Raw genomic sequence first — 72089 nt, forward strand, 5'->3', positions numbered from 1 at the left:
GTGCTAGGAGTTTTACATAATTCCACTTTAATTATCACAACAACCCTGTAAGGTACATTAATTTCCCATTTTTAAAGCCAAAGAAAATAAGGTAAAATATTAAGCCAGTATTCAAATCCAGGTCAGTTTGAATCTCATCCCTCTCCCTGCACTGCCTCTGAGTCTGCCTCCCGATGAGCCAAGGGCACGGGAGGAGTGATGATGCAGGATCCCAGCCGAATGGAGGGTTCTACTCCTAATGCAGAGCACCACTTCCTGCAGGACGGTGGACACTGCAGGAGAACACGGGAAGCAGCACGTTCTTCTGGGTTCTTCTTTGTTTCTTGGCCCATAAAGAACACGAGTCATCCAAAATGCCTTCTTTCACTTTCAGAGAGCCAAAAGCTATCTCGAAGACCAAAATGTGAAGCCTACATATGCCACAGCTACATCCTGTGTGGTTCCTGGGTGCACAGCACCAGCCCCTCGTCCCAGATGGGCTCTGAGACGCCAGCAGTGTCTGCTGTCACTGGGTCACATCCTCTGCTCTCCTGCGCCTCACTTCTCATTTACGCCTTTCCTTTAGATCTTAGAATTTAATTGGAAAATCTAAATGCTATTTTTTTCTCACTTTTCCCTGCAATATTTCCCTGAGTTCTATGAATTCTGAGCCTCACTACCCAGTGCCCCGTAACAGACACCAGGTATGTTCACTTAAATCAAGAGTTCTACTTTGACCCACCGTGAGCAGAAAAGAATATTTCCCTTGGATCCTGGCCCTTGACACAACCAAGTCATGTTAAGTCAGCGATACTGTTTCTTATTCTTTTAATCGATAAGATACCATGGACTTGGACAAGTTATGTATTCTCTGAGCCTTTGTCTTCTTACGTAGAAGGAGGTAGTATCAGCCATTCTTGCTTAGAATGATCAAAAGGCATAATGTAGATGAAAGTCCTTTAACATACAGAAAAGCATTATAGCATATAAATAAGCAAGAACAACCACATCATACCTTTTTTTATATTCTTGATTGCGGAAAAAGAAGGCATAAAAGCTAAAATGTTGGAAGGCGTGAAAAGGTGAATTGAGACTAGAAGGGACATCCTGGGGCCATGCTGGCTATAGTGGGACTCATCCCACCTGGTCCAAAGTGCTTGCCATCCTTTACCAGTCCCCAATATGACCACATTTCATCGTTCAGAGTGGACCCTCTCCTATCCACCAAGCCCTGAGTGCTACTCCATCTGTTCCTCTGAAAATCCTAACAACAGCTCTCCCTCCCCAGCTGGTGTCTTTCATTCCAATCATTAATGATCAGGGAAAGGCTGAAAAAAAGGGCTTTTCACTGGGTGAATTACAAAAGGAAGACTGGACCTGTCACTCTTTAGTTGTGACTTCCAACTCATCAAAATTAAATGGAGACAAGATTCTAAACCATAGAATCTTAGAGCTGAAAGTGACTTCAGAAGTCATCTCATTCAACAGATTATGAGACCCAGATCCCATGGTTACATAGTCAGTCTATGGAGCAAGTAGGACTAGAAACCAATCCTTAACTCCCAGGTCAGGGTTCCTTCCACCAACCAAGTCCTGGTACTGACACTATGAACACTGTACTGAGCACTAAGTACTTGCACTAAGACTACAAGCATAGGATTGCACTAAGACTGCTACTAGTAATAATTCCAAGTCTGTAGAAACTAGCCAACTAGCAGAATCATGTGAGTCTAAAATCTAAAGAGGGATACTGAGACAAGCCCCCTCCTCTGGTCCAGAGAGAAGCATCTGGCTGAGAGAAGGAGGGGAGTGGGGAGGGCTGTGATAGAGTGCTGAAAGAAGATGCTCTGGTAAGAGCAAGGTCTCTTCTGCAGGGGAAAGAAGAACAGAAGAGGGAGAGAAATTGAAAGGTATGCAGGACAGGGAAGGGGACAGTAGAAGTTGAGGTGTCAGCAGTCTCTGAAAGCGACTCTTCCTTCTCCAGGGCTAATATTAACGCTTTAACTCTCCGCATCCGAGCCTCTCGGCACACAGTCACCATACATCTACCGGAATGCAAACCAGAACAGGTAACAAACACCCCTGGATACCTCCTTCCCCCCGCCGCAGGCTGGGTTAGGAGCCACCGTGAAGCACCCCACAGCACTTGGTGCAGATCTCCCTTATTGCCTGGGCACAGGCTACTCCATCACTGTGTCCTGCCACCAGCCTGCGAGTGCTGGAAGGCAGGGCTGTGTCTTACTCATCTTATTAACCCCAGCACCATGCCTGGACGTGGTGGTAACTCAGCCACTGACGAGGCGTGAACACCTGTCTTCCCTCAGCCACCACCTCTCCTAGGAGTTCCCTTCAAGATGGCTCCAATCTCCACTTCAGGCTTGGCTTGGAGGTGCCCCCTCCATGCTCTCCTGGCCCCTGTGTGGCTCACAGCTCTCATCGGAAGACCTTCTGCTCCCAAATCAAAATCACCAGAAAACTCTTGAGTCACTGACTCGACTGACAACTCTTGGAGGGGAAGGTCTGTGTCTTTTCTCTCTCTTTATCCTCGGCACCTATCCTAACGCTTAGCAAGCCCAGGAATTTAATATGTGCCTGCAGAGTGGATGAACAGATGAATGAATAAAACCCAAAGGCTACCAAAAGAAATGCTAATAGAGCAAGCAATCTTCATCACAGCGAGACCCAGGAGTCTCCAGGAAAACGCATCGCCTGCTCCCGCCTGTGAGTGTGTTCGCCAAGGGGACCCAGCGCCAGGGTTTCTCACAGCCTCTCCCGCCAGGAAAGGAGGAGACGCCATCCGAATTCAGGAACAAAGACCGAGTGAACCCTCCTTCAGGTCCTACTGCCGGATGGCACCTGTTGCTCAAACAGCAGCTGAGAAGCATTGTGTTGGTTCAAAACAACAACAATTTATTACAGGAAGCAGCATCACAATGACAATAAGAAATCATGAGGCAGACTTTAGCAATGAAAGACAAGGAAGGAGCTGCCTGAGACCGAGGGGAAAAAAACTAAAGGGCTGATTAGAAATTGCTCAGCCTGCATTAAAAGAGACAAACAGGGGAGGGCGAAGGGAGGACAGGAAGAGAAAGTGGGGGAGGAGAAAGAGAGGGAGAAGGAGAATGAATGTGTCCCGTCCCTACCCCCCCCCCCCAGCTCTCTGACTCATTTTTAATCTGTCCTTCCCCTTCTCCCTCCCTTTGTACAACCCCCTCAAGAGAGAATTCATTGATTGGGCCGGACGGAAATTTCTTACCTTTCCTCTCATGGCTTTTCTGTGAACGATGAGTCTGAATCCATCTCATCCTTGACTGCTCCTCACCCACCCCCACCCCCCAGCCGCCATTGTTAGCTACTCTACTCTGCTGAGCCTGAGAGGCGGCTTGTCCAGAGCCTGAGAGGCGGCTTGTCCAGCTGCACACCTGACAGCCTGAGGGGATGAGGGGGGAAGCCGAAGCTGGGAGCAGGGGATGCCCGCCATGCTCGATGGGATCTTGAGAGCCAGCCCCACGTGCAGAGCACAGAAGCCCAGCCATCAGACAGCTGAGCTGGCCCTGATAACTGACCTGTTGCCTGCCACCAGGCTGGGGGCCACCTCTCCAGGTACGGAGCAAAGAAGACACGGACAAAGCAGCAACTCCCCTCAAAATAAACACAAAACAGAACCCCCTGCAATGAAAAAACCCCAGAGAGGCAGCTCAGAAGAGTGCAAATGGGACTGGCCTGGGGTTCAGAGAACTGGGTTCGAGTCCCTGCTCCATCTCACATTTGCTGTGTGCCTATCACTTCTCTGGGCCTCCATTTCTATAAACTGAGAGGGCTGGCCTAGATGGCCTGTGGCCCCTTCCAATGATGTGATTCCAGCTCATAAAAAGCTGTTAGCCATCTAGCAGGGCCATATGAACCCTTTCGGCTCCCACTCCCTGCAAATCCCTCAAGTGCTTTTCTTGGGCACACCCTGGGGTGTCTGGAAGAGCATCTCGGACTCAGAGCCCTCCTGCCCCAGGATGCCTAGTTGACCTCAGGGAGGTGGTGATCCAGGCTTCAGGCCTAAGTTCCCTTCTAGTATGGTAACATAGAAGTAGAGGCAAATCAAGGACATTCAGAATCAGTGAGGGTGAAAGTGGAAGGCACTGGGAGGCCAGGGGAGTGGGGAGACATGGATCAGCCAAACCCTGAAATTAGAGATGATTCATATTTGAATAATGTGGGAGGGATGAACTCAGAGCAGCCAAGAGAAGAGGCTAACTCTGCAGACAAGCCCTGCCCACCCCCATCCCCCAAACCTAAAGCCAGCATGGAGCAGAACCAGGGTTAGGGGTCCTTCATTTGGAAGAGGAAAAAACAAAACAAAACTGAGGCAATCAATAATCTTATTCCGAAGCTAAGGGAAATAGAGTTTTTGCTTTTCTTCTTATATACATTTACCCTATTTCAATGACTGCCTTAAATATTTTAAACTTCCTACTGACTTGATTTTTTCCAAATCTTCTGATTGGTGCCCCCAGAGGGGACAGAACTTCATTTTTGGAGGTGCTATTTTCTATTTCCTCTCCTGCCCTGCACTGCCCTCACCCTGTCCTCAAAACCTTTCTGATCCCTTGTTCCTTTCCTCCATCACTCCGTCTGCACCCTGCTGGGAATCTTTGTCTCAGCCCTTTCCAAGCTACCGAACCTTCCTACCCATCCTCACCAGCACCCAAGCTGGGCTACTTTGTGAGTCCCCCAGGGCTAGCCACCCTGCCTGGCCACTGGCCCCTCAACCTCGCAGGACCCTCGGTTGAGGCAACGAGAGACTTTTCAGACCGCAGGCGGGTGGGGAGAAAGTTCACCACTAAAGGGAGGGGGAAACACGGAGCATCCAGCTAGCGGAAGTGACTTTAATGCTGAGGAGAAGCTCTACCTTCTGAATATCTCTGCAATTTATCTTTATTGGGGGAGGGGAGGCTGTTTATTTCGGGAGGAAGTTCTTCTCCGCTATGGGACCACTCCTCAAATGGTACCAAGCGAGAGAGAGCAGGGCCCTAAACTCCACAACCAATCAAGACTCCGTCCCCATCTCCTTCCTCATCCCGCGCCCCACTGCACCCCGGAGCCACAGAGAGAATGCGGCTGGGTCTCCTGGCTTCTCTAGGGAAGGAATTAGGGAGACACTCCTCCACCCCTCACCTCCAGAAACCAGTTCTCTTAATTAATGTCTCCTCCGAGCTTTCTTTCTTTCTTTCTTTTTTTTTTTTTTTTCCTAACCAGGCTCTTCCCAGGGCCCACAGCATCACAAACTCAGGGTAAGACCCAGAAGAACCGTTGTGTGGGTGAGGAAATGCCCAAATAATAGCCCAAGGAGTCAAACACCTGCATCTCGATCCGTCTCACTTGTAATGGGATTCTCCCCCGCCTCCTCCATCACACACACACACACACACACACACACAGAGCCCCTTCCCCCACGTACGGCCGACCTGCTAAGCAGCTTTAAGCCCAGCCAGGGGGGAAATGGGGGTGGGGGTGGGGTGGGATATACATATACACCGAGAGGATATACATAAAGTTATTCGCGTGGGTAGAAAATGACTCCTACCTGTTAGCCAGAAGAGAGCGATCCGCGCCAGCACGACCCCGTCCATGTTCCCCAACTTCCCATTCAGATGAAGGAGTGGGCCGAGTGGGGACCGGCGGCAGCGTCCGGCTCGGGGTAACCAGGCGGCAGCGGCAGCGGCAGCGGCGGGGTGGCGGCCGCGCGCGCGAGCGGGCCCCCGGCGTCCCTGGGCGCCGCCGCCCGCCGGGCCCGCCGCGCCGCCCGCCGAACGCGCGCTGCCGCGGGCTCCCCGGCTCCGCGCGGCTCCCGGCGGCGCTCCCGCACGCCCAGGCAGCGAGCGCGGCGCGAGCCGAGCGCCTCCCGGCCGCAGAGCCCGCCGCGCGGGGGAGCTCGGCCGCCGCCTCCGCCTCCAGCCCACCGCCCCGGGCTTCCGAAGTTTCTGGGTCACGTGCCGGCCCCGAGGTCGCGCCTAGTAACAAAGTACACGGGGGGAGAGGGTTGCGGGGGAGGCGGCCGAGCGGGCTGCGAAGAGCCGGGGGCCGTCGCCTCTGCTCCTCCCAGGGAGGCGGGCGTCCGGGAAGCAACGGGGTGGGGGGCCCTGGGAGGGGGAGTCGGTGGACGCAGGTGGCTGTGGCCAACCTGAACCGGGAGAGGGACAGACGCAAGGGGGGGGGGGGGTACCTATGCGGACTTGGCATAACTTGTCACGGGACTTCGCCTAGCAGGTCCTCTGGGCAAAGGTGTTTGTTTCTGCTGTGCCCCCCTCCCCCCCCCCCCACACCAGTCTGCTTCTCTTCTTGGCAATGCAAGGACACAAGAGGCTCTGCAGAATCGGGAAAGGTAGGAGGGAGACCCGCACTGTAACCTTCTCCTGTGAAAACACTGTGAGGCGTAATAAGGGCATATAGCTCTTTAACAGAAAATATGTAAAACTAGAATGAAATAAACACTTATATCATTTACATGCGTCCAACTCTTAATCATGAATCAGCCTTTTGGCTAAGATCAAATGTATTTGTCCAACACTTTTCGGTTTGCAGGGTGCATTCACATGGATTATTTCCATTTTTTAAACTGATCTGTCACATGTATAGGAAAGGAGTCTTGAGTGTATATGTTGAGAGGCAAGTGAGAAGAAACTTATGCTTTGCTTAACAAGTATGTATTAAGCATCTACTAGGTACTAAGAACCAAGGCTACAATGTAAATAAAGCAGACTTCCTGTCCTTGAAGAGCTTCATCTTGGGTCCAGGAGAGGGAGGAAGGTTAGGCCATTGAACACATTTTGGTAGTAAAATGGAGCAAAGGTGATAATGGAGACATAGTGAAAGTGCCCTCAGAACACAATGGAAGGAGCAATTTAGGGAGGGGGGTCAGCACCACAAGAAAGAAATGGTAACATCTTCATTAGCATTTGCAGAATGGGGAAGATTTGAACTGTTCAGGGATTGGTGGTGGAAAGGGGGCAAGATAGGGAATTCTGGACAGAGAAAAGAAAGGAGACAAGGCAGGAAGGTGTAAAATTGCCTCAGAAACAGAGTAGTTCTAGGCTAGAGGAGAGTTCCTGGAGAGAAAGACCACAGACTTTAGAATGAATTTATATGTGAAAGAGATGAGATGTGAACATTAGAAATGGTGAGAAAGGACTCTGGACACTGATCTTTTATGACTGCTTGACATCTGAATTCCCTTCTTATTGAGACAGGGAAACTAAAAGGACCCATGAAGGACTGCATTTTCACTCCTCTTCCTGCCTCTATTCTTGCTAGGACCCGCATCCCCACCTCACCCATGTCTTATAGTACAGATAATGTCTGTCCTCCTTGTACAGGTCAAGGAGTTAATGATTTCTTTGGAGTCTTCCAGCACAACAGATTACATCTAAGGAGTGACTGGGTGAGGTCATCATGTAGATCACTAACTCCAGACATCTCGATGCCAAGACTTATGCTCTAGGGCATAAGTAACTTATGGAGGACACCTAAGCACTCATCCTTGTTTTGACTGGTTCCTGGGTATATGGGAGGACATGTACACCAGACCACAATCCTCAATAAAATACTCAGACCCCAAGCAAAGACAAGACTCAATCTCCTGTTCCTCTCTGAGTCCCTCAGATGCTCTGTCAGTATCTAGTCTCTCTGTCTTCAGTACCTTCTGTTCTCACTTCCTCTCACGTTTGATTTCTATCCTATCTTGCACAAAGCCAAGGAGCCCTCTTAGCTGGTCCTGTGGGACCTCAGACTCAGCCTGCCTACATCATTATTTTTTAGAAATCCAACCGTGGAAGTCTAAAGCACCTCCCCACCCACCCCAGCTGGGGTACAGGCCCAGGCCACAGGCATGGCCAGGGACCCTCTCATTCAGAGCTTTTTGAATCTGGAGCAAGTGATAAAAGAAGCGGGAATTCTTAATCTCAGGAAACAAACTGAGGGTTGCTGGAGTGGGGGGGGCGGGCAGGCATGGGGTGGCTGGGTGATAGACATTGGGGAGGGTATGTGCAATGGTGAGCGCTGTGAATTGTGCAAGACTGTTGAATCACAGATCTGTACCTCTGAAACAAATAATGAATATATGTTAAAAAAAAAAGAAGAAGATAGCAGGAGGGGAAGAATGAAGGGGGGAAATCGGAGGCAGAGACGAACCATGAGAGACGATGGACTCTGAAAAACAAACTGAGGGTTCTAGAGGGGAGGGGGGTGGGAGGATAGGTTAGCCTGGTGATGGGTATTAAAGAGCGCACGTTCTACATGGAGCACTGGGTGTTATGCACAAACAATGAATCCTGGAACACTACATCAAAAACTAATGATGTAATGTATGGTGATTAACATAACAATAAAAAAAGAAGCAGAGACAGCAGAGAATCAGGTTTCGGCCCCAAGGGGGCGGGAGCACCCAGTGTTCAGAAGCAGCTATGACAGAGGTCAAGCCACCAACTTGCTCTGAGGTGCGATTTTGGCTGTGGTCTTGCATGTGCAGATCTCTCTGGGTTCCAGCCCATTTTTCTGCACCTGGCTCTTCAGCCTTCCTGGCATTTCTGTGAGCCACCCAATATCCTTTCATAAATTCCCTCTCTGTGTATTTTGGCCAGAGATGATTTCTGACACTTGCAGTTAAGAACCCTCACTAATATGCTATGTGAGAGAGATTTGGAGGACTATTTCCTTTCATAAAGAAAAAAGAAAAGAAAAGAAAAATAGAAAATAAGAGTAAAGGAGGTACCTAACATTCCCTATTAGGTTCTCAGCACAGTCCTAGGTGTTTTACAAGCTTTCTCATTTAACCTTAATGCGGAAGCTCAGGCCCAAAGAATGTAATTAACTTCTCTAAGATTAGGTAGCTAGTAAATGGCAGAGATAAGATTTGAACTGAGGTCTTTTGACTCCAACGCATATGCCCTTTACGCCATAAAAGGGACGCCTAGACCGGAAAGTTGGTATGAAGATGTATTTGTATTATGCTCTGCCATTTATTGTGTGCATGTGTGTGACTGTGTGTGCATGGGCAGGTGCACACAATGCCCAAAAGTATGGGCCATGTTTAGGGTCTAAGCATATAGAACAATAGTGTTTTATGCAAAACTTGGACAACTTTTAAGAGTTGAGAAATTGGAAACGGGAGATGGACTGAGCAAAGAGAACCTACATGCATGGGCACTGGAAGTGGAAAGTGAGTGCCCACCGAAGAAGTGAGCCTCGAATGTGTGCTCTAAGTATGCACCTGTGTGCATGTCAACAGGGTTGCAGGAGACTGGGGGAGGAGCTTGTGCTAGAGTGAGTCATAGAACACCGGGGCCTTGTCCACCAACCTGGGAATTTGTTTTCTGTGTATCACTCTGCATGTCTACCTTCCAGCTGGAGAGGAACAATTGGTCTAGCCTGCATCTTCCTCGATGGCTGGGGCTCCCAGCCATCTCTAAGGAGGTGCCAAACCGGATTAAATCACAGTGTGTGCCCCTCCCAAATGCACCGTTATTACCAAGCTGATGGAAGGTTAAGAAACTTTGAAGGTACACCTAAGGATTCAAAACACGCAGCCTAGGGGATGGCAGTAGAAAAAAGGCAGAACAATGGTATTATTTTACTGTATTGTTGATGGTAGAGGGGGAGGACATCAGAATCCTGGTGTTCCTCCAAGTGTGGTTTTTGAACTTTCAGCCTCAGAATCACATTAAAGTGTTTGCTTAAAATGCAGATTCCCTGGCTCTTGTAAAAACCAAGATCAGGAACTCTGGGTGGGGCCTGAAAATCTGCATCTTAACTGCCTTCCTCCAGCACTTCTGAAGCACTCTAGGGTTTAAGAGGTACTACATAATTACTTTTATTGTTTCCCTGGGGAGCTATTGAGTGGCTGCTTGCAAATGAGCCTCAGATTCAGATCTGGTGATGCTCCAGTTATCCATTTCTTCTGGCCAGATAGGACAGATCCTCCGGGAGAGATGAGCTTTTCACAGCCCTGGCAGGGTCTGAATCCCCAATACTTCAAACTCTGTGCTGCAACCAGAGACAAACACGTCAGAACGTAGGCCTGGATGGGACCAGAGCAGGACTCGAAGAAAGCCATAGCGAGAATTTTGTGTCACAGGGATGCAGGGGGAGTGGACTAGCTGACTGCTTCATCAAAGCCGAACACTTTAGAACAGAATTAGGACATGAAGAGAAGTGAACCACCGCAAGGAGACATGCTGGTAGCTGGTAGCAACCCCATGGTTATAAATATAATGCGGCTGAATCCTCTTTAAAACATGATTTCATTGCAGGCACACAGGCATGCATGTACATGAATTCTGCTTAACATAGGTCTTTTTAAAGCACACAGATAACATCACATTTCTACTTCTCCTCTCCAGTCTTGACCTCCAGGAAGAATCTATGAGCTGTGACTTTAAAATAGATACCGTGTTTCTTACCTAAGTTTTGTTCAGCTTTCCTTCCCTTGTGCTACCTTTTAGGTTTGTTACCTTCCCCATCTCCCATATCTTCAAAACCACCTTCGATGAATTATAAGTTTTAAAAAAAATCAAAATTGAAGCAAGGAACTGAAAAAAAAAATCAGAGATTCTAGGTGCCCTATACTGGAAACTAGAAACATTTTCAATCTGGAAGTCCTTTCATATTGAGGAATAAATTGTTTCATTAAGAAAATGCTTTAAAGAAAGGAAATGCAAATGCAGGGTGCATGATGCCAAAATTTTTAAAAAGCTGTACTGCCAAGAACAGTGGTAAGTATATAATAAGTAAAAGATTGGGAAAATGTGCTGAAAATTCCATGTACTTGAAGCAGATTTAACCCAAAAGCCTGCTGTCTCACGCTTCAAAGCTAAGGACAGGGGTGTAGGGTGCTGAATTAGGTGGTGTCTGCCTGCCCCAGCCGGAGGCCAGACTTCACCAACAGTGGGCAGCCTCCACTTTCTAATGACAATTTCCCTGCAGAGGACAATTTCTAAGGACAATTCACAGAAAAAGGAGCAGAACATAAAATTGTATTACAGCATGGTCCCAATATGGGAAATGCACTTAAAAGATGGAAACAACAAAAGACTAAGAATGGTTATCTCTGGGTAGGATTGTTATTCATTTATATCTTCTGCATAATTTTCTAGATCCTCTAATATTTATACAACGTAGAGAAAGTTGCTGGACACAAGATACAACTGTGCCACAATCTACTCAGTTTCTGGGACATCCCCGGAGGAAGGAGAGAGGCAGAAAGAAGTGACAGATGTTTTTGTCAGGACTGTATCTTTGGCCAGATACAAAGCCCCCAAATGTACACCTGCTCTAATTCTGTCTCAATCCTAAGCAGTTAATCAAGTTAATTATGAGTAATTGAGGCCCTGGGAGCCCTTACTGACTGAGAATTCAACTATAATTTCTTTGTGAGTTACAGAGCCAAAGATGAAGTAAGCTTGCTTCTCTTTCATGAGCCCTTTCTCTGATTTTTGCTTTTGTTTCTTTTTTTTGTTTTTGTTTTTAAGATTTATTTATTTATTTGAGAGAGAGAGAGAGCGCGCATGCGGAGGAGGTAGGGGGGAGAGGGAGAGGGAGAGAGAGTCTTTTTAAACAAACTCCATGCTGGGCATACAGCCCAACTCGGGGCCGATCCCAGGACCCCAAGATCACCACCTGAGCCAAAACTAAGAATTGGACTCAACCAACTTCACCACCCAGGCGCTCCCTTTTGTTTCTTTTTGTTTCAATATTAGTGTCCTTTGGAGACCTGAACAACATTAACTGCCCCCAAAAATCTGCAGCAGAGCAGATTTCAGTGATGGAGCAGTATCCTTTAGCCCAAAGGGGGAAAGATGAAGGAGGGCCTGTCTTCCTGTATTTTATCAAGGCCTTGGGCAGTGAGTCTTGATGATTAAGCCAGAGGATTGCTTCTCAGCCCTAAGCATTCTCCTAGAGGCCTTCTTCCCTGGCACAGGTCAAAGATGGGACCTAAGAGAGAGAAGTGAGCCAGAACAAGTATGTCTATCTGATGACCTCACCCCCAGAAAACAGGCAAGGAAGGGAGCTAGAATGAGAGAGGCAGAACACTGAGCATAAAAGGAAACAGCTCAAACAAAAGAGGGGTCATTTGTGGGCTCTCAAAAGCTAGTGTTAAAAAACAGCAGCCTTGACCTTCGTGTTGGCATTGTGCCCTGAGGCTCTCTCATAGAGTTGTTAATTTCATATTCCCACCCCAATTCTGAATGGGTGCCTTAGACACAGAGATGAGCCATGTGGATTTTTGTCTAATTAATTACAAACTGTTTTAGGGTCTTCTTCTCTTTTCCTCATCTTTTCTTCTCTCTTCCCTGAATTCATTCATTTAGTCCATACACATTTATTGAGTGCCTACTATATTCTAGATACCATGCTGTCTGGAGAGTTAAGATGAAAGGAATTTAAAGATGAATGAGTCACAGACCCTTATGTCAAAAAGTTCACAGTTGAGATGTAGCAATGTGTGTGTATTGGGGTGGGGAAGAGACAGACGTATGGTCTTTAACTGGGTGTGACAGGACCTATATTAGGACAAACGCCAGGGATGGTGGTGAGCAAAGGGAGAGAGGTCAGTTACTCACTAGGAGTGCTGGTCAGAGATCTCTTCAAGAAAAGGTAATCCCTGAGCTAAACCTTAAACATGATCTGGACAGAACTTCTAAAAGCAGAAATGCAACAGGAGGTAGTTCAGATACAAGCCACAGGCACAGAGCAGAGTGGGGTCTGCCGCCTGGAACATGGCTTCACAAAGGGCAGAGTCAGCAACAGGGCCAGAAAGGGAGGCTGAAGGCAGACCAAGGGGAGCCAGGCTACCAGGTCTGAACTTAATTCCACAGGCTACGGACCACACAAGGATTTCTCAGGGAAGAGTAAGATTAGATCTGTGTTTCAGCCAAGTTATTCTGGCCACAGGGTGTAGGATGGATTGATGGGAAGAGAGACAGCCTCTTCCATGTGAGAGCTCGTTACGAGAGCCCAAAAAGGAACGAGCACCAAAACTAGGCTACAGGGTAGCAGAAATGGGAAGCAAACAGTAAGTGGGAGAGACATTGCAGGGAGACACAAGGTAGAATCTGCATGACCTGACTGGGAAAGCAGAGGAATCAACTAGGCTTCAGGCGGAGTTACTCAAGAGTATGGTTGTGCATTTGGGCAACATCTAGAGATGATGAGGAACTTGGAAATTCCTCCTTTTGCTTTGGCAAAGCATTATGTAATAAATATCCTTGAGTATCGATAATGAACGGCTTGGAATAAGGGTGCTAAAGAAGCAGGAATCTCATAGAGGTCAGAGGCACTCACGGGCTGTGTGGGCTGGGGACTCTACTTACTCTAAGCCTCAATTTCCTGTTCTGCAAAATGGGGATGATTTTATAATCTGTTTCACAAGATTGTTGTAAGGAGGAGAAAGGAGATGGCTTTTGTGCAGTGCTTAGCAAAGAGTCTGACACAGTAACTTTCAGTGAATATTAACTACGATTACTATTATCATCAGCACAGGATGCACACTGAACAAGGTCAGGGCCTTAACTTAAACTAACATCAGAAAAAAACTAGCATTAGGAAAAATATTTTCCTAAAATGCCATGTGTCCTTGGTGGTTTCATAACACTCACTTAGTTGAAAATCACTTCATACTTCATATTTAAAAAAAATAGTAGATGTCCTCCAAGCCTCCAATGGCTTCTTACCCATTTAAGTGAAATCTAAGGTTCTTACGATGGCCTTGTAAGCCCTGCATGGTTCGGCCCAAACTCCCTCTCCAATATCCATCTCTATTTTCCTACTTGCTTGCTTAACTGCAACCACAGCCTTGCTTTGCTGTTCCTCACTCATACTTGACATGTGCCCACCTTGGGGTCTTTGCACTTGCTATTCCCTCTGCTTGGAATGCTCTTTGCCTGACATCTTCATGGTTTGCTTCCTCACTTCCTCCCACTATTTGCTTAAATTTCATTTCCTCAAATAGGGTCTTTTTTGACCACCCTAAATTGCACATTCAATCAGTCCCTATTCCCTTATCCTGCATTATTTTTCTTCATTGGACTGATTGTCCAATAATATGTTCAGACATCTTATTATATACATAATTGTTTGTTTCTTTATTGTCTGCATTCCTCACTATAAGCTTTGTAATGTTTAATGTGTTCTTGACCCTAAAACTGAGCTTGGTATTCCACAGACTTTCCATATGTACTTATTGAATAAATGAAGCACTTCCTCTTGTAAATATTCTCTTGTCTTGGTTTCTCTGGTTTTCTCCTTGCTTCTTCAGACATTCCTCTTTAGTCATCTTTGCTGGGTTTTCCTCTTCTGACTTCTAAATGCTGGTGTTCTTCAGGACTCCATCCTAGAAACTTTTTTCCTCTCTTCACCCTCAGCCTAGGTGATCTAATCCATTTCTATGAATTTAAATACCATCCTTATGCCCAAATTGCTTCCAAATTCTGTCTCTAGCCCAGAACACCAGGCATAGACAACCAACTGCCTACTTGACATCTCCACTTGAATGTATAAGAGGCATTTCAAAATTAACACATCCGTAACTAAATTCTTGATCCCCCTGCCATCCACATCCCAACCAAAACCTACCACTCTCCAGAATTTCTGAGTAAGAAAATCAATCTGGGTGGAAAGAGGGAAAAACTGATCCATTTACATAGGACTTTGCTTAGGTAAGATTGAAAAAAAAATCAGTTGTATCAAAGAAGGAAAGGAGCAGGTAATAGAAATTATGAGGAGCATTGGACCCTCTTTGGTACCAGCACTGTCCTCCCTCCCCCAGCTCTTGCTATTTTAGAAAAAGACATGACTTGCCACTGGGTTACTTAAGCCAAAACTCTAGAATTCCTCCCCTTCTCTCACTTCTACACCCAATCCATCAGTTAGTTCTTTTTTCCCCAAAGCACAATTTGAAACCATTCTCTCCCCTTCATTTCTCCTGTTTCTTTTCTGTTGTAGGTCACCATCACCTCTCACATGGACTTCTGAACGGACCTCCTAATTAGTCACCCCATGCCCATTCTTGCCTCTTTGAACCTATTCTCCAAATAGTAAAAAGACTGATCTTCTTCAGCTGTAAACCATATCATGACACTTTTAAAAAAATCTTTCAATGACCACCCACATACTTAGTAATACTTGAACCCTGGACAGTGCCATGTCCAAATTCCTGCTGATCACTCCATCCTCAGCATGCACCTTCTCCACCTGAGTGGACACACAACTGTAACATCAACCAATCTTCTGTCTATTCTGATGATACACCAAACTATTTATTGTCTGAGACCCTCACACATGCTGTTCCCTCCATCTAGAATGCTTTTTTTTTTTTTTTGATTCTTCACATGATTAGCTCTATTCTTTAGTATCCTTTCTTGTTTTAAATGGTGTCTCTTCAGAGAGATTTGTCCTGATTACATATCTAAAAATTTAGCAGTTAAATCTACATATTGTTTTAAAATGTCAAAATAAGGGGCGCCTGGGTGGCTCAGTCATTAAGCATCTGCCTTCAGCTCAGGTCATGATCCCAGGGTACTGGGATCAAGCCCCACATCAGGCTCCCTGCTTGGCGGGAAGCCTGCTTCTCCCTCTCCCACTCCCCCTGCTTGTGGTCCTGCTCTCGCTTTGTCTCTCTCTCTCTGTCAAATAAATAAATAAAATCTTTAAAAAATAATAAAAAATAAAATATCAAAATAAGGTAAAGCAATCTTGGCCAAGGTAGAATAACAGGGAATCACTTTATCCAACATCTTAAACAACTAAAAATTCGATCAAATATATAAAACAATGTTTTCAGACACTGGACATTGAGGAGCAGAGGTGAGTAATCCCTGCAAGAACAGAAACAAACAAGGTGAGCCATCTGATGGCCCCAGGTTGCTGCCTGGAGAGAGTATCCAGAATGCAGCAAGAGGGGTAACCTAGGCAGAGCCCTGTGGTCTCCCTGGGTTGAGGAGATGGAGTTGGTGTCTAGGTAGGTCACAGTGACTAGAGTTTGCAGGGCAGAGTACCAGAAAAGAGAGAACAGTACAAAGAAAGAGCTCTGGAAATCTGCTAAGGATCTCCCTTGAAGCTCCAGCTGAATATTGCTCTGTGCATGTGTGGGAGGAAACTACACAGTGCCAGAGAAAGAACAACCTGAAAGGATTAGAAGGAACAATCCTTGAAATTCACACAGGGCTAGAAATAGTTTGTGATTCCATCAGCCAAAATGGAAAAACTTCCAAATTCATGGGTTGTCAGGCAGAGTACTAAGGGTATTATATCAACGGAGGAGAAAATTAGCCCTAAAGTTTGCTCCGATACCAAATAACAAAGCATAAAAGCAAGCCTCAAAAGGAGGAAAAACTATACTCCAACTGTTTCCAAATAACATAACTCTGTCCCAGAAAAAGCACAAGAATATTTATAAGAAGACAAAAATATGCAGCATTCAAAAAGATAAAATTTACAATTGTCAACAAATCAAATATTACCACGCTTGCAAAGAAGCAATAAGGAGAAAAATCAATCAGTAGAACCAGACCCAGAAATGACACAGACGATGGACTGAACAGACAAGGACATTAAGAGTTATTGTAACTACTGCTTTGCCAATTTGGATGCCTTTTATTTTTTGTTGTTGTTGTTGTCTGATTGCTGAGGCTAGGACTTCTAGTACTATGTTGAACAACCATGGTGAGAATGGACATCCCTGTTGTGTTCCTGACCTTGGGAGAAAAGCTCTCAGTTTTTCCCTATTGAGAATGAAATGCACTGTGGGCTTTTCATATATGGCTTTTATGATATTGAGGTATGTTCCCTCTATCCCTACACTGTGGAGACTTCTAATCTAGAAAGGATGCTGTATTTTGTCAAATGCTTTTTTCTGCATCTATTGAGAGGATATTATAGTTCTTGTCCTTTCTTTTATTAATGTAGTGTATCATGTTGATTGATTTGCAGATGTTGAACCATGCTTGCAGCCCAGGAATACATCCCACTTGGTCGTGGTGAATAATCCTTTTAACATATTGTTGGATCCTATTGACTAGTATCTTGTTGAGAATTTTTGCATCCATGCTCTGTAAATGTCCTTTTTGGTAGGGCCTTTGTCTGGTTTTGGGATCAAGGTAATGCTGACCTCATAAAATGAGTTTGAAAGTTTTCCTTCCATTTCTATTTTTGGAAACAGCTTCAGAAGAATAGGTATTATTTCTTCTTTAAATATTTGGTAGAATTCCCCTGGGAAGCCATCTGGCCCTGGACTCCTGTTTGTTGGGAGATTTTTTATTACTGCTTCAACTTCTTTGCTGGTTATGGGTCTGTTCAGGTTTTCTGTTTCTTCCTAGTTCAGTTTTGGTAGTTTATAAGTTTCCAGGAATGCATCCATTTCTTCCAAATTGTCTAATTTGTTGGCATATAGTTGCTCATATGTTCTTAAAATTGTATTTCCTTGGTGTTGGTTGTGAGCTCTCTTCTTTCAGTCATGATTTTGTTAATTTGGGTCCTTTCTCTTTTCTTTTTGATAAGTCTGCCTAGGGATTTATTGATTTTATTAATTCTTTCAAAGAACCAGCTCCTAGTTTTGTTGGTCTGTTCTTTTTTTTTTTTTTTTAATTTCTATATCATTGATTTCTGCTCTAATCTTTATTATTTCTCTTCTCCTACTGGATTTAGGCTTTAGTTACTGTTCCTTTTCCAGCTCCTTTAGATGTAATATTAGGTTGTATATTTAAGACTTTTCCTGTCTCATGGGGTGCCTGGGTGGCTCAGTCGTTAAGCATCTGCCTTCAGCTCAGGTCATGATCCCAGAGTCCTGGGATCCAGCCCTGCATTGGGCTCCCTGCTCTGCGGGAAGCCTGCTTCTCCATCTCTCCCACTCCCCCCACTTGTGTTCCCCCTCTGGCTGTCTCTCTCTGTGTCAAATAAATAAAATCTTAAAAAAAAAAAAAAAAACTTCCCTGTTTCTTGAGAAAGGCCTGTATTGTAATATACTTCTCTCTTAGGACCAGCTTTGGTGCATCCCAAACATTCTGAACTGTCGTGTTTTCATTTTCATTTGCTTCTGTGTACTTTTTAAATTCTTAATTTCCTGGTTGACCCATTCAGTCATAGTGATTTGAAGGGGCACATGCACCACAATGCTTACAGCAGCAATGTCCACAATAGCCAAACTATGGAAAAAGCCCAGATGTCCATCAACAGATGAATGGATAAAGAAGATGTGGTGTATATATAGAATGGAATATTACTCAACCATCAGAAAGAATGAAATCTTGCCATTTGCAATGATGTAGATGGAACTAGAGGATATTATGCCAAGTGAAATAAGTCAGTCAGGGAAAGACAAATACCATATGATTTCACTCATGTGGAATTTAAGAAACAAAACAGAAGAACATAGGGGAAGGAAAGGAAAAATAAAATAAGATGAAAATAGAGAGGGAGGCAAACCATAAGAGAAGCTGAACTCTAGGAAATAAATTGAGGGTTGCTGGAGGGGACAGGGGTGGGGACAAGGGATAATTGGGTGATGGGCATTAAGGAAGGTACTTGATGTAATGAGCACTGGGTGTTATATGCAACTGATGAATCACTAAATTCTACTAATAATATAGTATATGTTAACTAAATTGAACTTAAAGAATAAAAAAAAAAAGAAGATGCAATGGAAACAAAAGCTTTCACAGTAGCTCCAAATATATACCAGGAATAAAACTAACAAAAAAAATGACACCACCTTTATGAGGAGATCTATAAAATTTTATTCAAGGACATTATTTTAAATCTAGCTTCTTATTGTACATTTTCTTCCTAACACTTAGAATTTGCTTTTTAAAAAAACATATTCTTTGCAATTATAACAAGTTTAACTTAAGAATGGGGGAAAAACAAAAAAGCAATAACCAAAAAAAAGAAAAACCCATACTGGCTGATGCACTTGTTTTGTCATCTTCCCCTCAAACTCTCCCCACTGTACTGAGAACTTCTGGAAGGAAAAGATCTTGTTTGTCGTGCTCCTCACTCTGTCCCCCAGCCAACACCTTTCACGACGCTTGGCACAGAGTTGGCCTTTTACAGTTACAAAACATGAAAGAACTTGAACCACTCACTAGTCCTCTTTTCCTCTACCGGCTTTGACACATATTACGCAATAATGTACAGGAATTGCGCCAAACCTTCCACGCGACAGCACCCCCGCCAACGCCTCAACCCAGCCAATCAGAATGCACTGCACCTGTGACCAAGCTCCCCCTCCACCCCACCCCCACTGCCCCACGAGTCAGTCTCAGACTGTTTTTCTCCCAGTGAGGCCAGTGCGGCTGCGCACAGCGCCCTGATTGGTCGAGAGCTGCAGGCCTTCGCGCGCAGGCGCCTGCCTCGGTTACTAAGGGCGTGAGCCCGGCGAGGGCGCCGGCGGCTTGTGGTGTGTCTGGCACACGTCGTCGGATCCTGGCCTCGCTCGCCATGCCAAACCGCAGGGCCAGCCGTAATGCCTACTATTTCTTTGTGCAGGAGAAGATCCCCGAACTACGGAGGCGAGGGCTGCCTGTGGCTCGCGTAGCTGATGCCATCCCCTACTGCTCTGCTGACTGGGCGGTAAGACTGGAGGGAGTGGGGGGCAGGGGGGCCCAGGGGGGCGGACTAGGCAGTTGGGCAAGTGGGAGGACGAGGCGACAAGGAAAGAGGCCTCAAGGAGGCCAGTGACCCCTTGGTCCCTGCTGGAGGGGAAGGAAGCCCTCCGTTCCCGCCTTAGGGCAAACCAACGCAGGAACCACTTGTAATGTCTGGGCTTCTGCCTCTGGGGCCTAGGGCGCTCGGTCCTCATTGCTGTTTCTCTCCTTTCTCAACCCCTTTAAATGTCCCCAAGCTTTTGAGGGAGGAAGAAAAGGAGAAATATGCAGAAATGGCTCGAGAGTGGAGAGCGGCCCAGGGAAAGGACGCTGGGCCTTCAGAGAAGCAGGTAAAGTTAGCCTGAGAAGAGCCGCTACCCGCCTGGCACATAGGCATGTTCACTAAATGCTGGATGAGTGAGTGGGTGAATGCCAAGGGTGGACTAGTGGGTGATTCAGTTTAGCGCAAAGAAGAATTTTTGTTTTTTTTCCCCCTGGTGTCAGAATGCCTGTTAAAAAGCTGACAGGTTTCCTAACTGGGGCACATGTTGTTATTTGGTGTTGAAAGGCTGGGGGAATCCCTGTTAGGAAACCTGCCACCAATAAACCCTGATCAGTGATGAGAGTGTTGGGTTTTAAGGTTTGTAGTAGATGATCTCTAAGGGTTCCTTTCAACCCCTTTATGATTAAAGACCCCCCCTTTTTTTAATGTTTAAAAGTAGCTTGGACCATTCTCTCTTTTTAAATTACACCTGAAACCAGGCACGCTGTTGTGTTTAAAATATTAAAATAACAAAACTTGCACATGTTGGTGAATGTTAGTGTGCCTTATAGGTAAGAGTTGAATAAAGTTGATTTGGGTACATTTATGTGTAATAGAATGGTAAAGTACGAAATAAAAATTTTCTTGTTGATTTGTATCAGGAAAATTCAGTGTAATTGTGGACTTTTCCCCCTCCGTGTTCTTTCCATTTTTTTTAAAAGATTTTATTTATTTGACAGACAGAGACACAGCGAGAGAGAGAACACAAGCAGGGGGAGTGGGAGAGGAAGAAGCAGCTTCCTGCAGAGCAGGGAGCCCGAAGTGGGGCTCGATCCCAGGACCCTGGGATCATGATCTGAGCCGAAGGCAGACGCTTAATGACTGAGCCACCCAGGCGCCCCTGTTCTTTCCATTCTTACATAATAAAATTCCATTCTTACTTTAAACTGTCAACATTGGATTGAAATTCAAGAGAGCTTTGCTTGCTTTAGGTTTGAGAGATTTTTATTTTGTGGATGTATGTTTGAATAGAAGCTCTAATCAGTTGAATTGGTACTTAGTTATACAGGAGAACCTTGGTTTGTTTTTTTTTTTTTTTTAACTATAATTTCTTATAAGACCTTTTCCCTCAAAATGTAAGCCATTGCTGTATATGTACCTCATTGAGTCTTGAAGTCAGCATGATTGGGTTTTTACTTTAAGTGAAAAACAAATTACTTTGTCGAATGATGTTCTTTTGGCCACTGGGGGATTAATTTAGATTATCAGTAGTGGGCAAATGGTTGTTGAATTGGTCATTTACCACTCACCTTTTGATTCAGAATATTTATAGATGTTGCCCTTGTCTGCCTTTGGGAGTTGGTGTCACTGACAAATACATGCTTATTTACTCATTGGGCTCATTGGCCTACAGAGGTTACTGAAGTAATCTGTGAACTGTTTTTCAGTTATTTTGCTGAATTTAAGTATTTGTATAAAGTGCCCAGTAAGAGTTTGAGTATGTGATCAATTATTTTCTTCCTCTTTAGAAACCTGTTTCCACCCCACTGAGGTGGCCAGGCATGCTTGTACCAAGGCAGAATGTTTCACCCCCGGATATGTCAAATTTGTCTCTAAAAAGTGATCAAGGTAGAGTAATCCTAAAAGCAAAACGCTTAGATAAGTGTGGGTGCGCAAAACACAATGATATATTGATCAGTAATTATGTGTTCTGTTCATTTTGATCCTGCATTGCAGAATAATCGACTACAAGTGTTCAAATATGGTGATGCTAAAGTTGTAAAAGATCGGGTAATTTGCATTTGTTGAAATAACAGTGGAGAGATTGTTTTGTTTTATACAAAAATCTGGTCTCTTGGTTAATAACCACTTTATATGTTACTAAATATACTTTTTAAATTTAAGTGTGTATAGCTAGACCCTTAAATACATTTAAATTATAAAGAGGTTGAATTACTGAGCTAGCCTAGAAAAGAACTTAGCTAATAAGAATCCTTGTTATTCCTTCTGGCTGTTTTGTGTTCTGACTTTGTTGAAGATTAATAAACTTTTAACAGTCTTTTTTTTTTTTTTTTTTTTTAAGATTTTATTTGTCAGAGAAAGGGAGCACAAGCAGGGGAAATGGCAGGCAGAGGGAGAGGGAGAAGCAGGCTCCCTGCTTAACCAACTGAGCCACTCAGGTGTCCCAACTTTTAACACTCTTAAATGTGGCCAATCCTGTTAAATAAGACGCTTCACACATTCTCATATTTCTTTCTTTAGAGAACTTATTGGTGTTCTTATGTATATTGGTAAAAAGTGAAGGGTGAACTAAATTGTCCATAGTTTATATCAGAGTTTTTCTATACTGATTCTACTTGGCTTTATTTCCCAAACCTCTTGTATTTGTTGAATATGGGTCACAGCTTTTCTTAAGTCATTCCTAAAATTTGGGGCTTATGTTTAGCTAAATTATGTAGAGCTGGCTGCAAGTTTGAATAATTTCGTTGCTTCATGCAGAGTGGTTACCACTGTAATTCTTGATAAGTGTAATTATAAAAATTTTGATTCATTTATCTGGTACAGATGATTAGTTTTCTCTTTTCCAGCTCTTAGGATTATGGGAACACAAGGAAAATGGTTCTAAAACTTTTGCTTTTGTAGAGGATTCAACTCTCAACTGTTTGTGTTGTCTTACTTTTTTTTCTTTTTATTTATTTTTTTAGCTCTCCTTGGAGGCATTTTTTATTTTTTGAACATTTTTAGCCATGGTGAGCTACCTCCTCATTGTGAACAGCGCTTCCTCCCTTGTGAAATAGGCTGTGTTAAATATTCTCTCCAAGAAGGTATTATGGCAGATTTCCACAGTTTTATAAATCCTGGTAAGTAGAGTGAGTAGATGCTAGATCTTAAACAGTATTCATTTTATCTTGACTTTATTCAACAGGATTTGTTTTCTTAAGGGCTGATGTATAGTTCTTAAAGTGTAGTAAGACTTCATCATAATTGGTTGAAAAATTGTTAAGAACTAGGTGTTTACACAGAGTTTTTTAGTTTAAGCTTTTAATCTCAAGAAAGTATTAGAGTTGGGTTGATAGTATGACTGAAAAATAGCCTGTTGTTTGCTTACCTGTGGCCTTACATCTTGGAATTTTCTAAAAGCTTTTTATGCCTTTGCTCTTTTATTTCTTCAACCCATCCTTCACCTTGGAGATCACTAGATTTTAACCTGCTGTTGTTTTATAACTTTGAGCAAAGTTCCTAACCTTTCTGAACTTACTAGCTTATCTGTAAAGTGGGACTAATACGTATCGTTGGCTGCTCTAAGGAGTACGAGAGAAGGTGTGAAGATAGCCTGATACGTAATAGTCTCTCGGATGTTCTCAGGAGCTCTTCTGGCTGTTTCACCCAGCAAACCAAGTAGTGATGAAGACCTAGGATTCCATTAGGTTCCCAAGAGGATAGTTAAAGGACCAGTATACCTTTAAAGGCAGGTAGGAGAAATATATAGGGAGAAGAGTGAAGGGGTAGAGGTTGGGGAAAGAAGAATTTCATCTTTAGTTTTGTCAGTTGCTTTAAAATTCATTAGAATAAGCCAGCGCTTTTTCCGGTGTTTCGATGACAGAAACTAATCATCCTACTCACACTTATGAGAGCTGCTGCTTAGGATAAATTAAATAACTACTTTTCTTCATACAGTTGTAAAACATTATAAAAAGATTGAATTTGGGGACTTTTTTTTTTTTTTTTTGAGATCTACGTACATGAGGCCCTATGTTAAGGGCCTCATGGACCCCTAGCTAAGACTCCTTAAGCAAGTTTTCTTTACTAATTTCTTTTCTGTAAGGAGTAACTTCCTTTTTAAAGTAGTTTAGACAATATACCAAAATTCTTTAATAGTCATCATTCCTTTGGTTTAAAAAAAAATAAACCTCTATGAAAGTTTAATTTTTTTGTATTTTCACATAGCAATAGCCATTACCTACCTATGTTATGACTCGGTCATCCTATGGCATATGGCTCTAGCAAAACCAGAGAGCTGCTCTCAACAAAATATTTTGTATTACAGGTGAAATTCCACGAGGATTTCGGTTTCATTGTCAGGCTGCAAGTAAGTATAAGGGAATGGGATAGAATAATAGGCATTGAGTGTGTATGTACCTGGTTAAGACTTCCTGCTTTACATGGACACATAAAACATAAGTTGGGGGAAGAATAACGTTATTGTTGGAGAATCTTCATAGAAATGGTAGGTGGTGTATGTGATCCTTAAAAAATTTAAAATTAAATAGACTTGGGGGATACCAAAGGATATGACTGTATACCTAAACTCTGAACTAAAAACTCTTCTACGAACTAGGGTTTAACCAGTTTCCTCTGTGATTAGAATGAAAATCATGATAATAGTTTTATTTTTAATTTACATTCAAAAGTGTCTTTTTTTTTTTACTTAAAAATGTAGACAACTAGCCTATAGAAGTGTTTGAAATTAGAAATAAGTTTTTCAAATCTGCCATAACAAGCAGCTATTTTGTTATATTTATAATGCTGTTCTTTATAAATGAAAAGAATATTTTAGAGTCCCTTTTGGTTATGTCCTTTGAGTTTTTTCCAGTCTTAGTGAAAAATATGTACTAGACTTTTTTTGTTTGCCTGGGATCAGGGCAGTAGACTGTGGAACAAAGTAGGGGCAAATTTTTTTAGTTGGTCCTTTTATAGCTTTGAATGAAAAACATTTATAATACAGAAGAGGAATTCTGTTGTAGATTTTGAAGTGTGATCCTAGCTAATCTCCCCACGTGTTACATCATCTGAAGTTATTAACTAAATAGGTGGTGGTAAGACAAAAATAGAAACTTAGCTGGTGATTAACTTCATTTTTACTTCAGCTGTTTCTGGTTTTTTCATTGGTTGAGTGCATTGGAATCCCTGCTGTTTGCGAGCAGGCCACTGGCCTTACTGTTCATTATTTTGGTTCTGATAAATACTTGATTTTTAAAAAGTTTTTAAGGCTTCTTTTTACAACATTTTCAAGTTAACCAGATTAAGAGAAACCTATTAAAGACTCTAGGAATGTTTTCTTAATTTATTTTTCAAACTAATTAAAATTGAACACCATTCAGGAAAGCTCATTGGTGAGCTGCTTTGGAGTTCACCAATTTAGACAGGTCTTAAATTGCCAATTTGGTAACCCTGGGAAGTGTGCCGGTTAAAGAAGATACATAAATGACTGTATTAGAGTGATGGCTATGTTGACATAACTAAAAATGCTTATGCTGGTGTAATCAACCTGATGCTTAGGAAAAGATCATGGTTCATAGAGGAATACACTGAAGCAAATTTATGTGTGGATGCAGAGTGAGTAGGAGCTAAGGAATGTGCATGTAGATCTTTCAAATGCTCCTGTGCTAAGTGAAAGTGAAGAGAGATCAAGTGAATACTTCATGGATGGGCATGATGGTTTAGCACATTAGAATCAAAGAATTTCAAGTTTGGAAGAGGTATTGATATGGAATCTATTGATTTCCTCATCCTCATTGCCATGTTTTTCTTGGAAAGGGTATTTCAGGTTCTGTATGAGTTTGTGGGGGTAGGAGGTCTTTGGTCCTTCTCATTCTCCCCCACTTTAACCAGTGGAGCTCTGATTCTGTCCATTTTACTGCTTAATTTTCTTGGGAGAAGTTTTGCTTTAAAACAAGCAAAGCTTTGAGAACTGCTTTCAGCTTCCTATACAAAAGGTCTATTAGCTTTTAAAATCTTCATACACAAAGAATGTAACATTGACTTAAGGTATAAAGAATATTCATGAACAGCAGTGCATTCCCCAGTCAGCAGAAGAAATAAGGGCAGTGTGCTATCATTGAAGGTCATTATATCTCTCCTTGATTGCATCCCCCTCCCTCTTTATAAGAGAGACACTATTTGGAATTTTGTGCTAATCATTTCCTTTCTTTTCTGAATAGTTTTATTGTGAGTACATTTTTTTTTTTTTGAGAGTATGCATGAGCGGGGGTTGGGGGATGGAGGGGAGGGGCAGAGGGAGAGGGAGGGAGAGAATCTTAAGCAGGCTCCATGCTCATGCCCCACTTGGGGTTCAAACCCACGACCCTGAGATCATGACATGAGCTGAAATCACGAGTTGGACACTCGGGGCGCCTGGGTGGCTCAGTCGTTAAGCATCTGCCTTCAGCTCAGGTCATGATCCCAGGGTCCTGGGATCAAGCCCTGCATGGGGCTCCCTCCTCCGCGGGAAGCCTGCTTCTCCCTCTCCCACTCCCACTGCTTGTGTTCCCTCTCTTGCTGTCTCTCTCTGTCAAATAAATAAAATCTTAAAAAAAAAAAAAAAAAAGGAGTTGGATGCTAACCACCTGAGCCACCCAGGCATCCTGTGAATATATATTTATTTAAATTATGTATTTAATTTTGCTTTTTTTTAACTTTTATATAATTAACATTGAGTGCTTCTTTCTGTACCTGTATTTTTTTTTTTAACTCAACATTATCTTTTCCCAATTTTTCTGTTGGATTGTCCTTTACATTGGTTTGTGGAATTTCATTATGTATCTGATTTAATTGCAGACTTAATTGCAGATTGATTTAATTTGCAGATACCTATTTTCAGTTTGTGCATTATATTTTTTTATTGTCATTATGGTGTCTTTTAATGACTAAAAGTTTTTATTTTTAATTTAGTAAATGTATCAATCTTTTCCCTTATGTTTTGAGGGGTTTTAGTGTCTTATTTAAGAATCCTCTTTTACCTGAAGGCCATAAATGATAGTTTTTATTGTTTTGTTTTTCATATCCAAGTTCTTAGTCCACCTGGCATTGACTTGTGTATGGTGTGAAGTAGAGATTTTTTTCATTTTTTTCCCATGTGGATAATCAGTTGTCTCAGCATCATTTATTCAATAAGCAATTTGTTCTTCAGTATGTAGTGCCACATTTCTGTTGATGCCTGGGTCTTTTTGATATCTTTTATTTTGTTCTATTGGTCTACTTGGTTTTTGGTACCCATACCATTAAACACAATATTTTAATACTTAGACAAGTTCCTTGACTTTGTTTTGGAACATCATCGTTATTCTTGACCCTTTGTTCTTCCATACGATTTAGAGTCAGAGTATCAGTGCTTTACAAAAAGCTTTGTTGACATTTAGATTGGGATTCCCTTTAAATTTTCAGATCATTTTGGAGAAAATGGACAGCTTCATGATATTCTATCAGTGAACAGGAGTCTACTTATTTTTTTAGATCTGTAATGCCTTATAATTCTTATAATTTTTTTCATAATGATCTTAATATCTTGTTAAATTTATAGCTTATAAAATTTTGTTATTTATAAGTGATATCTCCTAGAATTATATTTTTATTTACTTTTGTAGTTTAGTTGTATCCAGCCATTGCTAAACTATAACTCTTGAGTTTTTAGTAAATTCCTTAGTCATATCTGTGAAATGACCTTTTTCTAATCTATATATTTTTTATTTAAAACTTTAAAAATTTGTTTTAGGGTGCTGGCTAGGAACTCTGGTTTCTAATGTTTCACCATTAGAGTATGCTGTTTGCTGTGCTTTTTGTTTCTTTTTTCTTCTCTCATTTTTTGTATGCACTCTTGATCAGGGTTAAGAAGTTCCTTTCTATTCCCAGCTTGGTTAGAGATACCAGTTGTACATTTTAATGAGTGGTTTTTCTGTGTCTCACTTGATTTGTGTCTTTTGTTCATTTGGTAATTTGCTAATGCTAAACCAACCTTAAATTCCAGCAGTAAATGCAGTATAGTCACTACATAGCTCTTAAAGAAATTGCTGGATTTGGTTTGCTCATATTTTGTTTTAGGATTTGTGCAATCATGTTAAAGACTGAGATTAGTCTTACCTAATTTTGTTACCAGGGTTATTTTGCCGTCCTAATATGGGTTAGAGAATGTGTCTTCAGTTTTTTGAATTTACCTTTGGTTCCTCATGGTTTTGCTGAAATTATCAATTATTTTTTTATTTTCCTGAACATTTAAAGTCTTGGGGCACCTGGGTGGCTCAGTCGTTAAGCGTCTGCCTTCAGCTCAGGTCATGATCCCAGGGTCCGAGCCCCGCATCGGGCTCCCTGCTCAGCGGGAAGCCTGCTTCTCCCTCTCCCACTCCCCCTGCTTGTGTTCCCTCTCTCGCTGTGTCTCTCTCTGTCAAATAAATAAATAAAATCTTAAAAAAAAAAAACACTAAATGTCTTATGTCTGATAACCCTATTATAGAGATCTTCTTTATGGATCTGTTGGTTATCTTGATGTTCAGTCACGGTATCAGATCTCTTCATATTTCTGATTATTTTTGAGTGCTGAACAGTAGATAGGAAAACTTGTTATTCCTCTCCAAAAAAAATTTATGATTGATTCTGGCAGAAAGCTACTGTCACTAGCCATCTCAGAGTACGATAGTCCAATTTCAGAGATTGAGATAATACAAAATTGGGTTCAGACATTTTAAGAGTCCCATCTATTTCTCGTTGATCTGTAAAAAAGGGGGAAGGTAGATTACCACCAAAGGACCATCTGTGAAATTTGTAATTGACTTGATAGCATAAACGATGGAAGCCAGAAGACAATTGTATATATTAAATATATAACTAAAAATTCAAGTAATACTGGAGTAATATTTTTTAAAAGATTTTATTTTTAAGTAATCTCTACACCCAACATGGGGCTTGAACCCACAACCCAAAGACTGAGTCACATGCTCCACCGACGTAGCCAGCTAGGTGCCCTTAGAGTAATATTTTTAATTCTTACAAGTCTAGGTTTGTTGAAAACTCATTTTCTCAGAATCTAAATCTCCTCTTCCAGAATTGGTAAATGCCCAAATTACCAATGAACCCAAATGTCAGAATGAAGCTCTCTAGCATTTCTTCCTCTCCAGGATTTTGGACCCCTAATTCCTTGCTGCTGTTTTATCTCTGCAGTGCTTTCAAGCAGGTGATTCATTTGTTCAGCTTTTCTCTAGTCTGTCATTATCAGAAATTAAACTCTTCTGTATCCTTTTTTATAACTATATGCTGAAATTCATAATTTGATCTCCTCAGATATAAGTATGATTATTTAAAATCTGTGCTGAATAACTTCAGTAGCTGGAATACCTTTGGACCTCTTCCTATCAAATTTGGTTTGGTTTTCATTCTTCTTTCTTCATGTACCTGGTTATTCTTTTTTTTTTTTTTTTTTAAATTTTTTTTTTTTTAATTGACAGAGACAAAACGAGAGGGGAAACAAAAGCAGGGGGTGTGGGAGAGGGAGAAGCAGGCTTCCCATTGAGCAGGGAGCCCGATGTGGGGCTCGATCCCAGGACCCTGGGATCATGACCTGAGCTGAAGGCAGATGCCTAATGACTGAGCCACCCAGGTGCCCCTGTACCTGGTTATTCATATAGACTGAAAAAATGATTTTTTTTTTTAGTGTGACAAATTTATTGGTATTTAAGATTTATTTTAGGGCAGGAAGGAGGAGAGAGGGAGAGAGAGAATCTTGAGCAGACTCCCCGCTGAGCTTGGAGCCTAACATGGGGCTCAATCTCAGGACCCCAAGATCATGAACAAAGAAATCAAGAGTTGGACACTTAACCAACTGAGACACACAGGTGCCCCAAATTTATTGGCATTTTAGTAAAGACATTGATCTCAGTCATTTCTCTCCCATCTTGACCTTAGGTTAATATTTCATTTGAGTCCAGAAAAGAACATGTAGGAGAGGGATGTTATTTTAATGTAAACAGTAAAATGGACAAAAGTGGAAAGTTTGCTTACATTAAAGCAAGTTAAATTCATGTATCTTGATATAATTAAATCATGTAAGAACTAATAGTTCTATATACATTTCCATTGTTTGGGGCTTACTCTAAACTTAAATGCAAATGAACAAAGTGTTAGGGATGTATACAGGTTGCTTCTCTATTACCTATTAAAAGAGCCCAGCCAGTAGTTATCACCAATAAAATAGTCTGAAGCTGCTTCCAAATTAAACACTGCAGGAGTTTTCAAGGAAATCATTATACTGTATGTTTCTTTTATCTGTGTCTATGCTTTTAAAGATGTGAAAAATCACATGAAAAAAATATACAAAAATTTTTTTAAAACCCTACAATACATAGATCTAACAAAGTATATGTGGTCAAAGATCCCATAAGATATGTTTAAAGATGGGGCGCCTGGGTGGCTCAGTCGTTAAGCGTCTGCCTTCGGCTCAGGTCATGATCCCAGGGTCCTGGGATCGAGTCCCACATCGGGCTCCCTGCTCGGCGGGAAGCCTGCTTCTCCCTCTCCCACTCCCCCTGCTTGTGTTCCTGCTCTCGCTATCTCTCTCTCTGTCAAATAAATAAATAAAATCTTTAAAAAAAAAAAAAAAGATATGTTTAAAGATGCATTTTCTTTTACCTTCAGTACCTAAGCTGTACTTTTGAGAGGTCATTGATTAATATGTATACACTTCGAATCCTATTACTGTGCTAAAATAAGAATTCTTGTATTAAGTCCAAACCAAATCACTTTCATAAGTTAGTAACTTAAGCTTTAACAGAGTTGCAGAAAGTACATCATTCTCCTTTTCATCTTCATACAATGTTGCTTTTTTGGTTCTACCTTTAAAAAAAAAAACCCAGCCAAATATTTATTATATGTACATTTAAATTTTTGGTGGTGGTCTGTATTTGAAAAGCGCTTCCTTGTGATGCCTCAGGATCTGGTGGAAATGCTTACAGGGACTAGCTAATAACAAAAACCAAGGTAAGCACATTCAAAATACTGATTTACTTTGGTAGCAAATGGTCTTTGAAGACTAATGAAGGTAGACAAAACCCATTAAGGTGAAGTGGGCTATTTCAAATACTCAACAATTTACATGAAATTAAAAAAAGTTTTTTTTTTTTTTAAGATTTTATTTATTTATTTGAGAGAGAGAGAGAATGAGAGAGAGCACATGAGAGGGGGGAGGGTCAGAGGGAGAAGCAGACTCCCTGCCGAGCAGGGAGCCTGATGTGGGACTCGATCCAGGGACTCCAGGATCATGACCTGAGCCGAAGGCAGTCGCTTAACCAACTGAGCCACCCAGGCGCCCCTAAAAAAAGTTTTTTTTAAAGAGCTAAGCATCTATACCAACTGATAGCAGTGCAATACCTCGTTTATGATGAGAAACAAAACAAAGGCCTGTTAGGAAAAAAGCTGTATTTTAATTTTATCTAATATATTCCAGTAACATTTTCCTCCCAATACAATACTCCCTCTCTATAAGGCTGTTCCTGGGAGCCAGACAGTTTAGGTTAATAAGGGAGTTAAGAGTAATTGCTTGCAGTTTAAATAGATGATAACTTTTTGCCTCCCTTTTAATGTGCTAATAGTTGTGTCTTAAAAAAATATGCAATTCTTAGAAAAGTACCATTTCTGATTTTTTTTTTAATTATCTGTAACCTTTTGGAAACTAATCACATGATACTACAAAATTAGCAAACGTCGTGAAATCTGAATACAAAACATAAATTAACTCTAATTTCAAACTCTTATTTGAGTACCACCACCCAATCTTAAAAAAAAAAAAAAAAAAAAAATGGTGGCTCCAAGGATATTCTTTTACCATTCTTTAAAAAAGGAAACTATTCCTTTTAACTTTACACCCACGCCATGCTCCAGTTTCAAAACACATCATTTGTCTTGGTCGTGGACATTTCTGAGATGAGATTTTATATTTCGCTCCCATAGCTTCTGGTTATCAGAGAAACCATGCTTTACTTTATTGAAGGAATTGGGATGTATCCCTTCCAGTATTCTTCATTCTCATCTTTGGAGGCATTTCCTCTGGTTCATGGTCTTCCTCTTCATTAAAAGCTGCTGCTACTGAAAGGTTTTTGGAGCAAGAGTTGAAACCGTTTTTTTAGGTTTATTTGATCCAAGTTTGATAGATATGGCTGAGGCTTTCTTTGTTGTCTGACTACCTATGGCAAATCCAAACTTGGAGATGTTTGTAGGCTTTGTTGGGAAGTCTGCAAGCTGCTTCTTCAGCAGCTCGCTTCTCAACACTGCGACTGGAACTTTCCCCTCCATTACTCCAGAGGCTCCAGCTTACCTTGGCTTCTCAGGCTTCTCCTCTTCCACCTTCCTGTCCACGCTTTTCCCTGCCATGCTGAAAAAATGATTTTAAAGTAATTTGGGGCTTATAACAATGTTCCCTTCATCCAGAGAGGATTTATGTTTGCTTTTGCTAGATAGCTGGGGGCCGAGCAAACCAGGTCCCAAAAACTGTCAAAAGCACACTTCTCAGCTGTTCAATTTCCTCTTCTGGAATTAGCAAATAACTGCAGGGGAAAAACTGCCCCCAAAGCTAGGCTCTCTGGAGAGCCTCTCTGGATTTCTGTATTCTCTTGCATCTGGATCTAATAATTTCTTGCTACTGTGTGTGCTCTTGATATCCTCAGGTATTTTAAATTTTTGTGGGAGGTTGGTCTGAATTATTTTGTCCATTTTTTTTTACTGGAAGTGGAAATCTTAATCCTACAACCTTTTAAACAGCAGTCATTGCTGTTAAGTTCTCCAGCCTTATATGTATAAAACAGATTCATGAAAGGTAGATGGGAATAGTGAAAACATAGAGGCTCTTAAATCTGGGTTTGAGTCCTGACTCCATTGTTTGCCAACTATTAACCTACTGTGCGAACTTCTGTGATTGTCAGTTGTGTCTTCTCTAATAGTGTGTATATCCCCTATCCCATAAGATTATGGGATAAATTATATGAAGTACCTAACCATAACTAGGCTTGGTACAAGTGCTTAAATATGAGTTACCCAGTACTGTCTTCCTGAACTCCTACTTCCTTACCCACTTCATAATATTTGTCTTGGTCAAATTTTGAACTCCTTCCTCCTTTTTATGCCCTTCAGGTGATTCTAGTCACAAGATTCCTATTTCAAACTTTGAATCTGGGCATGACCAAGCAACTGTGTTACAAAACCTTTATAGGTTTATTCACCCAAACGCAGGAAACTGGCCACCTATCTACTGCAAGGTAATTTCATTGTAAGAATTTTTTTTTTTGTAAGAATTTTTTTTAAGACATCCACTTAGATACTGAAAGATCCATGAAAGATATCCAAAGAAAGTAAGTTTGCTTGTATGTTAGCTGTGTGTGTTAAAACGTGTTCATTGTGAATTGTTTTGAATGTGATTAGGTATAATAATTCCTGTGGTTTTATAGGGATTCTGAAGACTGCAAAAGCTGAATGTATTTCTACTTTGATCTCATGTTTTTAGTTTCTCCTGCTGAAATATCTTCTCAGTATCTTTTTACTCTGAAGAAAGGGTGTTCTAATCTGTACACACCCGTCCTTCTAAGTAAGATTACTGTTTATTCAGAACTGTTTTTGTAGCAATCTCTTGACCCTCTTTTGTAATCTTTAGAGAGCCTTTATTCTTTATTTTGTCTAAATTCTTTTAGCTAGTAGTTGAAGAACTGGGTTTTAACCTTAACTATTTTAGTGTAACCATGAACAGATTACCTTACCTTTTTCTGAACATTGGTTTCTTCATGTGCCTACCCTAGATTTCCCTTGCTTTTCAGAGAGTCTGTTAACATTGCTTTATAAATGTAACTGGTTATTAAAAGTAGTCTTTTAAAATACATGTTGCTCTTTTTTATGGTTCTCATTTAGTTGTCACAAACTCTTTAGTCTTTCCCTTCCTGCCACTCCCACCTCCCCAGTTTGAAAGGACAGCAATTGATTAAAATTAACTCAGTGTAGGAGAAAATAAAAGTAATTTTTTTCCCTTCTCCAGTCTGATGACAGAGCCAGAGTCAACTGGTGTTTGAAGCATATGGCAAAGGCATCAGGTAAGTAAAACTAGGTCACTGTTGAAGTGCATTATAATAGCTCTATTTCCATTTTGGTGTACATGTTCTGTGTGCCTAAATTCAGTAATTGTTTGTCTTTTTCTGTTTACCTATGGAAGAAATCAGGCAACATCTAGAACTTCTCACTGTAGAAGATCTTGTAGTGGGGATCTACCAGCAAAAGTTTCTTAAGGAGCCCTCTAAAACCTGGGTTCGGAGCCTCCTAGATGTGGCCATGTGGGATTATTCTAGCAACACAAGGTATGGTGATTTTGTGATAGTGATTATGACTTTTTGAACTGAGAAAATATGGCAGGATTAATTTTTCCTTTCTCATCAACAGGCAGTATTTTCCTATGAAACTTTGGAATTATTATTTCTTTGAATAATAAGATTCCATTGATTGTCATTCTGTCTACAACTAGAAACAAAACACACTACCAAATAACTGACATGGTGCTTTATCACTTAGAGTTTTTGTACTGATGAAAGAATATATTTATTTAAACAGACGTTTTATTACATAGGATTCTTAGACTTACATATAAGAAATACGTAAGTGAAATAAATTGAAAGTATTTTTTATTTTGAAATAATTTCATGTTTATGTTTGGTAGAATTCTCCTTGGGAAGCCATCTGGCCCTGGACTCTTATTTTTTTGGGAGGTTTTTGATTACGGTTTCAATTTCCTTGCTGGTTATGGGTCTGTTCAGATTGTCTGTTTCTTCCTGTTTCAATCTTGGTAGTTTATAAGTGTCCAGGAATGCATCCATTTCTTCCAGATTGCCTGGTTTGTTGCCATGTAGCTGCTGGTAATAAGATCTAATAATTGTCTCTATTTCCTTGGTATTGGTTGTGATTTCTCCTCTTTCATTCAAGATTTTATTAATTTGGGTCCTTTCTCTTTTCCTTTTTATAAGTCTGGCTAGGGGTTTATTGATCTTACTAATTCTTTCAAAGAACCAGCTTCTGGTTTCGTTGATCTGTTCTACTGTTCTTCTAGTTTCTGTTTCATTGATTTCTGCTCTAATCTTTATTATTTCTCTTCTCCTGCTTGGTTTAGGCTTTATTTGCTGTTCTTTCTCCAGCTCCTTTAGATGTAAGGTTAGCTTGTACAGTTGGGATTTTTCTAATTTTTTGCGAGAGACTTGGATGGCTATGTACTTCCCTCTAAGGACTGCCTTTGCAGTATCCCATAGGTTCTGAACTGATGTGTTTTCATTTTCATTGGTTTGCATGAATTGTTTTAAGTTCCTCTTTAATTTCCTGGTTGACCTATTCATTCTTTAGCAGGATGCTTTTTAACATCCAAGTGTTTGTGTTCCTTCCAAATTTTTCCTTGTGGTTGAGTTCCAGTTTCAAAGCATTGTGGTCTGAAAATAATGCAGGGAAGAATCCCAATCTTTTGGTATAGATTGAGACCTGATTTGTAACCCAGTATGTGGTCTATTCTGGAGAACGTTCCATGGGCACTTGAGAAGAATGAGTATTCTGTTGTGTTCGGATGGAATGTTCTGTGTAAATATCTATGAGGTCCATCTGGTCCAATGTGTCCTTCAAAGCTCTTGCTTCTTTGCTGATGATCTGCTCAGATGATCTGTCCATTGCTCTCAGTGGAGTGTTGAAGTCTCCTATTAATGTATTATTATCAGTATGATTCTTTATTTTGGTTATTAGTTGGTTTATGTAGTTGGCTGCTTCCATGTTGGGGGCATAGATATTTACAATTGTTAGATTTTCTTGTTGGGTAGACCCTTTAAGTATGATAGAGTATCCCTCTACATCTCTTACTACAGTCTTTGGTTTAAAATCTAATTCATCTGATATGAGAATTGCTACCCCAGCTTTCTTTTGAGGTCCGTTGGCATGATAAATGGTTCTCCATCCCCTCACTTTCAATATGGAGGTGTCTTTAGGTTCAAAATGAGTCTCTTGTAGACAGCATATGGACGGGTCCTGCTTTTTTATCCAATCTGAAACCCTGTGTCTTTTGATAAGAGCATTCAGTCCATTCACATTGAGAATAACTATTGACAGATATGAATTTAGTGCCATTGTATTGCCTGTAAAGTCCCTGTTTCTATAGATTGTCTCTGTTAATATCTGGTCTATATTACTTTTGGGGTCTTTCTTCTTTTATAGAATCCCCCTTAATATTTCTTGCAGGACTAGCTTGGTGGTCACATACTCTTTCATTTTTTGCCGGTCCTGGAAGCTCTTTATCTCTCCATCCATTTTGAATGACAGCCTTGCTGGATAAAGTATTCTTGGCTGCATGTTCTTCTCATTTAGTACCCTGAATATGTCTTGCCAGCCCTTTCTCGCTTGCCAGGTCTCTGTGGATAGGTCTGATGTTATTCTGATGCTCCTCCCTCCATACGTAAGAAATCTCTTCCCCCAGCTGCTCTCAGGATAGCTTCCTTGTCTCTAAGATTTGCAAGTTTCACTATATGTTGGGGTGTTGATCTATTTTTGATTTTTGGAGGGGTCCTCTCTGCCTCTTGGACATGAATGCTTTTATCCTTCTCCAGATTAGGGAAGTTCTCAGCTATGATTTGCTCAAATATACCTTCTAGTCCTCTTTCTCTCTCCACCCCCTCGGGGATCGCAGTAATTCTGACATTGGAATGTTTCACGGTGTCCTTGATCTCTCTAAGTCTATTTTCATGGGCTCCTAGCTGCCTATCCCTGTCTTCCTCGACTTCCTTCCTTTATATCAGCTTATCTTCTAGATCACTGATTCATTCTTCTGCCTAATTTACCCTAGCTGTTATAGTATCCAGTTTAGACTGCATCGCATGCAGAGCATTTTTAAGTTCGGCCTGGTTAGATCTCATTTCTGCCCGTAGAGATTCTATGTTGTCACTTATGCTTTTTTCAAGCCTAGCTATTGATTTCATAATTGCTATCCTGAATTCTATCTCTGACATCTTGCTTATATCCATATAAGCAAGTTCTGTGGCAGAGGACATTGTCTCTGGTTCTTTTCTTTGTTGGGAGTTCTTCCTCCTAGTCATTCTGTTGAGGGATGGTTGAGTGAATGAACAGAGTCCAAAGTATCAACCGTGACCCAAGCAAGATGCACCTTAGAAAAAAATCCGAAGTGGTCAAAAGCTACCACAGATGCAACCAAGGCCAAGATGATCCAAAACAACAAAAAAGAAAGGAAAATAAAAGGGGGGGGCGGGGAGAAAGATTATCATCTCTCAGGGTGGACAAAGCAGGGTGATCTGCCTGTTCCTGATTGATTTTTGGTCTGTATGTTAGAAATTGCAAAGAAATCAGAACTTATGTGTGTGTGTGTGTGTGTATGTATGTATGTATGTATCAAGATAAAATTGAATAGAGTGAAAAATGGGCCAGTATTGGGTATAAATCTATAAAACATAGATGTGAAAAAAATAAAAGTTAAGTGACTTAAAAACATAGGTTGGGAAATAATCTGTTTGAAACAGGAACAGGGTAAAAAAAAAGAAAAAGAAAATTTTAGCCTGAACTATAAAGGAGTAGTGAGGGAACACCTGGAGCTCCCTATATTATTTTCCCCTGGTGCTGGAGTTTTACAGTCCTCTGGGAAGTAAGCTTATCTTTCACCTGTTCTTCGTCTGTCTTCTGGGAGAGGGGCCTGCTGCTTGGCTTCTCAGGCCTCTTTGCCTGCGTGGAGTTGCCCCACCTCTTGTCAGGGGGATGCGCTTAATGTGAGCTGGTTGGCTATGTGGCTTTTGTTCCCTGGTGGCTTGCCACTTCTCTTTAGAGGGTTGGAACAAATATGGCCGTGCGGGAATCTCTGGCCCACAGCCGCAATGTCACTGTCCCTACCCCATCCAGGTCAAACCGTCTCTACTTCTGCATGTATCAAGCTCCACAGACTTGTGCATTTCATGCCTGCCACACCTTTCCCAGGGGAGTCACGGGGACCCGGGAGCATCTCTGCGCTTTGTGACTCCACAACTGCTAGCGGTCATGGGCTCATGCATGCACCCTCTTCTGCAGCTCCCTAGTCATGCTGGGTGCTGCCCCAGTGTCCTTTCGTGGGCCACACCGCCCTGAGAGCTGTTGCCCTGTCTTGGGCACAAGCTGTTTTATATCTCCCCTAGGATGTTAAACAGCCCGCACCTTCTAGTCCTTTTCAGGGTGGTCAGGCAGAGGGCGATCTCCTTACCAGTGCAGCTTACAGTTTATGGTGTCCGGAGCTGAGAGTCCCCTCTGGGCTCACTGACCACAACCAGTCTCCCCACTCCACTGCTTGGGCACTTTATCGGTTCAGGCTCACCCATTCTTTGTGAGTCTCCTGGAATCCTGAGACCACAATGATCCCCCTAGAATGCTGCTTTATTCATCCCCTATGCCCTTTTCAGAAGGGGTGCCTCTCACTAGAGCAGATTTCCAGGGGGCCTGATTTTTTGCTCCGGTGTTATATCACTTTCCAGTGGCTGGCTTATGGAGGCTCCCTCCCCTCTTCATTTATCCTCGATATTTCCCCTGAAGATTCAAGGTTCTGTACCTCCTACCTTGCAAAAAGTAGTCATTTTTCTGCTCGTGGAGGTCCAGATAAATCTTCTTGCATGTCAGGTTGAATTTGTGTGTGTTCAGAATGGTTTGATAGATATCCAGCTAAATTCGAGGGACCAGATGAAACGAGGTCCCCTACTCTGCCACCACCTTGCCCCCCTCCTCTAAGATTTCATTCTTTTTATGGCTGACACATACACCACATCTCCTTTATCCATTCATCAGTTCATGGACATCTGGGCTCTTTCCGTAGTTTGGATATTGTTGATAATGCTGCTATAAACATTGGGGTGCATGTATCCCTTCGAATCAGTATTTTTTTTAAAGATTTTATTTATTTGACAGAGAGCACAAGCAGGGGGAGCAGCAGACAGAGGGAGAGGGAGAAGCAGACTCCCCACTGAGCAGGGAGCCTGACACGGGGCTCGATCCCAGGATCCTGTGATCATGACCTGAGCTGAAGGCAGACACTTAACCGACTGAGCCACCCATGTGCCCCAAAATCAGTATTTTTGTATCCTTTGGGTAAATACCTAGTAGTGCAATTGCTGGATTGTAGGGTAGCTCTATTTTCAACTTTCTGAGGAACCTCCATACTGTTCTTCAGAATGGCTACACCGGTTTGCATTCCCACGAATAGTGTATGAGGGTTCCCTTTCTCCGCATTCTCACCAACACCTGTTGTTTCCTATGTTAATTTTAGCCATTCTGACTGGTGTGAGGTGATGTCCATTGTAGTTTTGATATTGAGCATCTTTTCATGTGTTTGTTAGCCAGCTGTATGTCTTCTTTGGAGAAATGTCTGTTCATGTCTTCTGCTCACCTTTTAACTGGATTGTTTTTTGGGTGTTCAGTTTTATCAGGTCTTTATAAATATACAAATGGTGTTGGGAAACTGGACAGCAACATGCAAAAGAATGAAACTGGACCACTTTATTACACCATACACGAAAATAAATTCAAAATGGATGAAAGACCTAAATGTGAGACCTGAAACCATCAAAATTCTAGAGAACACAAGCAGTAACCTCTTTGACATCAGCTGTAGTAGCTTCTTACTAGATATATCTCCTGAGGCAAAGGCAACAAAAGCAAAAATAAACTACTGGGATGTCATCAACATAAAAAGCTCCTGCACAGCAAAGGAAAAAAGTCAAAACTAGAAGGCAGCCTTCAGAATGGGAGAAGATATTTGCAAATGACTTACTTTGACTTTCATGATCTTGACATTTTTGAAGAGTACAGGCTGGTTACTTTATAGAATGTTTCTTAGTTTTAGCTTGCCTGTATTTCTTCATGATTAGTTTGAGTTTATATATTTTTGGCAGGAGTACCACGGACGTTATGTGTCTTCTCAGTGTGTTCTTTTCAGTGTGTCCTATTGGATGCATATGAAGTCCTTTTGTTCCATTACTGATGATAACTTTGATCACTTAAGATGGTGCCTCCCAGATTTCTCCTTTGAAAAGTTACTGGTTTTCACCTTGTGATTAATATTTTGTAGGGAATATTTTGAGGTTTGGTAGATATTCTCAAACTTCAGTCTGCCTCTTAATTTTCACATCCATTGATGGCTTTTGCCTGAATCAGTAATTATTATATTTATGGACTGGTGATTTTTCTAATCCAGTTGTTCCCTTTATGTTTATTAGTTGGCATTCTACTGTAAGGAAGAGCTTTACTTTTATTTTTTTAAGATTTATTTATTTAGAGAGAGAGTCGTGGGGGCGGGAGAGAGAAAATCCTCAAGCAGACTCCCCTTTGAGCAGGAAGCCCAGCACAAGGCTTGATCCTAGGACTCTGAGATCATGACCTGAGCCGAAACCAAGAGTCAGCTGCTCAACCGACTGAGCCACTCAGGCACCCCAAGAGAGCTTTTATTTTTATTTTTATTTTTTTTTATTTTTTTAAGATTTATTTATTTGACAGAGAGAGACACAGCGAGAGAGGGAACACAAGCAGGGGGAGTGGGAGAGGGAGAAGCAGGCTTCCCGCAGAGCAGGAAGCCCGATGTGGGGCTCGATCCCAGGACCCTGGGATCATGACCTGAGCCAAAGGCAGACGCTTAACAACTGAGCCACCCAGGCACCCCGAGAGCTTTTATTTTTAAAAAATAATGAGTATGGCCTCATGGATTCCTATTTTTTTTAATGGCCTATAATCTGTTACTATCAAATTATTTTTTATGCTCAGTTTGACTGATGTTTATGGTCAGTGGGAGTCCCTTCAAAGCAGTGGTTTCTGTGTCCTTTTGACATTTCTTCATCATTCTCTGAATGCTTCTTTGCTTTCTGGCTTAATATGTTCCAGGCTCATCCTTGTGCTTTCCCTGCTTCAGCTTTGGATTACCCATTTCTCCATGGAGCCCTGGTTCCTTTAAATGGAGGACAGTATTTAGGAGATAGGATGTGGGTGTTAGGTGTGCTCATTCCTGCTAGAGCATTATTGATTCTAGTTCCCCTTGGTGGAGAGAGCTACATATATACACAGCCTCCACACACATTTTTTTTTTTTTAAAGATTTTATTTATTTGACAGACACAGCGAGAGAGGGAACACAAGCACGGGGAGTAGAAGAGGGAGAAGCAGGCTTCCTACAGAGCAGGGAGCCCGATGCGGGGCTCGATCCTAGGACCCTGGGATCATGACTGGGGCCAAAGGCAGACGCTTAACGATTAAGCCACCCAGGCACTCCCTCCACACACATTTTTATGTCTGTCTCACCATGAGTTCATACTAATTACCTATAATTCCAGTTCAACACCTACTGTTTTCCAGTTTTCCATTTTTCTATTTTTGTATTTCCCTTTTCTGAGTGAAAAACCTGGCACTCAGTATTCTTGTTTAGTCCTAAAATACATTAATTAAAAATCAATTGTTAGAGAATTAAGTGATACCCTGTAAAAAAAAAATTAATAGTTCATAATTTGCTTTCAGTTGTTTTTTAATCTGAAGGCATATAGTCAAAATACTTTGTTCAAAAGTTATTTGGGTTGGTTCTTCCCCCTTCTTCAGTGTGGTTAAATTATTCCTTTGAAATATAGTTCCGTCCATTTGCTTGTTTTATTCCATTTCTGTTTTTTCCCATCCTTGTTGATTCTCTTACCTTTTTAATGTTTTTAAACAAAAACGTATATTCAGAAGTATCACTTCACTTCAATCCAGCTCCATAAAACTCCTTGGATTGCATTAAGTTTATAAATTAACTTGGGGAGAACTGAAATGTTTATAATGTTGAATTCTATCTAAAGACAAGAGATGTCTTTCCATTTCTCAAATCTACTTTTGGGTCTTTAAAGACTTAAAATTTTCTTACACAAGTTGTGTATATCTGGGACTGGGCAAATTTTTGTGGGGCAGTTCTTTGATAACTTTTATCTGTTTCTTCTATGAAAATCAGTTTGATTAGGCTTTCTAACTTTAACGGGATCAATATTGGTAATCTGTATTTCTCTAGGAGATTGTACATTTTATATGTTTCCAAATTTGTTTAAAAGTCTGCAAAGTTAGTCTCTTATAACTTTTAAAATTCCTTCTGTTTCAGTGGTTATTCTTGTATATTTGTGCTTTTTTTCTTTAAATGAAGCTAGTGTATTGTCTATTTTTTTTTTCCAAAATAACAGGATTTTATTAGATGTAGATTTTTTTTTATTCTCTTCCTCATTAATTTCTGCTTTTATTTTCTTGGTACTGTGGTTCTTTTTCTATTTTGGGGGCTCAGACTTCATTAATTTTCTAATTTTTTTTAAAGATTTTATTTATTTATCCTAGATTGACATATACAGTATTTTGTCATTTAAAAAAAATTCTGTAGTTTTAACCCACAAGTTAATATAAGGCTTTTAAATATCCAGATGTAAAGGCCTTTCTAGTTTGGTTAGTAAATTCTGGTGTCTTTGCACTGTGATCAGTTTTGTTCATAATATTTCTACTTTATGCAGTTTTTTGCTAACTTAATATATAAATCAATTTTTGTGAATGTTCTGTGGGTGTGTGAGAAGAATATTTATTATTAGGGTGTATTTATTATCCATGAGATCTACTTTGAGTTGTTTAAGTTGTTTCATCTCTTAAGAAAGACAGGGGTTGGAGAAAAGGGAACAGCCCTCGTGCACTACTTGTGGGAATGTAAACTGGTGCAACCACTGTGGAAAACAGTATGGAGGTTCCTCAAAAAATTAAAAAATAAAAATACCATAAGATCCAGTTAATTCCATTACTGGATATCTCCCCAAAGAAAATGAAAACACTAATTCGAAAAGATACATGCACCCTTAAATACACATTTGGAATAATAGCTAAGGTATGGAAGCAACCCAAGTGTCCATTGATAAATGAATGGATTAAGAAGATTGGTATACACAAAAAAAAAGAAGAAGAAGAATGTAGCAGGAGGGGAAGAATGAAGGGGGGGAAATCGGAGGGGGAGAAGAACCATGAGAGACGATGGACTCTGAAAAACAAACTGAGGGTTCTAGAGGGGAGGGGGGTGGGAGGATGGGTTAGCCTGGTGATGGGTATTGAGGAGGGCACGTTCTGCATGGAGCACTGGGTGTTATGCACAAACAATGAATCATGGAACACTATATCTAAAACTAATGATGTAATGTATGGGGATTAACATAACAATAAAAAAATTAAAAAAAAAAGATTGGTATACACAATACACATGTGCACTGCGTGCATGCGCGCGCACACGCGCGCATACACACACACACACACACACACACACACTGGAATATTACTTAGCCATAAAAAAGAATGAAATCTTACCATTTATGGCAACATGGATAGACCTAGAGGGTATTATGCTGAGTGAAATAGGTCAGAGAAAGACATCAATACCATGATTTCACGTATATGTGGACACTAAAAACCAAAACAGACAAATAAAAAACCAGACAGACTCTTAACTACAGAGGACAAACTGGTAGTTGCCAAAGGGAAGGTGGGTGAGGGGATAGGCTAAATAAGTGAAGGAGACTAAGAGCTACAAACTTCCAGTTATTAAAAAAAAAATTGTCTTAATTGCTTGAGTTATATCTACTCGATCTGTCATGTGATGAGAATGGTGTATTAAAAGTTTCCTGTTACTATCGTGTTTCTATGTTTCATTACATCTTCTGTAGTTTTAAGCTGGTTACTGTGGTATTTGGTGCCTTTACAGAAAAAAAATTTGCTGAATCTTGATCTGGTAGATTGATTAGGGCTCTTAGGAACCAGTAGTCCCTGTGTTCTTGCCTTATGAAAACTTTTTATTTGACCTGTATTTCCTTGAGTTTCTAGAAAATACAGCTGTATTTTTTTGTATGTCTTTGTGTGTTGCTTTTGAGAAGCTTGTTCATTTAATTCTCTTGGCCTTTCTAAGTTGATCTTTTTGCCTGGAGACCTTAAGAATATTTTTTCATATTTAAAGTCTAATAGTTTTATTAGTATATTTCTCTGAATGTATTATTGCAGATCCATCTTCTCATCTGCTTGGTGAGCCCTTTCAGTATGCAAAATCAGGTCTTATTTCTGGAGATTTGTCTTTGATGGTAGTTTAATATTAGTTCTCTTCTATTTAATTTCTCTTCTGAAGGGAGTCCAGCATGTGTATGTAATTTAGTTCTTTTCTGATGTAATTTTTATTTCCTTCCAGAGTTTTGTCAACTCTTTATTTCTTTTTATTTCTGTTCTTAGTTTTGAAATTTCTCATTCAGGGCATGTTTTCATATCTTAAAATTCTTGTTTGAGGATATTTAATTCAACAGAGTGTTATGTTACAGTTTTCCCTTCATGGTTTTTTGGCAGGAGAGGGGAAGAAGGTAAGGGTAAGAGTTATCAGCTAGAGTGTTTTGAGTCTCATTTTCAGTTTTCTTGTGGTAGCTTTCTGTAGATGAAGGTATGTTGTTCCTTTGTATTTCTTGGACAGGGCTGGTGGTTTGGGGAGGTTTGAGATTCATAGTTCAAGTGCTCCCTCTTCTGTCAGTATAGCAAACTGGTTTCTTTGAATACTTTCGGGGTGGCAGGGATGTGGTTGTGGGGCTTCCCATTTTTCTTTGTTTTCTTTTGTCCTGAAAAATCCTAAATTTTTCCCCTTTCCTCTTTGCTTTTTTCCCCCTCCACACAGTTTCTAAATGACTCTTCTCCCTCCCTCCCTCCCTCCCTTCCAGACTACCTCCTAGAGCCTCACAGGTACTTTTAAGTCTCTTTGCTGTGGTCAGTCCTCTGATCTGTCAAGATTCTGAATATTTACATATCTTGTCATTGTGGAATAATTATAATTTAATCTTAGGCTCTCTATTTCCCCTCTGTCTCTCCCCCAGTGTTTGGTGGACTCCACTCCCCATATAAAGGCTCAGGTGTGAACTTGAGAAGTCACTCCACTGGAAATCAAGAGGTTTTTTTCCCTCGTATATTTTTGGTAGGAATGTAAATTGGTGCAGCCACTGTGGAAAACAGTATGGAGGTTGCTCAAAAAATTAAAAATAGAAATACCATATGATCCAGTAATTCCATTACTGGGTATTTATCCAAGGAAAATGAAAACACTTAATTGGAAAAGATATACACCCCTGTGTTTATTGCATTATTTACAATAGCCAAGATATGGAAACAACCCAGATGTCCATCCATAGATGAATGGATAAAAAAGATGTTATATATATGTGTATACACACACACAGGGATATTACTCAGCCATAAAAAAAGAATGAGATCTTGCCATTTGCAAAGCATGGATGGACCTAGAGGGTGTTATGCTAAGTGAATTAGGTCAGAGAAAGACAAATACCATAGGATTCCACTTATGTGTGAAATCTAAAAAACAAAAGCAGAAACAGGCTCATAAATACAGAGAACAAACTGATGGTTGCCAGAGGGGAGGGTGGGGGAATGGGCAAGATGGGTGAAGGGGAGTAGGAGGTACAGGCTTCCAGTTATGGAATGAGTAAGTTTTGGGGATGAAAAGTATAGGGGCACCTGGGTGGCTCAGTTGGTTAAGCATCTACCTTCGGCTCAGGTCATGATCCCAGGGTCCTGGGATCGAGCCCCGTGTTGGGCTCCCTGCTCAGCAGGGAGTCTGCTTCTCCTTTTCCTGCTTCCCCTGCTTGTGTGTGCACATGCTTCTCAAATAAATAAAATCTTTAAAAAGAAAAAAGTATAGCATAGAGAATATAGTCAATGGTATGGTAATAGTGTTGTATGATGACAGATGGTGGCTACTTTTGTCAGTATAGTGTAATGTATAGACTTGTAGAATTAGTACGTTGTACACCTAACACTAATGTAACATTGTGTGTCAACTATACTTAAAAAAATGAAAAATATTTTAGGGGAGGGATAAAATGTATGATTACTAGGAGAAAAAAGAAAGAGAATAGACTGAGTAAGTATTCTACAAAGAAAGTGAATGATATGAATTAGAATGAATCCTACTAACGGTTATATGTATTTATATGCCAATCTATTAAAATACTTTTTTGCCACTGACAAACACCTTTTCTGTGAGTTTTGATGCTGGTTCTTTCTTGATCTTATCAGATGATATCAGCAGAAGTTGTTCAGAGACAAACCAATACTTTCTCAAATAATCTTCAAATGGTTTATTGACTAAAATGAGTTATAGTTGTTTATCATCAAGAACAAGCAAATTTGTACATGTTCAGGCAATGCAACTAATTCTAGACTGACCAATAGCAATTGTAAAATACCTTCAATTGTAAGATGCATTCCAACTTCAGTTAAAATGTGAAAAAAAAAAAAGTTTTAAAATTGAAAAAATAGTGTTGAGCTCAGTTGGGAAGTACAGGCTGCAACAAGTGTAGCCTTGGTGTAAGACATTGAGGGCTGTGCCATGGGTTTTGTTTATGATGAAACTATTACATAGTACTGTAAGCACTTTGGTAATAAACAGCTTTGAACAGGATGGATCTGCCTTCTTCTGAGCTTCCTAATGTAAGATTCCAATATATAGCATTTTAGAAGGGAGATTGGGCTTAGTAGCCAACAGAAACTATTGTTGGAATCTGTTAATATAAGCAGATGGGGCTCATTTCAAACACTTCTCTTAAACTTCTGCTTTTACATTAAAGTTTGTAATTTTTGTCTCTAGCTTTAGGAGAAATGGGTAGGTATTGGTGAAATTGAGAACAGTTAGACAAAGTGAGTATCAGAAATTAAACAGGCTATTGATGACTATCCTGGTATTTTGAAGGCTAGAATATTTATAACTCTTACAAATCTGCCATTCTCCTTGTTTCTTGTCATAATTGTCTTTGAATTAATTCACTGTGTATGACTGATGGATGAAACAAGGCAGCTTTTATTTAATCAGCCAGTATTTATTGAGCATCTCCTCTGTCCCAGGCACTGTGCTGCAGGTACAGTGGTGAACAAGATTAGTGTGGTCTCTGCCCTCATGAAGCTAATGTTTTTTAAAAGTTTTTTTAGATTTTATTTGAGAGAAAGAGAGTGAGAGAGAGCGTGCACGGGAGGGGTAGGGTCAGAGGGAGAAGCAGACTCCCCACCAAGCAGGGAGCCCAATGCGGGACTAGATCCTGGGACTCCAGGATCATGACCTCTGCCCAAGGCGGTCGCTTAACCACTGAGCCACCCAGGCGCCCTGAAGCTAACATTTTAATGGGAAAGTGAAACTTTCAGTAAATAACAAAATGGTAATTTTAGCTTGTGATCAGTGCTAAGAAGGAAATCAACAAGATACTGTTCCTCTTTAAGCAAAGTGTGTAGAAAGATAGACTACTTTCTAGAATATTCAAGAAGACTTTTTTTTTTGAGGATGTAACATTAAAACTGAGATCTGAAGCAAGAGAGCGATGTAGCCATGTGAAAAATGGAAGGAAGAGCATCCTGGGCAGAGAGGTGCAAAAGCCTGGAGGTGAAAGCTTGGTGTTTACTGGAAATTGTTAAGTCAGTGTGACTGGAAGGTAGTGAGCAAAGGGGAGAATACACAAGGTGAGGTTAAAGAAATAAGCAAGGACCATAAATACCATAAGCTTTCTTAGCTGCAGGAAGGAATTTTTCCCCATTTCTCCCCCTTCTACTTCCCCTTTGGCAACCATCAGTTCTCTGTATTTAGGGAGTACAGGAAGGAATTTTATCAAACGGAATTAACAGAATTTGATTAGGTTTCTAAAAGATCTCCTGAGTTTTTAAGGGATATATTGAAAAGGGGCAAACAAGGAAGTACAGTCTATAACTATTAGACTATTTCTCTAGTCTAGACAAGAAATGGCTTGGAGAGGGGTGACAGTAGAAATGGAGAGGAATAAGTAGATTTCATCTGGGTAAAAACCAGTAGACCTTGCTGATGGACTGGATACAGGAAGGGAGATTGAAAAGAAATAAAGACCATGCTTCGGTTTATAGATGGGGAACAGAGAGAGGAGCAAGTTTAGAATGTTTTGAGGCCCTGGTGAGGTAAGATCTAGAAATAACAAGCAGGCAGCTGGTGGTCCTGGTCTAGAACTCAGTGGAGAGGTTTGGATAATGCTAGCATTCATTTTACTATGTGCCAGGCACTGTTCTGGGCACTGAAAATACAGTGAAGAGAGACCAGTCTTCTGCTTTAATGGATCTTACAGCATATTGATGAGGTCACTTTGGCAGAGGGCAAAAAGAGAAGAGGACCCAGCACAGAGCCCTAACAAGGTCTGACATTTTAAAACTGGGCAGCGGCTGACTTTTGGAGGTCTCAGTACCTCTCAGCCTGCAGTTACTATCATGTTACGTATTGTCATAGCCATCATCAGTGTTGATTTGGGTTAAAGATCTGAGGAAGAAAAGTAGGATCATAGATGCAATAATTTCACATTTCATTGGGGTACTTGTTGGTGGGGCAAGGATGTTTGTTTGCTTTTGTTCTCTGGATTGTCTCATTCTTTGGGGTTGTGAGTTCTGTTCCTGTCTTGTGTTGCATGCTTTCTTTGAATGTCTGATTGTCCTTGGTTGTGTTCATGTTTAGAAATTGGGCTGCAAAGCTGAGTAAATGCTCTGTATTCATTGGGGATTATCAACTAGTTGGGCTTTACTGTAGGGTAAGAAGATGAGGGAACTAGATGTTAAGCTGAGGCAGAATCCTAAATGCCACAATATTGTGGGCTTTGCCTTAAGGTACCAGCACCCATTCTCGCTGCCTGATTCTCCTAAGAGCAGTTTACTTCTTTGTACAGGGTCAGGGAACTTGACCATTCTTTGTTCAGAAGAAGTTCAGCTTCCTGTCTTACCTCTGCTCTCTGGCCAGGGACATGTGCATGGGTTCAGAGCCTCTTTTGACTTCTGGTAGGCAGATCTCCTTCTGTGCAGCTGGGTCTGTGAGGACTGAAGGCTGTGACTTCCTTTATCTAGCCTCCTTGGTTACTATGCCCTCATTTACTTTCTGTATCCCACACATGTTAAATTCTCTTCCATGGAGGCCTCTTTCTGTTTTCCCTTTATTGTGGACTGCTACTGTTTTTATTCTTTGACTGTCATTTGGTAGAGTCATGGGAGCAAGAGGAGATAAATTTATGCATTTTAAACCAGAAGCCCCAGAATTGTAGTTTTAAGGGGTGCAGTTTTATATTTTGATGTCACTTTAGAATTGTTTTTTCTTAGCCCAATTTATCGAGTTTTTTATTTTTAACCAGTATTGGGTAGCTCTTGTACATAAGGCTTGAGACTAGGTTTTGTGGGAAATATGGGAAAGAGTAGCATGATTGTCCTAGCCCTCAGTGCCTCCTGTCTGACAAGGGCAATAAAGACACTGGAGTTGTATATGATAATTTCTGATAATTCATAAAAGTGTTTCAAAAGATTATGATACATCAGGGAGAAATCACTTGAGTGTAAGGGCTAAAAATATATGAAATACTTTATGGGGTAAATGGTTCTCCTGAAAAGATGAATAGAATTTCTATGAGCAGAGATTTAGGTTGAAAGGAGGACTTCCAAGAGGAGAAAAGGGCCTGAACAGTGACTCAAAGGACTGAAAGCACAGAAACTGTTGAAGAGAAGCTAGTGACTCCATTTGACTAGAGTACAGAACCTCTGTACCTGTCGGGTGATCATGGTTCTGAGCAAGGGAAAGGCTGGGTTATCCTTGAAAAGAAGGAGGGATCGTAATCCTGAAATAGGAGGAAAGGAGATCATTGAGACCTTTTGAGATAAGAGGAGTGTCAAGGCCTTTATGCGACACATCATTTGAGTGAATGAGATAGTGTTGGACGGATTTACCCAAAAGACCCGACTCACTTGTGACCTTATGACTTTAGAGTGAAATTTCATAAAAGAAGCCCATATAAGATGTGTCAAAGCTAGGGCTAGATTTGAGGCTGCAAAGTGAATATTAATAGCTTAACAAAGTGTACAAAGTATTCTGATTTTTGACAGATTTTTAGAGTGAATTTTTCTTTACTAGAAAATACACTCCTATTTTTAGGGGGATTGGTGGGATGATTTTGGGGAAGAGAATCAAGAAGAAATGTCAGAGAAAGACCAATACCATATGATTCATCATATGTGGAATTTAAGAAACAAATGATTGTGGGAGGGAAAAAGAGAGAGGCAAACCAAGAAACAGACTCTCAACTATAGAGAACAAACTGATGGTTACCAGGGGGAGGGGGTTGGAGGGATGGGGAAAACAGGTGATGGGGATTAAGGAGTGCACTTGTGGTGAGTGCAGGGTGTTGTATGTAAGTTTTTAATCCCTAAATTGTACACCCCAAACTGATATTACACTGTATGTTAACTAATTGGAATTTAAATAAAAACTTAAGTAAAAACAGATGAAAACAATGTCATTTTTAACAGTGTAACTGTAGGTTTGGAAGTATTTTTCCCTGGGATCAGATTTCTATAGGTTTGTTCTTGGGTTTGTTTTTAATCCTGGAATACATTGTTGGTTTTTCAGTTGCTTTTATTTCAAATATGATCTGTAGTGGAAATGTGTATATGAGGTACTAAACTTGGGGTTTAAGTTCTGGAAAAGGAGCAAAACTAATTGGAAATTTAAATATTTGATTCTATGCATATGTAAGAACATAGGCTTAGTTTCAACCTAAGCCTTCATTTTAGAGTTAGAGTTTTATGAGTCCTATTTACTGAATCACTTTTTAGAAAAGCAGTGGGAGAAATTCTTGATCTTATATTTAGGTGTAGTCTTCCATTCAGTTAAATAACAAGTGTAATTAACTGATTTCTTTACACTTAGTGTTTAGCATGTTTGTAATTTTTAAATAATTCTTGCTAGTATGCAGGTAGTACTGTTCTGAGTCTCAGTAGACTGTGCTCAGTGAAAAGATACAGGTATATAGTGGCTTTCATTGTAAAAATATGCTGTTCGGCAGTTCCTCTCAATTATTAACCTTCTAAGGTCCCCACTCAGACAGCTTCTCAGTGGTCCCTCTCCTGGCTGCCTTTTCTAAAATGTCACCTCTCCAACATTTCATATCATCTTTCTCGTCTTTATATTTTTTTCCTCCTTAGAACTTGTTTTTATCTAATTTACTGTGTATTATGCCTACATCTTTTTTGATCTGTCTTCCTTACTAGAAAGTAAGTTTTGTGTGGGTAAGAGTTTCTGTGTTTCATTCTTTTTCTTCTTCTTCTTTCTCCTCCCTCCCCCTCCCCCATCCCCTTTTTTTTTTAAACTAGGCTCCACGCCCAAGAGCCCATGTTTCATTCAATACTATGTCCCTAGTGCCAAGAACAATACCTGGTAAATAGTATGCACTTAGTAAACAGTTGTCGAACAACTGCACATTAACCAGTCATTAATGCGTCTCTGTAACACTTATTTTATTTCAAGGTAGAATTTACCTGTTACGGTTATGTATGGTTTGCATAGCATCATGAATTTGCATCAGAGGAGATAACATTTTTAAACAAACCTTTTTTAAAAATCTATTTTTTGTGTTTGTTAAATGAAAAACCTTAATCTTTGAGTAATAGTGTCAGTTTTTCTTAAATGATTTTAACTTGGTAAGTTAGAAATCTGGCATATAAAAATCTTTAAGCAGTGCTATTGCCATTAAGGATATTAAAGTCCTGTTTTTTGTACAGGTGCAAGTGGCATGAAGAAAACGATATTCTCTTCTGTGCTTTAGCTGTTTGCAAGAAAATTGCGTAAGTTGGAGAAAGGCATTTCTTCGTAATGCTGTATTCTGCATTGAGTTCTTTGCCATTTTGCTTGCTGTTGCTTTTCACCTCTATTTCCATAATTCTCTTCTAAGACAGGGGTTTGGTTTTTTGGGTTTTTTTTTAAACTTCATGTTCCTTTTATTATTCTGTCCATGTCATACTTCTTAGTATAGTTACCACCTGAGTAATTTGGGTGAACCTTCAGAAGCACTTACTGAAAATTTTCCTTGTAGGACATGAAATTCCCTAATATCATTAGCAACAGCATTTCCTTGCTAAAGTGCTCAAAAAATAGAGATACTTTTCTCATTTTATAGTGAAAGCACCTGGAGCCTTGGATCTTTGGGTGCTCTGGTGGTCCCTTTACATGGCTGGTTACAGTTGGTTCTGAGGATAGAAAAGTGTTTATAAAGTTGTAGCCTAATTTCTGTTGCTGCCCTTTGCCTGCCTTAAACATTGGAGAATTCTGGTAATCTTTACTCTTAATCCTATTCCCTTATAATGAACCTGAAATTTTATCTGGTAATCGGAGTATTGCTTACCATTAATGACCAGTTTATGATATGTATTGCTACCCATTCCCATTTCTTCTCCAAATCTCTAAATTTCTTTTTTCCCCAGTTTAGGACAGTAGATCTTACATGCTTTCTCTTTATATTAGAAATTTTTAAAATATGAATCATTTTAGAATGAATTAGATCAGATTCTGATAATGAGCTTTTCTTATTTCCTTTTAAAGGTACTGCATCAGTAACTCTCTGGCCACTCTCTTTGGAATCCAGCTCACAGAGACTCATGTACCACTTCAGGATTATGAGGCCAGCAATAGTGTGACACCCAAAATGGTTGTATTGGATGCAGGGCGTTACCAGGTAACTGACTTTTAGGAGCTACTGATCACTTTATATGTGCTACTCAGTGCGGTCCTGGTCAATAGTAGCTGAAGATCGGGACTTTGGTTCTCTCTTTTTTCTAAAACATTTTTTTTTAAATCCTTTATGGAATGTCAAACACTTTTTAAAAAATATTTATTTATTTATTTGCGAGAAAGAGCTTGCAGGGGGAGGGACAGAAAGAGAGGGAGCAGACTCCCTGCTGCGCTCAGAGCCAGACCAGGGTGGACAGGCCTCCATCCCAGGACTCTCAGATCTTGAGCTGAAATCAAGAGTCAGCTGGCTGCTCAACTGACTGAAGCCACCCAGGCACCCCTGGAATGTCAAACACTTCTTAATCCAGTTGGACCCAGTTGCATAAATCTTTTTTCCCTCCTGGTGTATTTTTCTACTATATTTAATAAAGTTTTAAGAAAATTAACATTAACAATTAGTCTTTATACAAATCATCTCCAAAATTCATTCCAAAAATTAAAATATGAATGTAGATAATGTAAATATTGAAAATATTTACTTCAAAAATGTATAAGACCTGATTCAGAATTTGATTAAAAGGTACCTAATTTCCCTACCACCTTTCTTCCCTCTTTGCAATTTATTTACTAGTAGGCCTTTATATTACTACTAACAATGTAGCAGCTAAGAGTATAGACTCTGGAGTTCGAATTCCTGAATTGGATTTCAGGCCTGCTCCATACAGGCTGTGTGACTTTATGCAAGTTATTTGAACTTTCTGTGCTGATTCCTTATCTGTACAAGAACAGTAATAAGGGCTAGTAGTTGTAGGATTAAATGCAACTGTATATGAAAATGCCAAGAGCCCTGCCTTGGAACATAGTGGATAATAAATAAATGTTGTTCTTTAAAAATAGTTCATAAAACAATGAAAAGGAAACCCCCAAAGTAGAATAAATTACTGATATAATCAATAGTTGGTTGACAAACACTAACCCTGATTAAATCTAACTCTTCACGTACTCTATTCCTATACTCATGAAGCTAAATGAGGCTGAAAAGAAACTGTCTATACTGACTGTTTTTATTAAATATCGCTACCAACTTTGGTGAGCCCTTGGTGGAACACTGTCAGTTGTCCATTTCTCCCAGTCTCCTAGGGTTACTTCAGTCCTCGTTTGACATACCTGATGCCCTTGCCTCCAAATCTCTGAGAAAATAGAAGCAGTCAGAAGAGATTTTCTACATATTCCTACCACCACACCTACCATGTACTCTGTTTTTACTCCTGGTTTTTCTTTTTTTTTTTTTTTAAGATTTATTTATTTATTTATTTGAGAGAGCGAGAATGAGAGAGAGAGAGAAAGTACATGAGAGGAGGGAGGGTTAGAGGGAGAAGCAGGCTCCTTGCCGAGCAGGGAGCCCGATGCAGGACTCGATCCAGGGACTCCAGGATCATGACCTGAGCCGAAGGCAGTCGCTTAACCAACTGAGCCACCCAGACGCCCTTACTCCTGTTTTAATGCATGAACTGTCTGTGCTCCTGCTAAAACCAATCCTTCTGTTTATGTTTTGATCTTATTCTCTTACCTGCTCAAAGATATGTCTCCCAACAATTTACTTCTCTTTCTTGCATCATCAGGGTTTCTCTCAGTTCTGAATCCTTCTTATCAGGAAACATGCTATAATCTCATCTTTAAAAATAACCCTCTCTTGACCCTGTAATTCCCCTCCAAACACTACCTTCTGCTTCCCTGTACAGCAGTACTCTTCAAAAGTTGATTAGATGTTGGATAAATGGGTGTTAGTTGGTATTTTACAAAGAATAATTTGAAATTGAAGTAGATGGTCCAATAATTGATAAGAAATAAAACTTTCCCTTGTATTTTTCTTTGTTACTTATAGAAGCTGAGGGTTGAGAGTCCAGGATTTTCTCATTTCAGCCCTTCTAATCAGGAACAAAGACCAAACACACCCACTGGTAAGCACCTTCTATTTCCTGAGAATGTACCTTAGCAAGTATAGCGTATGGTATGGTATTTAAACAGATGCTCTAAATTAGCTTTAAGATATAGGATCTTGTTGAATTGAGAGTTTAATTTGGCATTATTAGCACCTTAAACAATTTGGATATGTACACTTTTGTATCACTTTAATATAATTTAACTTAGCCTCCAGACTTTTGTTCAAGGCATTTAAAATAAAGCCTGTTATTCTTGTAGCAGCTATAGTTTTATAGTTTTGTGATGTCTTTGGGCAGATAGGAAAATTTAAAACCTAGGGACATGAAATTTCAAGTGGTGCCTGAAGAACTTCAATTAAGGTTTCTGGGGCTGAAAACAAAAATATTCTTGTTCAGCCTTTTGCCTTTACTCTGAGCATCTGTTTTCCTTTACTAAGAATTTCTGTCCTATTCATGAAACGTCTACAGTGGGATAAGAGTCAATCAAGGGATCTCTATATAATAAAACCATAAAATTGCTACATTTCTCTTCTTGTATTTCCAATATCCTTAGGTGACTATCCATCTGGGGTGAGAATTTCTGGCCAAAACAGCAGTGTTCGGGGAAGAGGGATTACTCGCTTGCTAGAGAGCATCTCCAATTCCTCCAGCAATATCCACAAATTCTCCAACTGTGAGACTGCACTCTCACCTTACATGTCCCAGAAAGATGGATACAAATCTTTCTCTTCCTTATCTTAATGATGGTACTTTTTTCAATTTCTGGAAAAATAACAGGCCCAACTTCCCTTCTGACTACAGTCATATTAAACAGATCACATCAATGATAAATGTCACCACTGTAAAAACTACTTAATTTGTAAGGAAATTCTGTTTCATAGTAAAAATAATTGTGGTTGGAGAAGATCTTGGCATTTTTGCTTTTTTTTCTTTTTTGAGGGGTGGTTCTACTTCCTGACTGTATGATGTAAACACCATTAAAGTTTTGAGTCCTTTAAGAATAAAACTGGCATTTCAGAGTTGTGCTTTTGGGAATATTTTGATAATCTTTCCCTCTACAATAAAGGTAATGAATATCTGTTAGGAAAGGCTTTTTAAATGGTGTTAATCTTTCTTCCCATTATGAAATGTTGGAACCTTATTGATTACCTACTTTATGGATATATATATCATCTTGTGAAATCCTTATAACCACTCTGAGGAAGGAGATTACCTCCATTTTACGCACACACACAAGCTCAGAGATTCAGGTCATATTTAGGAGAAACTGTTAACTAAGTCCAAAGACTGTTTCTCATATATGGCACTGTCTTCTACTTCTTTTTCATCTATTTTTGGTATCAGATCTTTTAATAAGAAAGAACTCACACAATGTAAGTTTATATTACATGTTCTACTAGCAGATTTAAAAAAAATCTTATATCCAAGCTTTGAATACATATCTTTCTTCAAAATCAGCATGACAGAAGGGCACCTGGGTGGCTCAGTTGGTTGCATCTGACTCTTGATTTTGGCTTAGGTCACGATCTCAGGGTTGTGAGATCAAGCCCTACCTTAGGCTCACGTGCTGGGTGTGGAGCCTGCTTAAGATTCTCTCTCTCTCTGCCCCTCCCCCCCACCCTCTCTCTCTCTTCCTCTCTGGGGGGAAAAAAAAATCAGCATGACAATAATTGGGTTGGCTGAGGCAATGAAGGGAAGGCCTAAAATTATAATTAAGATCCATGGATTTAGGTGCCTAAGTCCTGTGCCATCTGAATTTAATCCTGTGTTAATCTAAAACTTATGTTTTTAAAATTTTATAGGTCATGTTATACTTTTGAGGTATATGTATCAGACAAACCAAAACAGTAGGTCCCAGGAATTTGCTTTAGAAGAATAGCTGTTCTTTCTCTCGAGAGCTAATCAACCCCCAAACAATATTAGTAAAATTCAAACTCATGTCTCCTTTTTTTTTCCCCCCAAAATTCTTTTGGCAGCAAATTTGAGGTATTAACTGCCCTTCAAGAAGACTTTATGAGTGAGAGGGGGATACTCCTAGCTATCCTGGTTGAAAGTGATTTCTGCTCTATCTTCAGGAGCATTTTCTTTGTGTTATCTGACAACACTTGACAGCTTTTAATTGTTGCTGTTTGAGTTCATGACCTATCTTTTCCTCAGTTGCCAACTTTAGGGTGCCCATATTTCTGTACAGGATGTTCAGTAAATGTTAAAATGAATAATTGCCATTATCTTCTACCATTTGGTAGGTTGCCTTCTAGTTTTATTGTTTCCTTTGCTGATTGTTTGTTTCCTTTGCTGTTCAGAAGCTTTTTATTTTGATGAAGTCCCAATAGTTTATTTTTTGCCTTTGTTTGCCTTGTCTCAGGAGACCTATTTAGAAGTTGCCACTGCTGATGTCAGAGAAATTACTGCCTGTGCTCTCTTCTGGGATTTTAATGGTTTCCTGTCTCACATTTAGGTCTTTAATCCATTTTGAATTTATTTTTGTGTATGATGTAAGAGAGTGGTCCAGTTTCTTTTGCTTGTTGCTGTTCAGTTTTCCCAACACCATTTGTTGAAGAGACCATCCTTTTTCCATTGGATATTCTTTCCTGCTTTGTCGAAGATTAATTCACCGTATAGTTGAGTTCATTTCTGGATTTTCTATTCTGTTCCATTGATCTGTCTCTTTTTGTGCCAGTTATCATGCTGTCTTAATCACTACAGCTTTGTAATATAACTTGAGATCTGAATTGTGATGCCTCCAGCTTTGCTTTTCCTTTTCAAGGTTGCTTTGGCTATTTGGGGCCTTTGTGGTTCCAAAATATATAAAGAACTTATAAAACTCAACACCTAAAAAAGATAATCCAGTTAAAAATTGGGTAGAATACATGAATAGACATTTTTCTAAAGAAGACCTACAGATGGTCAACAGACACATGAAAAGATGCTCAGCATCACTCATCAGGGAAATACAAATCAAAACTACAATGAGCTATCACCTCACATGAGTCGGAATGGTTAAAATTAACAGCACAGGAAACAACAGGTGTTGGTGAGGATGTGGAGAAAGGGGAACCCTCTTGCACTGTTGGTGGGAATGAAAACTGGTGCAGCCACTTTGGAAAACAGGGTAGAGGTTCCTCAAAAAGTTAAAAATAGAACTTCCCTACAATCCAGCAATTGCACTACTAGGTGTTTACCCAAAGGATACAAAAATATTGATTCAAAGGGGTACTGTGCACGCTGATGTTTATAGCAGCATTATCAACAATAGCCAAATTATGGAAAGAGCCCAAATGTCCATTGACCAATGAATGGATAAAGAAGATACATACATATACATACATACATACACACACACACACACACACACACACACAATGGAATATTACTCAGCCATAAGAAAGAATGAAATCTTGCCATTTGCAATGACATGGATGGAGCTAGAAAATATTATGCTAAGCGAAATAATCAGAGAAAGACAAATACCATATGATTTCACTCATATGTGGAATTTAAGAAACAAATGATCATAGGGGGAAAAAAGAGGCAAACCGAGAAAGACGCTTAACTATATAGAGAACAAACTGATGGTTGCCAGAGGGGAGGTGGGTAGAGGGATTGGTTAAGAATAGGTGGTGGGGATTAAGGAGTGCACTTGTGATGAGCACTGGGTGTTGTAAGTGTTGAATCAGTAAATTGTACACCTGAAACTTAAAAAAAATTCCATTGCAAATAATGGAGAAGGAATGCCAAAATTCCAAATCCACATCAAATGGTAAAGTACTGTATGAGAGGAAAGGAGCCCATCTTTCTTGTGGACTCCATTCCCATTCCTTTCCTCAAAAGTAAATTATTGATTTCATTTGTTCAGTGAACATGTTTTGAGGGTCTGCTAAGTGCTGAGTAAAAAATACTAAGGTGAATAAAGATGTTTCCCCTGCCTTCAAGGACTTTGTTTCATGGATGTAATAAATGATTAATATATTACTAAAAGTCCTAAGATACATGGATCAATGGAATAGAATTGAGAATCCAGAAGTAAACTCCTATTTATGGTCAATTGATTTGACATTTGTGTCAAGACCATTCAACAGGGGAAAAAATAATAGTCTTTCAACAAATGGTGCTGGGACAATTGGATATCCACCTTCACAAGAATGAATTTGGACTCTACCATTTATAAAAATTAGGTCAAAATGGTTGAAAAACTTAAATGTAAGAACTAAAACTATACAACTCTTAGAAGAAAATACAAGGGTAAGTCATGACCTTTTATGGGGCATTGGTTTCTTAATAAGACAGCAAACATAAAAGCAACAAGAGAGAAAAATAGGTAAATTGGATTTCATCAAAATTAAATCCAGTAAAAGTGTCTCTGTGCATTAAAAGACACTATCAAAGTCAAAAGATAGCCCACAGAAATGGGAGAAAAAATTTGGAAATCATTATCTGATAAGGGTCTAGAATCCAGAATATATAAATAACTCTTACAAATGCAACAGTAAAAAGACATCCTAATTTAAAAATGGGTATGATGTCAGGGCGCCTGAGTGGCTCTAGTCAGTTGAGCATCTTCCTTCTGCTCAGGTCCTGGGATCAAGCCCCATGTCAGGCTCCTTGCTTAGCGGGAAGTCTGCTTCTCCTTCTTTCTCTGCCTCTCCCCCTGGCCTGCACTCTCACTCTCTCTCAAATAAATAGAATCTTAAAAAAATAAAATAAAAATGAGTATGGTGTCTTTTAAGTTCTTTTGCCCATTTTTGAGTTGGCTGGTTCGTTTTTTTAAGTTGTAAGAGTTCTTTATACAATTTAGATAACAGTTATGTATCACATGTGTCTTTTACAAATACTTTTTTTTGCGGCCTGTGGCTTTTCATTTTCTTTATATTGTGTTTTGCAGAACAGAATCTTTAATGAAACCCAGCTTATCATTGATTTCTTTAAAAGTCATTTCCATATTCAAGGTCATCTAGATTTTCTTGTTATCTTCTAGGAGCTTTATGGTTTTGTGTTTTACATTTAAGTTTATGATCCAGCTTGAGTTAAATTTTGTGAAGGATATGAGGTCTGTGACAGATTCATTTTTTCTGCATGTTGATGTTTAGTTGTTCCATCACCATTTGTTGAAAAGACCATCTTTTATCCATTGTATTATCTTTGCTTTTTTGTCAAAAATCAGTTAACCATATTTAGGTGGGTCTGTTCTGTTCCACCGATCTGTTGTCTATTTCAGTAGCACACTGTCTTGATTACTGTTGCTTTACAGAAAGTCTTGAAGTAGTCTGTCCTTTGACGTTGTTCTTCAATGTTGAGTTGGTTGTACAGGATCTTTCAGCTTCCCATATATACTTTAAAATTGGCTTGTTAATCACAAAATAACTTGCTGGGATTTTGATTGGAATTGTATCGAATCTGTAGATCATGTTGGGAAGAACTGACATCTTGACAATATTGAGTCTTCCTATCCAAGAACATGGGATATCTCTCCATTAATTTAATTCTTCTTTGATATCTTTCATTAGAGTTTTATAGTTTTCTTCATATAGATCTAATACCTACTTTGTTAGACTTATACCTAAGTATTTCATTTTTAAGGGTTGCTAATGGAAATAATTTTTAGAAAGTACTTAAAGAGTTTATTTTGTTAGAGGAGTTTTAGATTCACAGCAAAATTTAAAGGAAGCAACAGAGATCTGTATATCCCCTGCCCCCACACATGCATAGCTTTCCCCATTATCAACATCCCCTACCAGAGTGGTACACTTGTTACAATGAAGACATCATAATCACCAAAAAAAGTCCATAGTTTACCTGAGGGTTCACTCTTGGTGTTGTATGTTCTATAGGTTTGGATAAATGCATAATGACATGTATCCATCATTACAGAAAGAGTATTTTTACTACCTTAAAAATTCTCTGTGCTCTGCTGGTAATGTTTTATTTCAAATTCCACTTGTTTGTTGCTGGTATATAGGAAACTAATCAACTTTTGTATATTAGTTTCCTATAATGTATATTCTATAATTGCTTATTAGTTCTAGGAGCTTTTTAATCTTTGGATTTCCTACATAGATGATCATATCATCTGCGAGCAGAGACAGTTTTATTTCTTCCATCCCAATCTGTGTACCTTTTATTTCCTTTTCATATCTTCATGTAATAGCTAGGACTCCTGGTACAATTTTGAAAAGCAGTGGTAAGAGGAGACATATTGCCTTTTTTCTAATCTTTGTAGGAAAGCTTTGAATTTCACACCATTAAGTATGATGTTAGCTGAAGGTTTTTGGTAGATACTCTTTTTAAAAATTGTTTAAAATTTTAATTCAGTATAGTTAACAGTGTTATATTAGTTTCAGGTGTACAATATAGTGATTCAACACTTCTATATGTTAGTGCTCATCATGGTAAGTGTACTTATAATCCTCTTCATCTATTTTACCCATCCCCCCACCAAACTCCCGTCTGGTAACCATCAGTTTGTTCTCCATAGTTAAGAGTCTTGTTTGGTTGGTTGATTGGTTGGTAGATACTCTTTTTTTTTTTTTTTTTTAAAGATTTTATTTATTTATTTGAGAGAGAGAATGAGAGACAGAGAGCATGAGAGGGAGGAGGGTTAGAGAGAGAAGCAGACTCCCTGCCGAGCAGGGAGCCCAATGCGGGACTCGATCCCGGGACTCCAGGATCATGACCTGAGCCGAAGGCAGTCGCTTAACCAACTGAGCCACCCAGGTGCCCGGTAGATACTCTTTATCACATTAGGAAATTCCCCTGTATTCCTAGTTTGCTTTTTTTAAAATCATGAATGAATATTGAATTTCATCAAATGCTTTTTTTGTATCTTATTTTTTCTTTTGTTTTTTATTTTAATTCCAGTTAACATACAGTGTTATATTAGTTTCAGGTGTACAATAGTGACTCAGCAATTCCACACATCACCTTGTACTCATCACAACAAGTGTACTCCTTAAATCCCCCCATCACCTATTTGACCCAACCCCTTCTTCCCCTCCATTCAGGTAAGCATCAGTTTGTTCTCTGTCATTAAGAGTCTGTTTCTAGATTTGTCTCTTTTTTTTTCCCCAGTTTACTCATTTGTTTTTCTGTGTCTGTTGATATGATCATGTGATTTTTCTTCATTAACCTGTTGTGTGATAGATGACATTAATTTATTTTTGAATGTTGAACCAGCCTTGCAAACCTGAGATAAATCCAACTTGGTCCTGGTGCATAATTCTTTTTAGACAATACTGGATTTTATTTGCTAATATTTTATTTGCTAATTTTTGCTAATATTTTTGCATCTATGTCTGTGGGAGATACTGCTTTGTAGTTTTCTTGTAATGTCTATATCTGGTTTTGGTATTAGGCTAATACTGGCTGTAAAGAATGAGTTAAGAAGCATTCCCTCTAACTCTGTTTTCTGGACAATATTGTAGAGAATTGGTACAGTGTCTTAAGTGTTTGGTAAAATTCTCCAGTAAATCAATTCTGGGCCTGGTGCTTTCTCTTTTAGAAGGTTATTATGTTTCATTTTTTTTTAATAGATACAGGCTAATTCAGATTGTCTAATTCTTCTTGTGTGAGTTTTGGCAGATTGTGTCTTTCAAGGAATTAGTCCATTTCATCTAAGTTATCAAATTTGTGTGTGTAGGGTTGTTCATAAATTCATTTATTATTCTTTTAATGTTATCCTTTTAATGGGATCTGTAGCGATGTCCCCTCTTTCATTTCTGATATAAGTAATTTGTGTCTTCTCTCTCTTTATTTTGGCCTGACTAGAGGCTTATCAATTTTATTGATGTTTTCAAAGGACTAGCTTTTGGTTTGTTGATTTTCTTTATTGTTTCCAGTTTCATTGATTTCTGCTCTACTTTTATTTGTTTTCTTCTGCTTACTTTGGATTTAACTCTTCTTTTCCTAGTTACCTAAAGTGAAAATTTAGATTATTGACTTTAGATCTTTCTTTTTTTTCTAATATATGCATTGAATGCTATAAATTTCCCTCTAAAAAAAAGAAAAGACATAGAGTTGAGTAACAGGAAGAATAGAAATTACAAAGTAAAACGGCACAATTCAGTGCAGTATATTAATAACTATAATAAATATAAATGAACTAGCCAGTCAAAAGTTTGCAGATTGGATTTTTTATTTATTTTTTAGGATTTTATTTATTTATTTGACAGAGAGAGACACAGCAAGAGAGGGAACACAAGCAGGGGGAGTGGGAGAGGGAGAAGCAGGCTCCCCACAGAGCAGGGAGCCCGATGCAGGGCTCAATCCCAGGACCCTGGGATCATGACCTGACCCAAAGGCAGATGCCTAACAACTGAGCCACCCAGGCGCCCCAGATTGGATTTTTTAAAACCCAGTTATATGCAGTTTACAAATATACTGGAAGCAAATTTGACAGGGAAAAAATGAAAAAAGGATAAAAAATACATATTTCCAGACAAAAACTTGCCTGAAATCTGTCCTACTAACATCAAACAAAAGAACATTTAGGGTAAAAATCATTCACTTAGGTTTTTTTTTTCTTTTCTTCATTAGTTCATTGATTTTTCCTTTTATGCACCTAATATAATAGTTTTAAAAACTGCAAAGTAAAAGACAATAGAGCATAAGGAGAAACAGACATATTATCACATTGAAAGATTTAAATACAAGTCTTTTATTTTTTTTTAATTTTTTAAAAAAGATTTTATTTATTCATTCATGAGAAACAGAGAGAGAGGCAGAGGGAGAAGCAGGCTCCACGTGGAGCAGGGAGCCCGATGTGGGACTTGAGATCATGACCTGAGCCGAAGGCAGACGCTTAACTGACTGAGCCACCCAGGCATCCCTAAATACAAGTCTTTTATTGATAAGAATACTAGAAATCAGTAAATATAGACTAATTAGAAATATTATTAACAAACTCGAATTGGTAGTTTGTTGACTATAATCAAACACACGTGGACTTTTTTCAAAAAATAGGAAAGGACCAAACTGCAAAATAAGTTTCAAATTTCAAGGAGTTGACAAGTCCTGTTCTTTCTCCACTATTCTATTAACAATATAGTTCTAGGCTAGGAGGCAAGATGGTGGAAGTGTAGGGAACCTTGTTTCATCTGGTCCTTAGAATTTAGCTAGGTAACTATCAAATCATTCTGAACACCTATGAATTCAACCTGAGATATAAGAAAAGAATTGCTGGAATTCTACAAATAGAAAAATGACCACTTTTTGCAAGGTAGGAGGCGTGGAGAAGTGAATCAGAGGGGATATATTGGAAGATAAATGGCAGGAGGAGGGAGCCTTCCTAAGCCTGCTACTAGAAAGTGATATAGCCCTGGAGCGCAAAATTGGAACTTTTAGTTAGAAGTCTGCTCCAGTGAGAAACGTCCCTGCCTGGAAGGTGCTCAGGTGGCAATGCAGCGCAGAATCCTAGGTGGGACAGTGTGGTCTCAGGATCTCCCCCGGTCACAGAAAAACAGAGGTGCCTAAACCATTTAGCAGAGATCCCAAGCATCAGAGCAGGGAAACTGGCTATGGTCAGTGAGCCTGGGAATGGGCCTTCAGCCCAGTTTTCCATAAACCACGAACAGCATCAGAACCGGTTGACCACTATCTGTGCAGGGGCCCTGCACCTTAAACCCGGGAGGGGTGGTGACTGCTCTTCGTTCGGGGGCCCTTCAAGCAGTGGACTATGGCGATCTTCCTCCCTCCCCTGAGAGGATAGGCGCGGGTGTGCACTGAAGGAGTTTGCAGAGTTTGGTGCACACAAAAGTAAAGACTGCTTTTCCCTGATGGTTTACTGAAGAGACGGGGCCATGATCTTTCAGGTCCAGGGCTGGAGATCGGAGCATGGCCATTTTTATTTTCATACTCTAAAGTGGTGCGGAAAGCCTTCAGGGAAAAAAAGCCACACAGAAGAAACCAAAGCAGCTTACAGTGAGCCAGACTCCCTGGCAAGGGGCGGTTCAACTACACCCAGGCAAAGACCCCTGAGAATCAGCACAGCAGGCCCCTCCCCCAGAAGACCACCTGGAACATCAGGGGAATACCAAGTTTACCAAGCACACAAAACTGCAAAACTCCAGTGCTGGGGGAAAATAGTATATAGAATTTGAAGTTTTTTTCTCATGATTTTTTCATCTTTCAGTTTAAAATTTTCCTTTTTTTTTTTTTCTTTTCAACTGGTTTCTTATTTTATCAACTCTTTGTTTTTAAGGTTTTTTTTTAACTTTTATTTTTACATTTGCATTTTATAGATATAGTCTTCATTTTTGGCTTCTTTTGTTCAATTTTATTGTATATATATGTTTTTGCTTTCTTTACAACTTTGGGATTTAATATCTTCTAACAAACAGACCAAAATACACCCAGGACCAAGTGGATCACCCTGTTTTGTCCACCTGGGAGATTATATTCTCTTTTCCCCCCGGTTTTTTTTTCTTTTTTGGTTTCTGACCTCTTCAGATTTGTCTAGTGTGTATTTCATTTGGGTTGTGGTAGATATTTTTTATTTTGTTCTCTCATTCATCCATTCTTCACTGTGAAAAATGGCTAGAAAGAGAAATTCACAACAAAGAACCAGAGGTAATACTCTCTGCCATAGATCTAATTGATACGGATAGAAGTAAAATGTCAGAGCTGGAATTCAGGATAATGATTATGAAGTTACTAGCTGGGCTTGAAAAAAAGCATAAAAGACACTAGAGAATCTCTTAGTGCAGAAATAAAATCTAATCATGCTGAAATTAAAAATACTTTGAGATTCAGTCTAAAATGGATGCTCTAACAGCTAGAGTAAATGAGGAAGAAGAGAGAGTGACATAGAAGACAAGACGATGGAAAGGAAGGAAGCTGAGGAAAAGAGAGAAAAACAACTAATGGACCTTGAGGGGAAGCTTCAAGAAATCAGTGATACCATAAAGTGAAACAATATTAGAATTATTGGGGTCCCAGAGGAAGAAGAAAGAGAGAGGGACAGAAGATATATTTAAGCAAATCATAACTAAGAACTTCCCTAGCTTGGGGAAGGAAACAGGTATTCAAGTTGAAGGGTAGAGAGAACCCCCCTCAAAATCAATAAAAATAGATCAACACGTGAACATATAATAGTGAAGCTTGCAAATTTCAGAGATAAAGAGAAAATCCTGAAGGCACCTTGCGATAAAAGCTCCTTAACCTACAATGGTAGAAACATTAGACTGGCAGCAGACCTATCCACAAAGACCTGGCAGGCCAGAAAGGACTGGCATGATATATTCAAGATATTAAATGAGAAAAACATGCAGCCAAGAATACTGTATCCAGCAAGGCTGTCATTCAGAATGGAAAGAGAGATAAAGAGCTTCCAGGACAAACAGAAACTAAAAGAATTTGTGATTACCAAACCAGACCTGCAAGAAATGTTAAACGGATCCTTTAAGCGAAGAGAGAGTCCCAAAGTAACATAGACCAGAAAGAAACAGAGACAATCTACAGAAACAGGGACAGTACAGGGAGTACAATGGCACTAAATTCATATCTGTCAATAATTATTCTGAATCTAAATGGGCTAAATGTTCCAATCAAAAGACACAGGGTATCAGATGGATAAAGAAAACAAGACCCATTCATATGTTATCTAAAAGAGACTCATTTTGAACCTAAAGACAACTGATTGAAAGTGAGGGGGTGGAGAACAATTTATCAGGCTAATGGACATCAAAAGAAAGCTGGGGTAGCAATCCTCATATCAGACAAATTAGATTTTAAACCAAAGACTGTAGTAAGGGATGAAAAGAGACACTATATCATACTTGAAGGGTCTATCCAACAAGAAGATCTAACAATTATAATCAGTTATGCTCCAAATGAGGGAGCAGCCAATTACATAAACCAATTAATAAAATTAAACACATTGATAAAAATACAGTAATAGTAGGGGACTTCAACACCCCACTCACAGCAATGGACAGATCATCCAAGCAGAAGATCAACAAGGAAACAAGGGCTTTGAATGACACACTGGACCAGAGGGACTTCACAGATATATACAGAGCATTCCATCCTAAAGCAACAGAATACACATTCTTCTTGAATGCACATGGAACATTATCCAAAATAGATCACATACTGTGTCTCAAATCAGGTCTCAACCAGTACCAAAAGACTGGGATTCTTCCCTGTAATTTTCAGACCACAATGCTTTAAAACTTGAATTCAATCACAGGAGGAAATTTGGAAGGAACACAAATACATGGAGGTTAAAGAGCATCCTACTGAAGAATGAATGGGTCAACTAGGAAATTAAAGAATTTTAAAAATTCATGGAAACAAATGAAAATGAAAACACAACTGTTCAAAACCTTGGGGATACAGCAAAGGTGGTCCTAAGAGGGAAGTACCTACCAATGTAAGACTTTCTCAAAAAATTAGAAAAGTCTCAAATACACAACCTAACCTTACACCTAAAGGAGCTGGAAAAAGAACAGCAAAGAAAGCCTAAATCCAGGAGGCGAAGAGAAATAATAAAAATTAGAGAAGAAATCAATGAAATAGAATTCAAAAGAACAGTAGAACAGATCAACAAAACTAGGAACTGGTTTTTGAAAGAATTAATAAACCCCTAGCCAGGCTTAGCAAAAAGAAAAGAGAAAGGACCCAAATAAATAAAATCATAAATGAAAGAGGTGAGATCACAACCAACACCAAAGAAATACAAACAATTATAAAGGATATTATGAGCAACTATATGCCAATAAATTAGGCAATCTGGAAGGAATGGATACATTCCTAGAAACATATAAACTACCAAAACAAACAGGAAGAAATAGAAAACCTTAACAGAGCCATAACCAGCAAAGAAATTGAATCAGTAATCAAAAATCTCCCAAAAAACAAGAGCCCAGGACCAGATCGCCTCCCAGCAGAATTCTATAAATAATTTAAAGAAGAACTAATACCGGTTCTTCTGAAGCTGTTCCAAAAAACAGACAGTGAAGGAAAACTTCCAAACTCATTTTATGAGACCAGCATTACCTTGATCCCAAACCCAAAGATCCCACCAAAAAGAATTAGAAACCAATATCCCTGATGAACATGGATGCAAAAATTCTCACCAAGATACTAGCTAATTGGATCCAACGGTGCATTAAAAAGATTATTCACCATGACCAAATGGGATGTATTCCTGGGCTGGAGGGGTGGTTCAACATCCACATATCAATCATGATATACCACATTAATAAAAGAAAGGATAAAAACCATATGATCCTCTCAACAGATGCAGAAAAAGCATTTTACAAAATACAGCATTCTTTCTTGATTAAATATCTCCACAATGTAGAGATAAAGGGAACATACCTCAATATCATAAAAGCCATACATGAAAAACCCACAGCTAACATCATCCTCAATGGGAGAAAAACTGAGAGCTCTTCCCCCAAGGTCAGGAACATGACAGGGATGTCCACTCTCACCACTATTGTTCATAGTACTGGAAGTCCTAGCTTCAGCAATCAGACAACGAAAAGTAATAAAAGGCGGCATCTAATTCTGTGAAGAAGAAGTCAAACTTTCACTCTTCACAGATGACATGAAACTCTATGTAGAAAATGCAAAAGATTCCACCCAAAAATTGCTAGAATGGATACAGGAATTCAGCAAAGTCGCGGGATATAAAATCAATGCACAGAAGTCAGTTGCATTTCTATACACTAACAATGCAGTAGCAGAAAGAAAAATCAAGGGATCAATCCTGTTTACCTTTGCACCAAAAACCATAAGATACCTAGGAATAAACCTAACCGAAGAGGTGAAGGATCTGTACTCTGAAAACTATAGAACACTTGTGAAAGAAATTGAGGAAGACACAAAGAAAAGAAAAAAACATTCCATGCTCATGGGTTGGAAGAACAAATATTTTTAAAATGTCTATGCTATCCAAAGCAATATACACAGTTGATGCAATCCCTATCAAAACACCATCAACATTTTTCACAGAACTGGAACAAATAATCCTAAAATTCGTATGGAACCAGAAAAGACCCTGAATAGCCAAAGGAATGTTGAAAAAGAAAACAACAAAAGAAAACAAATCTAGAGGCATCACAATTCTGGACTTCCAGCTCTATTACAAAGCTGTGACCATCAAGACAGTATGGTACTGACACAAAAACAGACACATAGATCAGTGGAACAGAAGAGAGAACCCAGAAATTGACCCTCAACTCTATAGTCAACTGATCTTTGACAAAGGAAAGAATATCCAATGGAAAAAAGACTGTCTCTTCAACGAATGGTGTTGGAAAAATTGGACAGCCACATGTAGAAAAATGAAACTAAACCATTCTCTTACACCATAGAAATAAATTCAAAATGGATGAAAGACCTAAATGCAAGACAGGAATCCATCAAAATCCTAAATGAGAACATAGGCAACAACCTCTTTGACCTTGGCCACAGCAACTTCTTGCTAGATGGGGCAAGGGAAACAAAAGCAGAAATGAACTATTGGGACTTCATCAAGATAAAAAGCTTTTGCACAGCAAAGGAAACAGTTGACAAAACTAAAAGACAGCCTACAGATGGGAGAAGATATTTGCAAACGTCTTATCAGGTATAGAGTTAGTATCCAAAATCTATAAAGAACTCATCAAACTCAACACCTAAAGAACAAATAATCCAATCAAGAAATGGGCAGAAGACATGAACAGACATTTTTCCAAAGAAGACATCCAAATGGCCAACAGACACATGAAAAAGTGCTCAATGTTGCTCGGCATCAGGGAAATACAAATCAAAACCACAATGAGATACCACCTCACACCAGTCAGAATGGCTAAAATTAACAAGTCAGGAAATGACAGATGTTGGCGGGGATGCGGAGAAAGGGGAACCCTCCTACACTGTTGGTGGGAATGCAAGCTGGTGCAGCCACTCTGGAAAACAGTATGGAGGTTCTTCAGGAAGTTGAAAATAGAGCTACCCTATGATCCAGCAATTGCACTACTAGGTATTTACCCAAAGGATACAAACATAGTGATCACAGGGGGCACTTACACCCCAATGTTTATAGCAGCAATGTCCATAATAGCCAAACTATGAAATGAGCCCAGATGTCCATTGACAGATGAATGGATAAAGAAGATGTGGTATATATACACAATGGAATATTAGCCATCAAAAAATGAAATCCTACCAACTGCAGTGACATGGATGGAAGTAGAAGGTATTATGCTAAGCAAAAAGAAAGACAAATATCATATGATTTTACTCATCTGTGGAATTTTGAAACAAAACATGATCATAGGGGAAGGGAGGGAAAAATAAAATAAATCAGAGAGGAAGACAAAACTGTAAGAGACTCTTAACCATAGGAAACAAACTGAGGGTTGCTGGAGGGGTGGTGGGTGGGAGGATGTGGTAACTGGGTGATTGCCATTAAGGAGGGTACTTGATGTAATAAGCACTGGGTGTTATATGCAACAGATGAATCACTAAACTCTATCTCAAACTAATAATATACTATATGTTAATTAATGGATTTAAATTAAAATTTTTAAAAATTAAAAAAAAATAAAATGTCAGGGCCACATGGTTTAACTGGGAATTCTTAATTTTCAAGGAATAGATCTGTTCAATATTTTAAAAAAATAGTCTGGGGACACCTGGGTGACTCAGTCGTTAAGCATCTGCCTTTGGCTCAGGTCATGATCCCAGATCCCCACATCGTTCTCCCTGCTCAGCGGGGAGCCTGCTTTTCCCTCTCCTTCTGCCCCTCCCCCTGCTTGTGCTCTCTCTGTGTCTGGCTCTCTCTCTCTGTCAAATAAATAAATAAAAAATAAAATAAAATAAAAATAAAAAAATAGTCTGTATCCAATCTGGGTTTATTCAGGAGAGCAAAAGTGATTTAGCATTAGAAGATCTATAAATGTCAATTACTACATTAATAGACTCAAGGGAGAAAAGCATGTTATTATTAGAATGGATGGAGAAAAAAGCATTTGACTAAATTCAACACCTATTCATGATAAAAATTCCAAGCAAACAGGATTGGAACTTCCTTAGGCTGATGAAAAGCATCTACAAAAATTCTACAGTAAATATTGTTAATGGAGAAACTTTAAAAGCATCTCCTTTAAAACCAGGAATAAGACAAAATACCCTCTGTTTTGCTTCTATTCAACATTGTACTGGAGTTCCTATCACATACAATATAAGAAGGAAAATAAAAGATTTGGAAAGAAATAAATTGTCATTATTTACAGATACAGTTGTCTACATAAAAGCTCAAAAGATCTACAGATAATGGGCGGAAATAGTAAGTTTGGCTGGCTAAAAGATCAATGTAAAAAATCAAATGCATTTCTATACATCAGCAACAAATAGTTTGGAAAAATATTTTTAAAAAGAAAAGACAGCATTTATAATAGCAAAAAAAACCTGTGAGGTACCTAAGGAATAAATCTGACAAAATAAGACGTATAAGGCCCATATGTAGAAAACTATACAACTTCAGTGGAAAACATTAATAAAGTCCTACACAGAGATTGCTTTAATATTGAGTCTTTCTATAGATAGATTATCTCTCTATAGATCAGTTTCTAGCTATAAAAAACATAAAGAATTCAATTCTCCCTGGACTCATCTATAGATTGAATGCAATTTCAGTTAAAATCCCAACCTTGTTTTTGTGGGACTTAGTAAGCCAATTCTGGGAAGAATTGAGGAAAAAGCTAGGACACTCCTGTAGAAGAATAATGTGGTAAGGAAGATGGGACTTGCTCTGCCAGATCTTCAATTTATTATAGAGATTATTATAATGATAATTAAGATTGTGAGATACTGCAGTAAGGATAGACAACAAATGGAACTGAGTCAAAAGACCCATGCATTTATGGAACTGATATATGACAGGAGTGACATTTCAGACCAATGGGACTATTTAGAAAATTGTCCACTTAGACAATTGTCTATTTAGAAAAAATTGATAAATGCATAAAGGGAAAACAACTGAAATTAGACCCCTTCCCTACTTTATTCAAAAAAGTAATTCCCGGGGCACCCAGGTGGCTCAGTCATTAAGCGTCTGCCTTCGGCCCAGGTCATGATCCCAGGGTCCTGGGATCAAGCCCTGCATCGGGCTCCCTGCTCCCCCTGCTTGTGTTCCTTCTCTCGCTGTCTGTCTCTCTGTCAAATAAATAAAATCTTAAAAAAAAAAAAAATTCCCCTTGGTCTAAGGATTTAAATATGAAAAGAAATTTTAAAATTTAGAAGACATATATGACTTTGAGGTCATAAAGATTTTTTGAACACATAATACAGAAAGAGTTCACTATAAAAAAATTGATACATGTGACTACATTAAAGAACTTGTGTTCATTAAAGCAAGAACAAACTACAGAGATTGTGAAAAGACAATCCTCAGGCTGGAAATTATAAGCATGATGTAGTCAGGATAGTGGTTGCCTCTGGGGAATGAAAGTGAGAAAGCAGAGAAATATATGTGTCCAATATTACATTTAAAGGGACAATACAAAGCAAATTTTAATAGAGGCTTTTTGGTGACTCCCGCAATAGTGAGATCGAGTTTCTTTCTCTCAAGTTACAATATTTTAATCTTTAAGACAGTTTCTGCTAGTTGGTATGGAAAGGACTAGAGTTAACGAGTCACCTGAAACTTCTACTTTAGAAGATAAAGGCATGGGGCGCCTGGGTGGCTCGGTCGGTCAAGCGTCTGCCTTCAGCTCATCGTGATCCCAGGGTCCTTCAGGTCGTGATCCCAGGGTCCTGGGATGGAGCCCCGCCTCATCCTGGGGTTCCCTGCTCGCTGGGGAGTCTGCTTCTCCCTCTCTCTCTGCCTGCCACTCCCCCAGCTTGTGCTCTCTCTCTCTTAAATAAATAAATAAATAAATAAATAAATAAATAAATAAAATCTTTTTAAAAAAAGAAAAGGAAAGGAAAAGAAGATAAAGGCAGAAGTGCTCTGTG

At 39.7% G+C, this 72089-nt stretch overlaps 2 protein-coding genes across 7 annotated transcripts in view; one reads left to right on the forward strand and one right to left on the reverse strand.

The window, feature by feature from the left end:
* The window catches only part of ILDR2 (immunoglobulin like domain containing receptor 2), a 59236-nt gene extending 53513 nt beyond the window's left edge, over positions 1–5723 (reverse strand). For all 5 annotated transcript variants that reach the window (XM_032389269.1, XM_032389266.1, XM_032389268.1 and 2 more), the window contains exon 1: positions 5558–5723. In XM_032389269.1, the coding sequence (XP_032245160.1) occupies positions 5558–5603 (46 nt within the window). In that variant the 5' untranslated portion in view covers positions 5604–5723. The remainder of the gene's footprint in view (positions 1–5557) is intronic.
* Positions 5724–19458: 13735 nt separating this feature from the next.
* Positions 19459–55010, forward strand: MAEL (maelstrom spermatogenic transposon silencer). 2 transcript variants are annotated; one of them, XM_032389438.1, is made up of 12 exons: positions 19459–19590; positions 19862–19954; positions 21396–21495; positions 22572–22727; positions 23915–23956; positions 32755–32879; positions 33647–33701; positions 33821–33962; positions 51258–51320; positions 52075–52207; positions 54089–54164; positions 54700–55010. In XM_032389438.1, the coding sequence occupies exons 1-12, from the start codon at positions 19459–19461 to the stop codon at positions 54885–54887; spliced, it is 1305 nt and encodes a 434-aa protein (XP_032245329.1). In that variant the 3' UTR covers positions 54888–55010. The 2 variants fall into 2 exon arrangements, with proteins under 2 accessions (XP_032245329.1, XP_032245330.1); XM_032389439.1 differs by lacking the exon at positions 19862–19954.
* Positions 55011–72089: the final 17079 nt, after the last annotated feature.

This window comes from Phoca vitulina, unplaced genomic scaffold, assembly GCF_004348235.1.
Source record: "Phoca vitulina isolate PV1807 unplaced genomic scaffold, GSC_HSeal_1.0 scaffold54, whole genome shotgun sequence".
NCBI classification, from domain to species: domain Eukaryota; kingdom Metazoa; phylum Chordata; class Mammalia; order Carnivora; family Phocidae; genus Phoca; species Phoca vitulina.

What these genes read in the sequence shown, in the direction of transcription:
- MAEL (XM_032389438.1), top strand. Translation starts at nt 19,459, where the DNA reads ATGCCAAACCGCAGGGCCAGCCGTAATGCCTACTATTTCTTTGTGCAG. An exon ending in ACTGCTCTGCTGACTGGGCG is followed by an intron (nt 19,591 to 19,861) that starts GTAAGACTGGAG and finishes AATGTCCCCAAG; the next exon opens with CTTTTGAGGGAGGAAGAAAA. An exon ending in CCACAGTTTTATAAATCCTG is followed by an intron (nt 22,728 to 23,914) that starts GTAAGTAGAGTG and finishes TTTGTATTACAG; the next exon opens with GTGAAATTCCACGAGGATTT.